General features: G+C 33.7%; 4 protein-coding genes and 1 long non-coding RNA gene across 5 annotated transcripts; 2 read left to right on the forward strand and 3 right to left on the reverse strand.

The window, feature by feature from the left end:
* Window positions 1-30,302: 30,302 nt before the first annotated feature.
* LOC122611274 lies at window positions 30,303-49,150 on the reverse strand. The gene is made up of 2 exons (XR_006325501.1): window positions 48,914-49,150; window positions 30,303-30,787 (listed from the first exon to the last, which is right to left on the reverse strand). It is a non-coding gene; the product is annotated as an uncharacterized LOC122611274 (long non-coding RNA).
* LOC122611272 (epoxide hydrolase 4-like) lies at window positions 31,941-34,442 on the forward strand. The gene is made up of 4 exons (XM_043784271.1): window positions 31,941-32,717; window positions 33,821-33,907; window positions 34,006-34,073; window positions 34,181-34,442. Exons 1-4 carry the CDS (start codon window positions 32,061-32,063, stop codon window positions 34,317-34,319), a joined length of 951 nt encoding a protein of 316 aa, XP_043640206.1. The 5' UTR covers window positions 31,941-32,060; the 3' UTR covers window positions 34,320-34,442.
* Window positions 43,589-45,426, forward strand: LOC122611273 (zinc-finger homeodomain protein 6-like). Its single transcript, XM_043784272.1, has one exon. It carries the CDS (start codon window positions 44,349-44,351, stop codon window positions 45,258-45,260), a length of 912 nt encoding a protein of 303 aa, XP_043640207.1. The 5' UTR covers window positions 43,589-44,348; the 3' UTR covers window positions 45,261-45,426.
* Window positions 49,151-58,557: 9,407 nt separating the features above from the next.
* LOC122578967 (protein RADIALIS-like 3) lies at window positions 58,558-60,446 on the reverse strand. Its single transcript, XM_043751038.1, has 2 exons — window positions 60,031-60,446; window positions 58,558-58,740 (listed from the first exon to the last, which is right to left on the reverse strand). Exon 1 carries the CDS (start codon window positions 60,277-60,279, stop codon window positions 60,055-60,057), a length of 225 nt encoding a protein of 74 aa, XP_043606973.1. The 5' UTR covers window positions 60,280-60,446; the 3' UTR covers window positions 58,558-58,740; window positions 60,031-60,054.
* A 3,346-nt stretch (window positions 60,447-63,792) lies between these two features.
* On the reverse strand, window positions 63,793-67,156 carry LOC122578696 (tubby-like F-box protein 5). Its single transcript, XM_043750714.1, has 5 exons — window positions 66,999-67,156; window positions 66,249-66,632; window positions 66,061-66,148; window positions 65,241-65,370; window positions 63,793-64,697 (listed from the first exon to the last, which is right to left on the reverse strand). Exons 2-5 carry the CDS (start codon window positions 66,594-66,596, stop codon window positions 64,034-64,036), a joined length of 1,230 nt encoding a protein of 409 aa, XP_043606649.1. The 5' UTR covers window positions 66,597-66,632; window positions 66,999-67,156; the 3' UTR covers window positions 63,793-64,033.
* Window positions 67,157-70,285: the final 3,129 nt, after the last annotated feature.

The raw sequence follows: 70,285 nt of genomic DNA on the forward strand, positions 1-70,285 counted from the left end.
AAATATAGATTTTGTGAACTTTCTTGGTAACATAAAAACATGTTTGCTTTATTTTAAATTATCCAGCCGACTTATTTTAGTGACTCCAATACTTTTATCCATCTTAAATCATCTCTTAACCTTTCATTAGTATTTTTCCAGATTTCATATCACATTTTCATGGACAAATTACTTGATTAAAGTGGTGAATGTATATATATGTTTTTGGTGATTTTCAGTTACTGTTTTTTTATGTTATTTTTGTTTTGATTCTTATAAATTTCATTCTTCTTGTTATAATACCATTAAAACTAGATTATTATACCTATTTTAACATTCATATATATACAAAAATATCATTCAAAGATCCATCTCAAATCCCAAATCAAAATCAACCAAAACTAGTGCAAATCTAAGCATGCATTATAAGATCTAACACTTTTAAACAAGATCAAGCTATATACTTTAATTTAACTTTTGTCCGTCACTTGCTAGCGAAGTGGTTGGACACCCCGAATGTTGTAGCACGGGTCACACATTCGAATCCCATCTTGAGCGTTGTTTCTAGCCAATATTCTTGGCGAGCGAGTTGAATTTACCGGGTGGATCGGGCGGGGGGAGAGGATCGGGTAGGCCTACAATATTCAGTCCGGATACCCGTGGTCCGGCCCTTCACTGTTCTAAAAAGAAAACGTCAATCTAACTTTTGAAAATATCATTCTTGATGAAACATCACAGAAATATATCCATCAAAATGTATAAAAATCGATTTGATATCCATGCAAAAAGTCACTTTACAAGCTACTATTATATAACAACGCTTTTAGATCTTAAACATGTTGAATCCTTTAATCTTTCTTCTAGATTTTGACATGCATGAGCATGAGGAAGAAGACTCTATCAACTTGCCCTCATCAAGTGGGTTTATCAAAGAAAACAAGAAGAAAACATAAGCTTTGATAAAGATCTTTAAATATAAACAAAAATAAGAATACACTAGTAAATAGTTGATTTACTTAAGATGTAACCCCCTTTTTGGTGATGCATGAGATCGAAAATGGAGAGCAAGATGGAGGAGAAATTACAGAATTTTTGAGAGAGAAAATGTGGTTGAGTGTGTGTAAAAGAGTGGGGTAAAATGAGAGAGAAAGGAGTGTAAAGGTTGATTGTGTGTGTGTAATGTTCTTTGGGAGTATGGAAGAAAAGATGTTCTAGCTTTATGTGGATTAAATGATTTGGTTTTGGAGGCATGGGGAGGGCCGAAATTTGTCTAAAATTTGAAAGGGGTAATTAGTTGTAGTTAGTGGTAACTTGTATATGTATAGATTATATGTATAGGTTCATGAATTGTAGCTATAATTACTAGTTGTTAGTGTTTCCAAGGCAAAAGTCATATGTGTATGTATATATGTATGTATCTGTGTATGTATATGTATATATGTATACATTTTTGTGTTTTAATTTGTTACTTAACTTGTTATTCACCAACTTGTATATATATATATATATATGCACACACTTATTATTATTCAAGCTCAATATTATGCACATAATGAATTATAAATAAATTGTTGGTCATTACATATCTATGTTCATGTGCACTTTAAATAACTTGGTTTTGTCTTGTGGGACATGTATAAGGATTTTTGGATGTTATCTCAACTTTTTGAGTCATTATCTATTCGTCAAGCTTATTTTCAAGAACAAAAATTCTTGTTTATTGCCATATGATTATATTGAATTTTGAACTAATTTATAACTTGAGATTGACTTGAATGGTTATAGTTACTGTTTATGGCATTTCTAGGATATATAATCATCTATGGTATTTCATTGAACTAGAGGACAATTTTCACTTTGTCTTAAATGTCTAGAAGGTCAATTCTCTTCATAAACCTCTTGAGATAGATACCTAGATAAATCTAAGTAAATTTTCCTAGTCGAAAATTAAGGGTTGTTACACGTCGCACTTTCTTACAACTCGTTTCGTTTCTTAACTGCTCGTTTAACGCATTCAGAAACACTTAACGACTCTTGTATCCCATCGGGAACACTAAATGATTGTATTGATCATTATCTACATTAATTTCATTACTTTAAATCAATTTAACACGTATCCAATGTTAATCTTTTAATTCACACAAACACATATAAAACAAATATTAACTAACTGTCACTAACGACGAGTTAACGATCAATGTCAAAAAGTTTTGGGATGTTACAGAAACTATGTTTGTTGGACCCTCAGCGTGTCAAAATTGTGTGTCTTACCTCATAGTAGAGCACAAAGACGATAACTAAACCGTGCAAAGCAAGTATTCCCGAATACGGATAACAAACATGACCTCAATATCTAGCATAAATGAAACCATAAATAACTTCTTTAAGCTCCCTTTTCCATAAGGTAACTTAACTATAAGGTCTTAGGGTCATACAAGTGTAATATCATGTTTTATAAATATAGGATTTGAAAAACGTTTTCAACTTAAAGCAAAACTCTGTTAAAAAAGATGCAAAAACAATGTTTAAAATCCTTTTTGATCATTAATAAACAACTTTAAATGATGTTACTAGCAACATAACATCACAATAACTTAATGAAATCCACAATCAACAAGATAAAATTCTATAATAAATAAGTCTACTTAAAAGTACTAGCAAGTAGCTAACTAAAAGCCATCTTTATTCATCATTAATAACTACCCCATCTCTTACTTGCTACTCAACTGTCTGACCTGACGGCACAACACATTTCACTAAACAAGTGTCAGCTTATAAAGCTAGGTAAGATAATAAGTTAATATAATAAATGTAGGATTGCAAATTAAACCACTTTTGAAAATAATCTCACACATACATATAGGCAACAATATCATACATCATCACAATCAACGTCATAAGGATTAATAACCCTATAAAATACCTACCAATCCACAATCGTAATTATCATCTTAAGCTCACTTCATCACACGTCATCATCATATAGTTATGCCTAATTATTCAATATAGGGATGAAGGTTGTGTGTAGGCGGCCACATGACCTAACAGGAAACCTCACACCCGACTTGATGGGTAGACCTTACGGTGGTCCATCAACGTCGTTATGGATATGCATAACCAATCCCAGAGTAACCTGTTTCCCCACATATAGTGGTAATCACTCCACCTGGAATTACTCATCTCACGTGATTAGGGTTACACGGAAGCATCATGATTAGCCCCGAGTGATCGACATTCACAAAATTCCATCGGAGAAATTTAGGTTAAGCTTAATACTCTCACATCAATATTATACTCGAGTTTTAGTTCAACATTTAAATTCTCACATCATCATCGTATCCAAATGTCAACTTTTCATCATTAGGACCCTTATCATGAAACGTGATATGGCAACCTATTGTCTAGTGTACTATGTATATAAGCCCATCACTGATCACACGTCACATTCATAATCACACAACATTATCAACATAACATACATATTAAATAATCTTAAATAACCTCCCGAGTGAATTTTATACCCAACATATGCATGAGATAGTAAAACAATCATTAGAAAGAGATTATATCAAATTCATATTTTATTGTGTCCCAGTGTGACAAAATATATTATCTTATCTGAGATCAAATGATAGCGCAACTCAACCAATTAATGTTAAACGACCAACAACCTATTAGGATAAATAAATACAACACTGAAGTTACGAACACATTCTTAATACCACTACATTGTAGTAAGTTGACTACATGAGTTTGCAATATAATGACTTAATTATTAGTATATAAAAAGCTAAGTGCATGCAGTTAGAATGGAGTGTAACTCCACGTAAGCTTAAATTTATATAATTGTTTCATCTAATGATCATATAGCTTACTCCTACATACACCTTAAAATTATATAACCCACAAGTATGTATATCAGTGTATAAAAGTGAGCTTCCAATTCATGTAGTTATAAAAGAGCATTTATCTGGTATGACTTTCAGGGAGCTACTGCTGCAATTATTCCTTTTTTCTTCGAGACGTTTTCTTTCGACAACACAAGTTTAACAACACGCGATCCTTATCTTTTCTTTGATCTTTCCTTAATATTCTTAGCTTTCATTTAGTAACGACAATCTTACCAGTTTATAATACTTTTAATCTTAAGTAAGATATATAGCTATAATTCCATAGATTGTCTATAGAAACGAAATAAAACCTTTTACTAACACATGATCTTTGTTCTTTTCAAAAGGCACCAGCGCTATAATATACCTTGTTAATCGCTAATTAAGCATCATGATTAGACTTAAGAAGAGATAATTAACTAAACTCGCATATATGTACTCAGTTTTGAGGTATTAAATAACAACAACCATGCTATACCATGCGGTTAACGACACTCGAAACATATATCTATCGACTACTATATAGCTTGCAACTCCAAAAATAAGTTAAAAGACTTAAACGAGAATTACCTTCAAACGCTTTCGAATTCCAACACATACATAATGTCGATGACAAATCTCATGATCTAAACCTTGCTTCGTCTTTCTGTTATTCTTTAATTTCTGCTGCTCCTCACTTATAGTTTTTAGTGATTAGTCAGCTTGTGATAACCCTATGCATATTGTATATATACACGAATTGTGCCAATCAATAAAGCCTAAACCATTTGTTTGTAGGCCGTAAAGTGTAAGCCCAATTTTGTTATATATTTCACTCTTGGGTCGAGCCCCACCATACCCGATCCAACTCTCACCAACTCTGACTCTTATTTGACCAATACACCTAAATAATCAACACTCAATTACTCTAGCTCATAATCAAAGCATGACCATTTCATTAACTTTCACCTTAGTTAATAATGTTAATTAAAACAATAAAGTTTTAGGATGTTACAACAAGCACGAAAGCACACTTAAACGACCATCAAACATGAATAACCTTACAAGGATTCTATGGCGTCGAATATCACAACCCAGATGAAGTCAGAAGACAACCCAACTAAGATATGCGCTGCAGAAGAGTTCCATGTGCCGCATATCCATAATCCAGACAAGATATGCGCCGCACAGATCCTGTGCTCCTCATATTGAGCTCCGGCCAGATTATTCGACTTCGATTCACTTCAAAACCCATCCAAACGAATACCAAACGATCCCAAATCACCACCATGACTATTGAACATAAACTTACAATTAATATTTTAAAGCCATGATGATGCAATGAATTCATCCATTAACATCCAATTAATTTGCAATACAATAACAATCGTTTTAGGTCACCAAATCGATCAAAACATATGTTTTCGACAACAATTGATCCTCTAACGACCTAGACCAGTCATGGAATGAATAATATAATTAGAATGACAAAAAATCAATGTTATAATTCATCAATTTTCTGGAGATTATAAACAGGATGCAAAAGGCTTGATCAATCATGCACACCCGAATCAACACGTTTTGCAAGATTTTACAATAGAATTGAATGGAGTGAGGGAAGGTCGTTTGGAGAGGCCAAGGAAAGATTAGAAACTGAATAATTGTCAATTAGGTTAATCTAATTGACCCTTAAACCTGGACCTAAATTTCCAAAGCTCACATTTAAGTCGATACACTTCACATTTTTACATCTAAGGCTTAAACGACTTAATGAGAATACTTACCAACACAGTAGACAAATTTTAAACATATTTGGCATCTTAAACACATTAATATATACATATTAAAGCCTCACACATATTACATATAGCACATTAAACACATATAAGCATTAAATCTTCTAGAGACTTAATGCACACGAAATGTTGACTTAACGACTTAAGTCAACCATTAAATAAAAGTTCGAGATGTTACATTTTGAATTATCTTTCTGACGATTATTCACATGTTTATATTTATCTAGTTTGAATCATTCCAATTAGTATTATACCCCAACGGTTGACCCGCCCAATCAGCGATTTGTAACAGAATTAGCCTAAGCTAATCTTATACAGTCTAAGCTTTGTATATGAGCAATAAACCTTGTGTGAAGATTGTTTTTCAGGAATGTCACAAATATGATGCTAAGGAATGTGGCTTATATATTCGATTGGTTTACAACAGGGGCTGTTAAACTAGTCTTATAGCGTTTTTCAGTGGTGGGAAGTCATCAGGCCGCTAATTTAGGAAGGGTTTTTTTTTATGTGTGGAATTTACTAGGGTGTGTTGTGGCCGGTTATTTTGAATGCTCTTTTGAGATTCTCGTCCATCTACATGTCTTTTTGGAGCCATGAATTTGTAGAGGATAAAAAAAAACAAAATATTGAAAGAAGAAAGGAAATAGTCTGATAGATTAGCATATTGGTCGGGAATGGTGTTCGCCGTAATAAATCTTTGTGAGGGAAAAAGCACAAGGACCAAATTGCATCTAACTCTAAAAATAACTATAAAGTACAAAATATTACATTCTAATAATTATTTTAAGTAATAAATACTTAAATACTTAAACCTTACTTGTAAACTTATTTATATAAGAGATAAGTATCCTGAAATGTAACAAACTTTAAATGAATGTTTATAATGTGAAATAACTAAAGTTGTGTTCATTATATGTAATTATCTTTAAATTATGTGTATTGCATGTAAGAATGCATATATGGCAACCATGAGTATGTTTGACAAAAGTAGCTGTAGCTTTTAGTTCGAGCTATAAGTTATAGCTTTTAGTTAGAGTCGTAAGCTGTAGCTTTTATTTTTTAAAAATCCTTGGTATGATAGTTATTGCTGCAACTTCAAAAGGTATTTGTGTAGTTTTAAAGATTAAGGTTATGTTTGGCACAAGTTTTTCGAGAGCTTTTCAAGAGCTTTAACTTTTTATTTTAAACAAAAAGCTCCTAAATGCCACTTGTTAGCTTTTGATTGGTCGAATATATTTTTCTTACATACAATACACATAATTTAAAGATGATTACATACAACGAACACAATTTTAGTTATTTCACACTATAAACATTCGTCAAAAATTTGTTACATTTCACGATACTTATCCCATATAATCATATATGTATAACATCCAATGTTTTCTTGCCATTTCCACCTAAACCCAAATCCCACCGTTAACCACAAAAATACTACGAGTATAAAACATATTTTATAACTTTCTATTGAATATCAACAAAAGAAAAAAACGAAATCTCAAAATATTTTCGACAGTCGCACCCCTTTTTGGCCCTACACGCGCTCCCCTCTCCGTCTGCTCGTCTACTACTCCTTATTGAAGGCTAACAACGCCACCTCACAAAGAGATGGTGCCATCAATGTCCTCCATGACGTGGTTGTCTGGATCAATGTTTGTCCCTCAGCCACTTGAGAAAACAAAATACCCTTATTTGTATTTTCGACAGTGGTAGAGGTATTTTTTAAATTCACTATGTGGCTTCGAGGACGATTTTACTCAAGGTCTCAGGTTTGAGTTTCAGGGTTCTCATTTCAAAGGTATTTTCCGTGAGGCGATTGATGGTCCAGAAAATCTCTAGTTAAAATTGTCTCAAATACGTCTGAATCGGAACTCACTTTGCGGGAAAAAAAATCAACAGGATTACTAAATGAGACTCTGTGTTTGGTTCGCAGAATTCGTTGAAATTCGAAGAAATTGGATTCTGAATTTCATTTCATATTCTGTTTGGTTGACAGAATGAAATTTGGATTCCATTCCGTGACTTGTTTGATTCGTAAGGAATTGGAATTGTAATCATTTAAATTCCATCATACGAAGGAATTCAAGATTCCTTGGCAAAATAGATGGAAGGTCTTGAATTCCAATGGAATTCACAATTTAACTCTTCTAAAATTACTATTGTGTTTTATTTAATAGACTAGCTAATCACCCCGGGTTCAACCCGGGATAACTTATAAACGCTTTACAAATTAACTGAATTATATCCGGGTAGTTTTAAAATATATTATCATGTTAAAATGTATAATAACAACGTTAAATAAATTGAAAGGTTATGATAAGTTATTATGTAGATAACGAAACTAAAAGGAAACAGAACATGTGTAGCTGTGGACACATGTTGAAACACATACGGATGATAAAAACAAAAAAGTAAAACTTATCCAAAAAGAACTATAGTTTTCTGCCTATTATAACGATAAATTAAGGTGATTAAAAACTTACATAATAGTGTGAACATTTAATAAAAATTTATATTAATGAGATATATTTATAAAAAGAAGGATATTATAAAATTAATATGATGATGTTATAATTAATTAAAAAGATGCATGAGAGTACATAAATTTTAAAACTCTTATGTTATCACAATTCTTTTTTATTTATATAATATAATATGATAATTTTAAAAAGATTATTAACCAAATATGACATCATAAATAGAATAAAAATATTTTTAAAAAATTTGTAGACATCACACATCATAATTGTTTCTAAAAATAGTTTAAAAAACAATCCTTTTTTATTATATATAAAGATATTATATTTTTCTACTACTATTATTTATAATAATAATAATATTAATAAAATATTAAATATTAATATTATAATTTATAAAAAAAATATAAGAATAGTTATTATTAGTTATTATATTAAATATCAATAACAGTTATTAATATTACTATTATTATTTTTACTTATAATATATAATATTATAAAAAAATAAATAATTATTATTAGTCAAAATAATAATTATTATTTAAAAAATAATAAATATTATAATTAATAATAATTGTTATTTATTATTATCACTGTTATTTTTATTATACTAATTTAAATAATAGTTATTATTAATATAATAATAATTAATATCATCACAAATAAAAATAATTATTGTTAATATAATTAAAAATTATTAATATAACAAATATAATAATATAATAAAAATAATAATAATTTTTTATAATTATAATAATTATAATGATAATAATAATAATAATTGATAAAAATAATACAATAATTTAATAATTTAATAATAAAAATAATTATTATTATTATTATTAGTATTAATTAATATTATTAATATAATTAATATATAATAGTATTGTTATCATTATTGTTATAAAATTAATATTTATTATTATCCAGCAATAAGTCAGTATTTTATATAAATTTACTTCTATTTTATAAAAAGTTTATTTTTATTTTACATAAAAATAATTAATTAATAAATAGTTATTTATTTTTTAAAATAATAATATTAGATTATAAAATTTTCATTATTTTATAAATATATTTATTATAATATAATATTTTTATTTATGTAAAAATTAATAATATTTCATACACATTTATAACTTTATTTTATAGAAAGTACTACTATTTAAATTTTATAAAACTATATTTATTAATTATTTTTATTATTACTATTTATATAATGAATTCCATTCCATTCTATTTGATTACGGCCAACCAAACAAATACAAATTATAATTCATTCAAATTCCAATTTCATCAGATTTCAATCCATTCAGTTTCTAATTCCTTTGACAGATTTCAATTACTTCAAAAATATTCCGTGAATCAAACGCCCCCTGTTTCCACATGATTTTCCCAAATATACTTCTTAGGATATAATAATTTATGCATATTATATAACTTTTTATTACACAGTAAAAGATGTATTTGAGAAGCAATAAATGGGAATAACTATAAGTTAATAGATACCCATCAAAGAATTCATAGTTGATATTCAAAAAAGAAAAAATTATTAAAAAATAATTCATAGCTGGTAACTATAGTTTGTATTTATAGTTTTTAGTTGAAGATAGAATATATAACTTTTGAACAAAGCTGTAAGTTAAAGTTTTTTAATATTAAAAGTGTTTAGTATGATAATTGTGACTGTATTATTTATTTAAATTTAAAAATTAAAATTTTTAGTTGCGTTTTATTTCTTTTATTATACTAAAGCACAGTTGCTCTAATAACTTATCGACCAATCACAACTCTCGATTTCTTAATGTTTACTTTTTTTCAATTTTGACTTTAATTTACACTTTTTTGTTTTCCATAACAACTTTACACTTTTTACCCAATAGTTTTAATATAATAAATAAATAATAATAGCTTATATATATCAGATAAAATAATAGCTAATATTTATCCAATAAAATAATAGCTAATATATATCCAATGAGATGTTCTATCATATATATATAATTAATTATATAAAAATAAATTAAATTTATTGTAAAGATATTAACATTCTAGTAGCAATTGTACGATTTTAATTTTAATATATTTTAAAAGACAGTTAAACTAACGACTTATTAACCAATCATATAGCTCGATTTTATTAATTGACTCTCGCTGATTTCATCATTTAGTTTTTACATAATTTTATTTAATTAATAAAAAACAAATAACTAAACTAATTATTTTTACAATGTTATTGTAATCAACACGATTTTATCAACCGAATTCACATCAACAATGGTGTTTGGTTAGTGTGTGTGTTCTTGGTGTTTGTGTGTGTGTTGAGAGAGAATTGGGATCAAGAGTGTTATTCAGGTGTAATGGTATTGAATGTATGTCAAGAGTTATGCTAAATGTTATGCAAAAGTTATGATTTCTAAGGAATTGAGGGCTATTTATAGTCTAAACTAACTAACTATGCTAATTAACACAATTAGCCCCTCAACCTTAGAAATCATCAACTCATGACTTAACAACAAGTATGTCCATAACTTAAATTACAATGTATCACTACTTTTGGATTTCTAATATTCCCCCCCTTAGTGATATATTGTAAGTTCTGAAGTACGTGTTGTTTTGTCTTGTAGAAATGAATTTGATGAGCCCAGTGATGAAGACAATTGGTGTGTTGAAACAAGTCTTCAAAGCTTTCTCATTATCTTTGGAGAACTTGATTCAGTCTAGGTCTTGGACTTCTTGAAGTTAAATCATTTGTTGATTCTCAATGTTCTTATAGAACAGAGAATGATGAGTGTGTGTATGTCTTGAATCTTTGAAGATTGTTGAATCATGAATCAGAGTTGTCTTTTGAGGTGCGGAAGGTATGAACTTGTTTTGATTTCTTCAATCTTCGAATCTTGAAGTCTTTTCTTTGAAATCTTGGAATGAATTTTTCAGAAACATGTACTCTCCCCCTTGATGTGTGCAATGTAGCTTTAGGTAAAGTATTTGTTGTATGATGTGAAGATTCTTTTGAAGTTTTTCTTCTTTGTCACATCATCTTAAGCACTTTTGAGAGTAAACATTTGAATGAGGATTTGAAAAGTTTCTTATGAAGTAATCATGCTCCTCCTTAATTCATGAGTAATCACATTCTCTTAGATTTTTGAAAAATCTCTTGTTAAGTCTTGAATGTATATCCTTATCTTTCGAGATGAATAATCTTCAAGTTGAATTTGGAACCCTTGCAGTTTGGAATGAAATTGACAAACAACCTTTGAAGAAGAATGATGCGTTGATGTCACAAATGATAAAAGAACTCCAAATAAACTTGAAAACTTCCAACAAGAAGCTGAATGATAGTATCTCGAAAAGCAATTGAAACAACCAAACACAAACTTTTCTCCTTGTCCTTATCAATCATTCTAATTTCTTCTCCTAATCAATAATCAATCATACTATTTTCTCCCCTTCATAATGACAAAGTTGGGAACTAATGTCATTATGCAAACATTGATTGATTCGATTGTTAAAAGAAATAATCATGACTAAAATCTAGACATTATGCAAACGGAGAATTATCAACCATCAAAATATCAATCTAACCAAATAAACCAACCCAATTGTGCCTATGGATAACTAAAATGTAAGATTGAAGTTGTTGGGATAAACATTTTAGCATGGTGTTGGTGTTTTCTGTGTTGGGGTGAATGAGAAAAGAAACCGGATAAGAATGATTCGTTTGCATTCAAAAATCGAAAGGATTACTGAGATGACCGAAAGAAATGTATATCATTTATCGGATTTCCTATGTATCATTGAGAAATGCACAAAGCAAACCTCTAACATAGTTTGGTCTTTTTGGCTTTTCAACCTCAAGATTGCTTCAAAGAATGTAAACCATGGTCAGTGTCACCTAAGCGTTCGATAACCATGTTATACTATCCTTAAAGACTTTTAGGAAAAATCCAAGGTCACAATAGACTTCTTGTTAACTCAATAATTACAAAAATGCAATTATGAGACCTACGTTCAAAGCTGGAAATGATGTTAGCAATGGTAGGATTTCCATTTGATCATCGTGAAATATCATTTAAGATATTACTACAAATGTTCCGGATATATCACAAAGATAAGCATGTATATCACAAAGATATGACGTAAATGTGTCCTAAAGAATGAATAACGATCAAATTAATGATCAATCACGAGAGCTCTAGACACAAAGTGATCAAATGAAGTCGGGGACTGGAGCAGAGTGTCACCCTTTTTCAATATCAACGTCTTCCAAATGAAGAGTCAATAGAAATGAGAAAACCTCCGTGAGAAATAAAACAAGCATTTGTTAAGAAACACTTGAGTGGTTAGGTAAAGATGTGCATCGCTTCATTGGGTCCATGAAGGCTTCTTCAATACCGAGATATCAACAAATGACATCCGATAGAAATGTGTTTTAACCGGCGATTTGAGAATTTTAGGGAAGGGTATCAATTCTTTTAACCCTTTTCTCACAACATTATCACCATAACCTCTCACTTTTCGACTTTACTCCCTCCAACTTAGTTGCACAAATTCATCATCACTCAAAAATACCCTCACTATCTAATGAAAGAAGTGAATACTCCGAGGTTAGAACTCATTGGCGTTGATGACATTCATGGAGTAGAATTTTTTGAGAAAAACTTAGTCGCTCATGTGCAAACTAAACACTGAACTTCCTTTGAAGCAAATGTTTTGAAAAAAAATCATCAAATGTGAAAAAAAATTTTAAACAACACATTTGAAGTTTGAAAGAGATTTGAAATCACAAACTCCCCCTTAATCTATGCAAAGATAGATCAAAAAGATTCTCATAGAAAAGGTGGAGCAAAAAAAATGATTTGTTGTGAAATCAAAACAGGTTTTATGAAAAATGAACTCAATCAATCGTTCAAGATGAGATAACTCAGGAGTACACAAAGGCATTCAATCCTTTGCTTCTCATATCAACAATTGAGAGTTTTTGAAACAGATGTAACAAAATTGCAATTAACATCTTGTATTACACATATACATTCATATAAGACCACTTGGAAGTACACAAAGGCGTTCAATTCCGCGTTATCTTATATCAATTTATATTTATAATAACATGAATTAATTCCAATTTTGAAACATAAATAATTTTTCTTTTTTTTTAAAAACCGGGTTGCATACATAGTATCTGCAAGCCATTTTGAAATAAATAACACAAATAAGCACGGGTTATACACTGAGTGTGCATAAGCCACGAAGTAATAAATACATCATTTAAGTACGGGTTACATACATAGCATATGTAAGCTACTTTAAAATAAATAGTTTAATGAAGAACGGGTTGCATACAGAATATACGCAAGCCACTTTGAAGTAAAAGGAAAAAAAATTTAAGAAAATCTTTTTGTTATTTTTCAAAATTATATTTTTGTATTTGATTTTTGGTTTTTTCAATTTTTTATAATTTTTGAAAAATGAATCAAGAATTCCTTCCATGGTAAAGATAATTAAGGATCAAGATTTAGCATACCAAGTTTAGAGATTAAGAAATTAAACCTCTTTTCGTCCAGTGGTTTTGTAAACAAATCAGCGAGTTGGTGGTCAGTTTCCACGAAGTAGAGTTCGATGTCACCTTTCTCAACATGATCTTTGAGAAAATGATATCTCACATCAATGTGCTTTGAGCGTGAGTGATTGACTGAGTTGACAGCAATTGCAATGGCACTTTGTGAATCACAATAGATAGGGACACGATCATATTTCAGACCATAGTCGGTAAGTTGTGTTTTCATCCATAACACTTGAGCACAACAACTAGCAGCAGCTACATATTCAGCCTCTGCTGTTGACAGTGATACGCAATTTTGCTTTTGGATGACCAACTTACAATCTTATCCCCTAAGAATTGTAAAGTACCAGATGTGCTCTTGCGATCAAGCTTACAACCTGCATGATCTGCATCTGAATAGGCAGTTAAATTGAATCCAGTATCCCTTGGATACCAGAGACCAAGATTGGGTGTACCCTTCAGATAACGAAAAATTCGTTTTACAGCTTGGTAATGTAAATCAGTCGGGGCCGCTTGATACCTAGCACACATACATGTTGCAAACATTATATCTAGGCGAGATGCTGTAAGATACAACAACGAACCAATCATGCTTCTATACCTCTTTTGGTCAAATGGTTTCCCATTTTTATCAGCATTTATGTTTGTACGAGCAACCATTGGGGTTGATATTGAAGAGCATGTAGTCATATCAAACTTTTTCAACATATCCTTTATGTACTTACCTTGTGATATAAAAATACCAGTTGGTAATTGTTTGATTTGTAAACCCAAAAAGTAATTCATTTCCCCAATCATGCTCATTTCAAAATGATTGACCATTAGAGATGAAAAATTTCGGCAAAAAGTTTGACTGGTTGACCCAAAAATAATGTCATCAACATATATTTGTACAAGTAAAACATGCTTACCTTGCTTACGAATAAACAGGGTAGGGTCAATAGTACCTTTGGTAAAGCCTCTTTTGAGTAAGAAAGTAGATAAGGAATCATACCATGCTCGGGGTGCCTGCTTCAAACCATAGAGAGCCTTGTCTAACCTGTAGACATGGTTTGGCTTCTTAGGATTAACAAAACCTTCAGGTTGCTCCACGTAAACTTCTTCTTTGAGTTCTCCATTCAAGAATGTTGTCTTCACATCCATTTGAAATACTGTGAAGTTTCTGAATGCGGCATAAGCTAAGAATATACAAATGGCCTCCATTCTTGCAACAGGAGCGAAAGTTTCGTCGAAATCCACACCAGGTTGTTGGCAGTAACCCTTTGCAACCAATCTAGCTTTGTTCCTTACTACAACTCCATTTTCATCCTTCTTGTTCTTGAAAATCCACTTGGTGCCAATTGGTTCTTCTTTCCTTGGATTTGGAACCAATCTCCATACCTTCAGTCTCTCAAACTGAGCTAATTCATCTTGCATTGCTTTAACCCACTCTGGATCACAAAGAGCTTCAGATACGGTTTTGGGTTCAATGTTACTCAGTGAAAGTGCAACAAGACACTCATTGACTGTAGTACGGGTAGAAACACCAGCTTGTGGATCTCCGATGATTTGTTCTATAGGATGATCTTTGCGCATACGTGACCACTTGTTGTCATGAGGAAGAGGATCTTGTTGATGAAGGTCAACATTATCATCATTAAATCCAGAGTTCTGTTGAGCAATGGAATCATAGCTTGGAAGAACTCTTTCCTCAAAATTTGGATGATCAAAATCCAGTGGTACATACACATTTGGAGTATTTGATGGATTTGTTGTTTGGGTGATTTGAGAAGGTTGTTCTTGATCATTCTTTTGAGAATAAATATCACTTGAAGATGATTCTTCTTGCTCTGTAGAATTTGAAGATGATTCATGATTGTTGTCTGGAACTGATTCATTTGTTTGAATGGGGTTATTGTTCGGAATTGGTTCATTGATGACTTGAGGTTCCTTTTCTTGAATCGTTTTGAGTTGTAGAATTCTTCGAAAAGAATATCTAGCTCTTCACTTGTTGGAGTTGGATATTTCTTGAATTTTGAAGCTAAGGTAGACGTCCTTGAGGAAGCACTTGAAGTACTTGGATCACTAATTGTTGGTAGCAAACTTTCTTGTTCAAATATCATGCCAGACATCTCGTCAAACCAAACATTCATGGTTTCTTGAATCGTGTTTGTTCGACGATTAAAGATGCGATATGCAATCGATGTCTTTGAGTAACCAACAAAGTAACCTTCGTCACCTTTCCTTTCAAACTTTCCAACATTTTCCCGATCATTCAAGGTATAACAGACACACCCAAAAATATGGAAGTAATTGATGTTGGGTTTGCGTTTGTTAATAACCTCATAAGGAGTCTTCTCATGACGCTGATTGATGATGGACCGATTTTGAGTATGATAGGCGGTGTCAACAGCTTCAGCCCACATGTTTGATAGTAACTTGGAATAAGCAAGAATTGTTCTTACTGCTTCCACCAGCGTACGATTTCTCCTTTCAACAACACCATTTTGTTGCGGGTTCGGACAGCAGAGAATTGGTGAGTAATGCCTTTTGATTTGCAAAATTCATTGAAGATGGCATTTTTGAACTCAGTACCGTTATCTGAACGGATATAACGGACTGGAAGTTGAAGATTCACTTGAGTGGAAGTGATAAAATCGATCAAAATTTGAGTTGTTTCATCTTTTGAAGCAAGAAACTTGACCCAAGTGTATCTAGAATAATCATCAATGATAACCAGAATATATCTCTTCCCGTTTCTACTTTGTACTTTCATAGGCCCACAAAGATCCATGTGAAGCAAATGAAGAGGTGCCAAAGTGTGTGGAATTTTCTTTGGTTTATGAGAAGTTCTCTTGATCTTCCCAACTGCATAATAAGGACAAACATGCTCACTCTCATATTTGTAGTCAGGCAAGCCTTCAACAAGTTGCTTGTTGACTAAAGCATTGATGGTTTGATAATTCAAGTGAGAAAGCCTTTTGTGCCACAACCAAGAATTTTTCGAAGTAGCTTTTGAAACAAGACAGATATTATCAGTTAGTTGGTTATCATCAAGATTAACTGTGAAAAGATTGTCTTCACGATCTCCGCATAGGATATCAACTCCATCTAGAGTTTGGACTTTGCACAGAGATTGTCAAAAAAGAACTTGAAGATTGTTGTCACAGAACTGTCCAACACTGAACAAGTTATGACTCAGGCCTTCAACATAATGAACTTTCTTGATGACAATTCCGTTTCTTTCAATATCTCCATAACCTAGAATTGGAGCGAAATTGTTTTTCCGAAACGAACAGTTCCCATGAATCTTTCAACAAAATTCTTGAGCAATGATTTATTGCCAGTCATGTGTTTTGAACACCCGGAATCGAGTATCCATACACAGATGGTTATTTCCTGCAATCAAAAATTTAACCGACTTTAGGTACCCACTTAAAGACGGGTCCTTTGTGGTTAGTTAACACAGGCAGGGGGTATAACTTAGGAAATGCATACAAACATGCTTTCGAATCAACATACTTGTTAACAAGCACATTATCAACAAGCACATTTGGATTAAACAACCGAATATTAACACATGAATCAAAGGTAACATGTTTATCAGCATTCAAACCATGCATATGAGAACAAGAATTAACATTGTTTACAACATCACAAGGCCTAGCCTTGGCACCATTAACATTTTTTAACACGGAGGACTTAAAAGATAAATTGTTTGACTCAACAGAAACATGCTTCTTCTTTCTACCATCTTTTCTTCTTCGCCTTTTCTTCTTTTTATCAACATTAGTGATCTTAGGTACTAATGACTTAGCTACCCATTTAGACTCACTAATCAAGCTCTTTCCACCTGTTGGATTGGCATTAAGAAGATTAAAATGAGAGTTTTGAAGCACTTTTATCTTTTTAGACTCTTTTGGAGGTGCGGAAACTTCTTGTTTCTTAGGTTTATCATGTGAAAACCAGCCATATCTATCCATATACCTAGTTGCACCATTTGAAGCATCCCTAGTTAGCAAAACTGAGCTAGACTTAGACACTTTAGAATTTGAACTAGAATGAGAGCTAGACAAAGAAACATTTGAATTGATTTCCAGAAGTTTCACTTTGTTGTATTTATTTTGGGATTGGTCTCATCTTGCTTGGTTTTAACATGCTTTTCTGGGGTAGGACACTTTGTTTTTAACTTATTGATTCTTGGTTTGGTGACAGTCTTTGGTTTAGTCTTGATGGGTTTGGAAATAATCCGTTTCTTTGAATAATATGAAGTTGGAGCTTTGAAAAACGATTTTGGAGATTCCTCTTTTGATTCAACTTTGAATTTGGTAGATTCAATCTTTTTCTCAGTTTCAGAATCAAAAACATATTCTCCCTCCATGAATTTATCAAAATCAGATTTGTTGAATGGTGAAACCGGAGAGAATTTTGAAAAATCAGGAGTTTTGTTTTCCAACTTCACACTATTGGTTGTCTCAGGAATATAATCAACTTGAACTGACGCTTCTTTGGTTTCACAAGAAAATTGAGTAGAAGTATCAACACCTATACTAGCACAAGGCTTAGGGTGAACAACTAACTCTTCAGGAAACTCACAAGTGAAAAACCTAAAGTAGTACCATATCAAAACTAAACTATGCGCAAGTTCGTCATTCGATAAATCAGATTGCACATAATCATCAGCTATTTTAGTAGCAGTATTTTGACATATATACTCAAAAGAATCAGTCAAGGTTTGGGTGGAGGAACCAGTAGATGAAACACAAGCAGTCTGAGTTGAATGGTCTACTAAAATACTGAAATCAGTTTGTGTAGAAACATTCACACAGACTTTCTTGATATCAACAACAATTGATTCATTCTTTGAATTCGGACTTTGAGACTTTAGATTATTGATAAGGTTTAGTTGAGATTCCACCTTTTGTTGTAAACCTTCTATTTGTTTTTCCAAAATTGTGGATGGAACATACACTTTAGCTGGTTTAGATGGGAAAACGACAGATTCTTGGTTTTGAAAATTAGATGCGATCTCTTCTAGTTCAAAAATTGATGACTTTTTCGTTTCGTAAGAAGTATTAATTGCATCATAATTAACCAAAAATTTATTATTTTGAATTTTCTCAACTTCATCAGTCTCAAATTCGTCATCCAATGGACGAATGAATTGTTGAACCATACCAAGTCTCAAAAACTTTTCATCATACAAGGGTTCGATCTTGTCTTTGGCTTTTTGCAATGGAGTGATATTCTCAAATCCCAACCCAAGAAGAAGTTCTGATCTATCAATCTTTGACTTATTGAAATAGGCAGTGAAATCCAAAAGAGGGTTTTGTTCAACTTTGTACAACTTTTCTTGATAGAAAAGTATATTCTTTTTATGTTCCTCAATTTGTCTTCCAAGATTTTCAATCTCAATGCCTTTAAAAAAACAGTTATGATTTTAATCAGAAACTTTTCTTTCGAGTTCAATTGTTTTTGGTGTAGCTTCTTGAAGCTTCTTATTTAGAATATCAACATCCATTTGTCTCGCATTTGCACGAAGCCATTCATTGGTCTTTTGAACTTCAAGATCTTGATTGGGTTTTTAAAGATCAAGAATGGTCTTTTCTAAATTATGACACTTTTACAATAACTTAGAGTCAGGATACGCATTCATTTCACATTCTTTAACCAACATTTGTTCTTTATAGTTTTGAAATTCTTGTTTCATAGCATTATACTCAAAAAGAAGTTTAGAATTTTCTTCAAGAAGTTTTGTGTATTCCTTTTTTGAAAATACAATGCTATTTTTCAATTTCTTGTTTTTGTTGGCTAAAGAAGTGTAATGATTCGTCAGGTTTGATAAGGCAATTCTACAAGACTCTTTATCCTTGATTGATGAAAAAGTAGAGTCAAGATTTACCTCATCATCGGGATATTCCTCGTCAGTGTTGTCAGCCTCCAGCATTTTATCTTTGCTCAACCTTGCCATGAAACATACATTGGCAGACAGATCTTCATCTTCATCATCAGTAAGCAAGAGCCACTTGTCATCTTCAGCAATCAAGGCTTGTCCGGCTTCAACTTGCTTTGCCAGAAGCATCTTCTGCTTGTAGTATGCATAATCCTTTTTGCGAGGCAGTTTGCAATCCACAGCAAAATGACCAGGAATTCCACAGTTGTAACACTTTTTGTCAGATGTCTTTTCTTTCTCCATGATTTGTTTCTCATTTTCTGCTTTCTTGTCTCTTTTCTTGGATCCAGTTGTTTCACCTTGTTCAAAACTCTTGTGATGATATTGTTCCTTCTTTGGAAATGCACTTGTTGATGAAGTTCGAAGATTGTTGTTAGTTGGCCTCGCTTTGAAATATTTTTTCTTGAAATGCTTGGTAACAGCGGCAAGAGCTTGGTAGAATTCATCAGGAACACCATCTCTTGGAGCCAAGTAATCTTCTCCCTCCTCATCAGACGAAGAAACAATAGTCATTTGTCTTTTAAGAGCCTCAGAAACCTTTCGTTCAACAACCAATGCCAAAGGATCAGTAGATACAACTTCTGGCACTTTGTTGAATGAATTTTTGCTTAGAACTTTGCTCTCATTCAACTTGAAAGATTCATAAAGAGTATGAATGGTGAATTTGGTCAGATCTTGATGTTGTTTGATTTGAGTTCCATATTCTTCCCATTCGGAACCAAGTGCTTTGATAAACTTGATGTTCAACTCAATCTCATCTTTCTTGACCTTGTTCTTTCTCAGTTCATTGATCACATTGCAAAATCTGTAGTAGACGGACTCAAGAGATTCATTTGGAGATTTCTGAAAATTGTCAAATTGTTGAGGTTACATCAGAACCTTCCATTTGTCTAGCAACTTCATCCCAAATCTCCTTTGCTGTGTCGTAAGAATCAACTGAACCATAGATCTCATCAGGAAGTGCTTGGTACAAGCATGACCTAGCTCTGTTGTCAGCAGCAGTGCGATCTCTTTGTTCGGCATTCAAAAGATCAGGAGTCAAAATAGTGCGGGTAGTAGGATGACGATGCATAGCGAGTCCATTGATGATTGAGTCCTTAAGCATGTGACCATTTGTCTGACGTTCAATGTAATCCATGAACCTTTTCTTCCAAAGTCCATAATTACCACGATAAAGAACTGGTGGTCTTGTATCAGTACCCAAAGATAATGCTTCACGAGTAGTCATTTGAAATTGATTTGTGTTGAGAATTGAATTGATTTTGAAGAAATTAGGAAACTATGAAACGATCTAATTTTGGAATGAAATGAAACGATTTGAATGAAAATGAAACGATTTGATTTGAAGTAAGAATGAAACGATCTGAATTGGAATTAAAATGAAACGATCTATTTTGAGATAAGAATGAAACGATCTGAATTGAATTAAAATGAAACGATTTGTTTTGAGATAAGAATGAAACGATCTAATCTTAAAACGATTTTCAGAAGAAGGAAAAATTCTAAGTATTCTGAAATGATTTGTGCAGAGTTTTGGTATGAAATGGAATGAAATGAATTGAGCAAAACCAATCACGAAGATCAGTACCCAAAAGTAGTATGATTTCCAAACACAACTCTTCAGGAATTACTCAAACCAGAGAAAATTCAAGTGAAACTTGAAATGATCTAAAAAAGATCGTTCTGGTTTCTAAGAAAACTAAATCGATCTAAAAGAGATCGTTTTGGTTTCTCTTCAGAGTTTCTCAACAACTTGTGTATTTTACAAGAATTGAATTGACCAAAACCAATCCAAAGGATCAGTTAGCCACAATCAGTTCTTCACAACACAACCACACTTCTCAAAACGATCAAAATTTGAATCGTTTGACAATCCACAACACTGATATGAAAGTATGAAGAAAAGAAAAACTGAAACGATCTAATTAAGATCGTTTTAGCTTTACACAGTCGTCTTCAACCTTTGAACATGAACAACTCCATTGACGATTTTTAAAACTTCAATATCTTTTGATTTTCTGAGAATTGGAACATGAAACCACTTGCAAACAGTTTGTTTTCACCTCAGCAATGATCCGATTAACACAACTTAGCTTATAACACAACAGAATCAAATCCCAAATTTTAGCGCCAAAAACTCAAAATCTGAACTTTTGATTCAGATCGAATTAGAACATGAAACTTGAGTGGATTATGTTATTAACTATGAGGAATCGAATCGGTGAACAAACATCTGTGATTTTATGTGATTTGAGAGGTTAATTTTTGGATTTTCAGTGAGAAAAAAAACGAACAAAAACAGAAAGAAAACAGAATTAAAGGTGATTTTGATGAAAATGTGATTGAATTCAGTTATGGATCGAGATCAAAATGATGTTTTGCTCTGATACCAAATGTAATCAACACGATTTTATCAACCGAATTCACATCAACAATGGTGTTTGGTTAGTGTGTGTGTTCTTGGTGTTTGTGTGTGTGTTGAGAGAGAATTGGGATCAAGAGTATTATTCAGGTGTAATGGTATTGAATGTATGTCAAGAGTTATGCTAAATGTTATGCAAAAGTTATGATTTCTAATGAATTGAGGGCTATTTATAGTCTAAACTAACTAACTATGCTAATTAATACAATTAGCCCCTCAACCTTAGAAATCATCAACTCATGACTTAACAACAAGTATGTCCATAACTTAAATTACAATGTATCACTACTTTTGGATTTCTAATAGTTATTAAAACTGGTTTCTATCTATAAAGTCCGGTTTTCACACACGAACAATTTTACATAATTTTATTAAACCTAGGCTAACCCTAGCGGCGCGGTTTGATGGCCAACCACCTAAACTCGTGACGGCGTGAGTCCGGCCAACCGGAATCTCAATATCTTCTTGATAAAACCCAAGAACAAAGAAACTTTTATTAATGGACTTCAATCCTAAAGAGAATTACAAGCCGTATTTATAATTTCTCCTTCCTAAAGAATAGGCATGAAACTTTATAAAGAAGAAACCTAATTAGACTCTAATCTTTCCTTATTTAATTAACTAATAAAAAGGTAAATAAAAGATAAAACATTGGAAAAGGATTAGATCCTTCCAGCGGACCAGGCCCACTTCTTAGCCACTTTGAAAGTGGGTCTTGTACGAGGTCCACGAGATCTTCCACATCTGGCCCAACTCCCGAGCCCATATCCGTATCATCCTCCCCCTCTAAAAGAGGACTCGTCCGCGAGTCAGCATCAACAGGAACATACGGGGAGAGGTCAGCGACGTTGAATGTAGCAGAAACCTTGTAATGACCAGGAAGATCTATTTTATAAGCATTGTCATTAATGCGTTTTAACACCCGAAAAGGACCGTCTGCCCGAGGTTGTAACTTCCCAAAACGTCCCTGAGGAAACCGTTCCCTCCTTAAATGAACCCAAACCAAATCTCCTTCCTTGCAAACAACTTGCGCCGATGTTTGTTGACCCTTGTTTGGTACTGTAAATTGTGACGAGTGATTTGGTTACGAACTTGCTCATGAAGTTGTTGAATTTGCTTAGCCTGGGAATCACCTTCAGTGCTAAAATGATCTTGTTCTGGAATGGGAGCTAAATCAATAGGAGAAAAAGGATTTCGACCATACACAACAAAAAACGGGCTTCGTCCAGTAGCACTATGATTCGAACGGTTATACGCAAATTCGGCCTGTGGAAGTACTAGATCCCATTTCTTTGGAGCGTCCCCAACAAGACTACGTAAAAGATTTCCAAGGCTACGGTTGGTCACTTCAGTTTGGCCATCCGTCTGTGGGTGGTGCGATGAACTGAATTGTAACTTGGCACCCAACTGCTTCCAAAGTGTGCGCCAAAAGTGGCTGATAAACTTAACATCCCGATCCGACGTAATCGTTTTTGGAACCCCATGAAGACGTACGATTTCAGACAGGTATAAACGACCCACTTGGGAGGCGTCATATGTTTTGTTGCAAGGAAGAAAATGACCTATTTTGGAGAACCGATCTACCACGACCATTATGGAGTCCTTTTTTCGTTGGGTCAGTGGTAATCCCAAAACAAAATCGATGCTAACGTCCTCCCATGGCCTAGAGGGAACGGGTAAAGGAGTGTACAAACCTTGGTTGGTATGATGCATCTTCGCAACTCGACAAACATGATAGCGCTCGATTACCTTAGCAACGTCCCTGGCAAGCTTTGGCCAATAAAAACGATCGGCCACTAGATGGAGGGTTTTATCCCTTCCGAAATGGCCTGACAGTTCCCCTTGATGACATTCAAGAGTAATTGCTTCGCGGTAGGAGGAGAGGGGTACACACAGACGACTTCCCTTGTATAGCAAATCTTGTTTCCGATGATAATCCCGAAAAACTTTGTTCTCGGATTCAGTCCAAATATCACAAAAATCCGGGTCATCTTGATAAAGGTTGGTAAATGATTTAAACCCGGTGACCTCGAATGCAACTGATGTGGTGAGAGCGGGTCGGCGACTTAATGCATCGGCAACAAAATTTGCCGTCCCGACTTTGTGACGGATCACAAAAGTAAAATCTTGTAGAGTCTCAACCCATTTGGCATGGCGGGGGTTCAATTTAGTTTGTCCTTGTATAAATTTCAATGCCTGATGATCAGAATACAAAACAAACTCTCTTGGTAACAAGTAATGCCTCCAATATTCTAAGCTTCTTATGATGGCGTAGAATTCTTTATCATACGTACTATACCTTTGTCTTGCATCATTGAGTTTTTCACTAAAGAAAGCAATTGGACGGTGTTGCTGACTCAAAACACCGCCTACGCCCGTGCCCGAGGCGTCACATTCAACTTGAAAAACTTGCTCAAAGTCAGGGAGTGCTAAGACGGGAGCCGTTGTGACTTCGGTTTTAAGTGTATCAAATGCCTTTTGTGCCTCCGGTGTCCATGAAAACTTACTACCTTTTAAACAATCGGTGAGGGGACCCACAATCGTGCTAAAATTCTTGATAAATCATCGATAAAAGGAGGCGAGGCCATGAAAGCTTCTGACATCATGTAACGATTTTGGGGTGGGCCAAGTGGTTATTGCTGTAATTTTTGTATCATCCATTTGAATGCCGTTTCCCGAAATCTGAAAACCCAAGAAAATGATTTCTTTTGCTAAGAATGTGCACTTATCAGAATTAGCATATAACTTTTGTTCCCGTAGAACCGAGAAAATATCCCAAAGATGCTGAAGATGTTGGCCTACATTATCACTAAACACTAAGATGTCATCAAAGTAAACCACCATACATTTGCCAATGAGGTGTCGAAAAATGTGGTTCATGAGCCGCATGAATGTGCTCGGCGCATTTGATAAACCGAACGGCATGACCATCCACTCATATAACCCGTCTCGTGTCTTGAATGCGGTTTTCCACTCGTCCCCAGGTCGCACACGGATCTGGTGATATCCACTGCGCAAGTCTATCTTTGAAAAAATTTGTGCTCCGTGTAAATGATCCAATAAGTCGTCAAAACGTGGAATGGGAAAACGATACTTGATGGTGATTTTGTTGACGGCTCGGCTATCGATACACATGCGAAACGTCCCGTTTGGTTTTGGAACTAAGAGTGCGGGTACTGCACACGGACTCATACTTTCTCGGATTAAGCCTTTGTCTAAAGGTTCTTTCACTTGTCGATGTAATTCTTCAAAGTCTTTCGGATTCATTCGATAGGCTGCTTTATTCAGAATGCTAGACCCCGGTAAAAAATCAATGCAATGTTGTATGTCTCTCATGATCGGTAATCCTGCGGGAATTTCTTGAGGAAAGATGTCAGAAAAATCACTAAGAAGGGGTTTTACCTCGGTTGGAATTGAGGACCCAATGGGATTCTCTTCTGTAATAAGGAGGCCGAAAAAAATGTTCAGGGGTTTTGTCTTGGCTAAATCGTTGAAAACAGCCCGGCTGACAAGCATTGTTTCTGCTCCTGGATCCCGTGGGTTAGATGGTGCTAACGTGATGTTGAGCCCATCTTTCGTGAAAGTGTACGTGTTGCGAAACCCATCGTGTTTAACCCGCCGATCGTATAGCCATGGACCTCCCAATAGCAGATGGCACGCATCCATAGGTATAACTTAACACCAAACGTCATCTGAATATTTGTTCCCAATAGTGAAAGACACAAGGCACCTGTGAGTAACTTTAATAAGGTTACCCTTTTTTAGCCATGTCAATTGATAAGGATCTGGATGATCTTGAATTGGCAAGTTGAGTTTGTCAACCATGGAGGTAGCTACAATGTTTTCACAACTCCCTCCATCGATGACGACATTACAAACTTTTCCTTTGGATGTGCATTTAGTGCGAAATATATTGTTTCTTAACCACTTCGTGTCATCCCCGGGTTCCGGTAGAGCTGTTGTCAATGCTCGTTGTAGGATGAGGGATTCTCCTTGGTCTAGGTAAATGATGGTTGTTTCTTCTTCCTCTTCGTCGTCTTCACACTCGGTATAAACGGGCTGCGAATCTTGACTGAATGCAACAACTTGTTTGTTTGGGCAATCCCGCTTCAGATATCCAAAACCCTGACATTTAAAACACCGTAACGGGCCTGCAGAGTTGTTTGAAGGTCCAACAGTGGTCGGTGGTGGATCAAGCTTGGGTTGGGGGGGTCGGCTTGTTGCATTGGATTGAACAGGGGTCTGTTTGGCTGGAATTTGGTCACAGGTTTTTGTTTGGCATTGAGTTGTTTTTCAACTTTCAAAGATAATTTGCACACTTCTGGAAAGGACCAAAATTGTTGTAATGAAACAATGTCGGCTATTTCAGGTTTGAGTGTGTTTAGAAAACGTGCAAGGATTTGTTCGTTGTCTTCTTCGGAACCACAACGCATACGCATTCGGTCAAACTCTTCAATCAATTCTTCCACCGATAAATTACCTTGTTTGAGGTTTTGATATTCAATATACGAATCCTGCTTGTACGTGAGGGGAAGGAATTTTTCTTTCAACAATCTTTTCATCTTGTCCCATGTTTCAACAGGATGTTTGCCCTGAGTAAACCGTTTGGCTTGGACATGCTCCCACCAAAGAGAGGCGGTTTTCTTTAGCTTAACGGCAACAAACTTAACCTTCAACTTATCGGGTATATTCCGGATGTCAAAAATTCGTTCGATCGTTTGTAACCAATCTAGAAATTCGTCCGGTTGCAATTTGCCTTCAAATTCTGGCAATTCTGTTCGTAGTCCAAGTGCTCTGATTGGATCATGAGCAGGGGAATGACGGCGGTATCGAGGAGGTGAAGGGGGAGTTCGGCGGTGTCGCCGGCGGTGAGGTGGTGTCGCAGGTATATCTTCATTGTGAAAAAAAATTTCGAATTCTTCTCCCCCTGAATCATTCACGATTGATTCGGATGAGGAGTCTTTAAATTGTCGTTCGTAGCGATTGAACGGGTTGATTTCTAACTCACGAATCCGTTGCCGAAGTCGTTCGTTTTCAATGTCACGTGGATCTCTGTCATCTCTTCTGTTGCCTTCGGTGTTGAATCTACGGCCTTGCCTTTCTTGATTCCTTCGTTGTGACATCCTGAGAACCAGAGCTGCTGATACCACTTGATACGAATTCGTATAAGCGGGTAAACCTAGGCTAACCCTAGCGGCGCGGTTTGATGGCTAACCACCTAAACTCGCGACGGCGTGAGTCCGGCCAACCGGAATCTCAATATCTTCTTGATAAAACACAAGAACAAAGAAACTTTTATTAATGGACTTGAATCTTAAAGAGAATTACAAGCCGTATTTATAATTGCTCCTTCCTAAAGGATAAGCATGAAACTTCATAAAGAAGAAATGTAATTAGACTCTAATCTTTTCTTATTTAATTAACTAATAAAAAGGTAAATAAAAGATAAAACATTGGAAAAGGATTAGAGCCTTCCAGCAGACCAGGCCCACTACTTAGCCACTTTCGAGTAGGTCTTGTACGAGGTCCACGAGATCTTCCACATCTGGCCCAACTCCCGAGCCCATATCCGTATCACAGTATCTCGAATTAAGTCGAGAAGGGGCTTTAAGGTGCTAATATGTGACACTACAACAAATTTCGTCTATAAATAAGTCTTTCAAATGATGAAGGATGGTATATACTTCCAATATTCTTTTATTACATTAGTTTTCTTTCTATAAGCTTAACATTCTTGGCATTTGAATTGAGAACTCGGTATCTACTTATATCTTCAAATTTCACTTTATAAACTTTTATGAGTTACATGTATTAATATCTAATATTAATAATGTCGTAAGTCTCGTATCCAGTGTTGGACATGGGTCTAAAATCTAGTACAAACTAAAATCAATTTTATTCAAACATAGCTTTTAATATAATAAACCATTATTGTTCAAAATTAAAACGTTTTAAAAAGTTCTTGCCAAATTATATATATATATATATATATATACAAAATTGTAAGGTTGGTGTTTGAATGGTTGTTGCTGTAGCTAAAAGTACACATCTTCATGCATGAGGTGCAAGTTGCAATTGCACAACCAACAAAATTAACCAACTTAATGACCGTTAAATGTTATTTTAGATAACTAACGGTAGTTACAAAAGGGTATTTAACGGAGTTTGTTTTCAACTTTAAGTTTTTTAACTTTTGTCACCAAAGTTTTGCTTTATTTACTTTTTGCTACATAACTTTTAGTTTTTAAGCTTTTCCCATCAAAAATTTATTTCTTTCTTATTTTTACCACATAACTTTTTCTTATTAAAATTTCGCCATAGAAACACTTTTTATGTATTTCTCCTTTTACTTTTTGTCACATAACATTTATTTTTTAAACTTTCGCTAGATAAACTTTGTTTTCAAGTTTAATTTTCTTAACTTTTGTACCTTTTCCACATAACTTTGCTTTTTTTAAGTCATGCTCCAAAAGTTTTCTTTTATTAGTTTTTTACCACATAACTTTTGGCTTCTAAATTTTGTTACTAGAGTTTTATTTTCTTTACTTTTAACCACAACTTTTATTTTTTTTAACTTTTGCCACAAAAATAATGTTTTTGGGCTTAATATTTTTTAACTTTTGTGACGAAAGTTTTGTTTTTCTCTCGCGGCAACGCCCATGTTGTTCTAACCTGTTTAGTAACATCCATGATCGATCATATCATAGGGAGCTTCTATTGTACACTTGTACGTAATGTTTTAAATACCAGTATTTTGGTTGTACCGGTATACCGGACAGTACATACCGGCACGGTAATTTAATTTTTGTATATTTATTTTTATAGAAATCTTACAAAACTTGTTACAATTTAACGAAAATAGTCAAAATACAAGTACAATCCACTCAAAAATAATACCAAATACGTATTTCATAACAAAATATAAGTTTTAAAGTTTACAAATAACAAAACATAACATTAAAGTATCAAAATATAATTTTTAAAAAAAATAATCAAAATATCGGTATTATCATTCCGGAAATACCGACCGGTATTGAATAGTGAAAATATCAGATAAAATACCGGGATAGTTGTACCAGGGTACCACCCGGTGTCCGGTATTCCAGGTACGTACTAGTATTTAAAATACTGCTTGTATGGTTTGTACTGTAAAGTTGTACCTTAGGCCTAATCAAGAGATTAAGGCCCACAACTCTCATGGGCTGTCGACAGTACATTAATCGTTTCACACTGATGACTCAAAATTCAATGAAAAACTCAATTTATGACATTTTGCATTCATTGTCAGCACCACACAAAAACATTGTTTTATATTTTTTGGGAAAGAATAGTTAACAAAAACATTGATAAATTGAGACGACAAAATACTCCATCTACAACAGAAAAAGTTTTTTTATTTTTTTAACATACAACTTACAACAATATACATCAAAATGACATAATGCTCCATCTATCAATTTTATTAAGGCCAAGCGAAATAGCAAATATCGAAGTTTATTATGATCGATGCATGTATACAAAAACTTAAGCGATGGACAAGGCCAAACCAGATAGTCGCATAAAGCCTTTCCCAAATACTATAATTGGATATGAGAAACACCATCATTTTAGGTTCGGACAAACTATATTACTGCCGACAGACTCGTGGAATATAAAAATATAATATACAAAAACGTGATAATGGTTTCATGTACCATCATTTTAGTACTTACATAAACACTTCTTTTAAAGGCACACACACATTTATATATATGAGCATGATATCCGCGCAATGCGGCGGTGGTGGGGAAGACAATCTGGTGGTGGCGTTGATAGGGTTTTACTTTGCTAGAGACGAAAATGGTTGAAGGGCATAGTTGGTATATCACGTAAGAGGGTGCTTAGCTAGGAAGATTATTTAAGGGCATTTTTGTCTTATCAGGTTCTTAATTAAATTAATGGAGGAATCCAGTTTGCTTTATAAGGTATTATATATATATATAATTAGGTAAAAATCCATAAAAAGGTAATATTTTTACTCAAAATTTTTAATAAGGAGAACCTATTTAAATTTCGTCTATTAAAAGGATTTCATTTTTAAAAATTTCTCAGAAAAGGTGATATCGTTAGTTTTTACCGTTAGTCACCCATTAAGTGACATTTCAGCATGCCACATCATTGAAGAAGCCCACATCAGATCCAAATTACAGATGTATATAATTAGAACTACCTCTTACGACTTACATCATAATGAGAAGAAAAAAAGAAGACGACAAGGATGATCATGATGAAAGCTATAATGGGTAAATGGTGACAAATAAGAGATCCAAACATCATAAGAAGAAAGCAGGATTGTAGGTGAAGAGAACGACTCCCCCATGTAAGCGATTTGATGAATCCACCCTTTTTATCTTTGCCATCGGCGGCCTACGACCAAACCACCACCGTCGTGAATTCCCAAATCTAGGTTATTAAAATTCCCATAATCCCAATCACCACCACCGGATTAAAAAAAGGGGTAATGTAACACCCCGAGTTAGGCTCAAAATATTACCGAAAAGATATATCGTATGCATGGTATTATCGTAGAACATGAACTATATGAATAAAAGGGATTCAGTGAATCCAACATTAAACAAAAAAGTACGTAACACATAATTCAAAATAAGGTGGGGGGGGGGGGGGAATGAATCCTGGATCCATGCAAGTCCAAGCCCAAGTTCTAGCAGAAACATCAATCATCCGACATCTCTTGGATTCTCTTGGTAACCTGAAAAGTGTACTAAACAAGGTCAACACTAGGTTGGTGAGTTCGTAGGAAAGAATGAACAAGAACACATACCAATGTCAACCAATACAAATTAACACTAAACATAGTCTAAGATTTGCACACTTGTACCCAATGTCCCCATGTCGTCCATAATGTCCTCAAGTACTAAACGTACCCGTAAAATGTCATCAAGTACTTAAAGTACCCGTTTGTATTGTCATCATGCACCTCATTGTACTCAATTGCACATCATGTACCTCAATGTACTTAATTGCACATCATGCCCCTCATTATACTCAATTGCACATCATGCACCTCATTGTACTCAATTGCACATAAGTTGTTCATCCATGACCATCAATGTCCACACATAACCAAAACACCATGTGTATATACTTCGTACGATACTACTTTTGAAAGGCCTTTGATGCTTATATATAGGGTCACCCGAAACCGAACCGGTACCGGTACCGAAAATCGGTACTGATAGGGATTCGGGATCGGTATCGGTTCTTCTTTTGAGACGTATTCGGTTTCGGTACTATTCGGTTCGGTACCAGTTCGGTACGGGAAAACCGAAAAAGAATACCGATTTCTTTAATACATATAGTACTATGTCAGGTTGCATTAGATTTTACATATATTATAGTACTATTACTGCTACTTTAGTAAATAACTATATACTGATACGTCATTTACCTATGTTATACTACTGTCTACTACTGCTACTGTTAGGAAATACAGATATAGAATAGTGTCAACATCGAACATCATTTGCTAATAAGTTAAAGTTGTCCATCTATATATTAAAATAAAAATTACTTATCATAACCATTAAATCATTAAAAGATATGTTAAAAGATAAAGTCGTCCAAAAATTAATATGTATATGAGTTCTTATATAACATGGATGAATGTTTTCGGTACTATTCGGTATTGATACCGAAAAACCGGTACCGGTACCGGTACCGTACCGGTACTTTACCCATATAATCGGTGCAGTATTCGGTTCTCATTTTAGGTTGTCTTCGGTTTCGGTACTAGTCGGTTTCGGTACGGTTCCGTACCGAAAACCATCCCTACCTATAATCCATGTAGATCCGCCTAAGGCCTTCATCCTTCACCCATAGGCAGGTTGGTTCGGGTCACTGACACCCATAGCTTTCGTTTACAGGTTGTCTAAGTAGCAACTCTACCTCATTCCTTCCTCTATTTAACACACCCCATGTCCGTTCCCTAAATCAATTCATCCGTCACATTATACACAACTAAAATGGTCAACTTTTTTGCAATTCAACAGCAATTAAGCATTTACTTATTAAAATTGGCAGGTGTCCAAACTCAAAAAGTCGAAATAGAGCCGGGAACCTATATGAACTTTTTGGTTCCAAACGAAACCATTCAAAAACCAAACAAAAAAACCAAACAAACTACAACCAACCCCGTCAAACAAAATAAGCCCATTGTCGTGTTAATCCATGGTTTTGCAGCTAACGGCATTGCCACATGGCAGTTCCAAATTGGTGGACTTGTAAAAGAATACTCAATTTACATACCTGATCTTTTGTTTTTTGGTGGGTCGTTTTCAGATAGCAGTGATCGCTCACCACGGTTTCAAGCACAGTGTTTGGTTACGGCGTTAAGGAAGTTGGGTGTTGAGAGATGTGTAGTTGTCGGGTTTAGTTATGGCGGTATAGTAGCTTTCAAAATGGCTGAACTATATCCAGAAATGGTTAGAGCTATGGTCATTTCGGGTTCCATAATTGCTATGACTGATTCCTTCACTCAAGCAACAATGAAAGAGTTGGGGTTTTCGTCTTTATCAGAGTTTTTGTTGCCGAGTTCTGTAAAGGATTTGAAGACAACTTTTCGCGTTGTCACACATAAGAAGTTTAGGTTTCCTAGTTTCCTTTACAAGGATTACCTCCAGGTTTTATTAAACTTTCTTCCACCATTTTGACTTTTTGTTAGAACATTCAAACTAATTACTACAGACTATGAGTATAAACTCAAATTTAACAAATTAATATCTTCAAACAATTAGGGCTTACGAACTGAGCGTAAAGAAGCTTGAGCTTGAATTCAGGTCTAAGATTCGTCTAATAAACAAGCTCGAGCTGGGCTAACACATTAAGTTGAGTAAGGTAATATCTGTAAAATTACATTATTTGTGAAGTTATATTTAGTAATAAGCTACATTATTTTATAGTATATTTTTTTTTCTCAATCCTTCTACGGAAGATTTGACATGAAAATCTTGTAATAAGGGCTTTGATTTTAGGAGACAGAGGTTTAAACCTTAGCAAGCATCATATTTTACCATTAATTTGCATCGTTTTTACAGACGAGCGGGTCATGTTGATGGTTTTTCCTCAGATCGTGAGACTAATGGGCTTTGGATCTGTCTAGCTGGGTTGAGCTAGTTGGCGGTAGTCTTTAGTTATCATGTTATCTTGAAGAAGTTCACCGTTTGACCATTCAAACAATAATAATAAACTATATATTTGTATATAAGGAGTGTAAAATAAGGATGACTATTAATTATTTTAATTGATTTTAATATAAGTAGAATTAAAATCCCTAAGTATGCATTAATAATCAAGAGTGTCCCTTCTTTTACAAGGTATAGAGATGTGAGATACACGGTTTTACTCTCAATTTAAATGTAAATCGTTTCTAAATGATCCCGACCCTTTTGGATGGAATGAGGACGAAACCTTGACTTACCAAAGAATAAGGAAGGAGATTCCCTTAAGTTGAAAATAAAAAAGTTTCCAACTAATCCAATTTGTTGATTACGCACTGATAATGAGTGAGGAAAATGGCTTGTGGGGATATAAAATACTGCAAATCACCCATTGAAGCAAGTTATATAACGCTAAGGAAATCATAATAATGATCAACATAAAACCTTCAAACATATGTTGGTCACGTGTGTTATGTATGAAAGCCCTACCATGACACGCATACATTTTGAATGATTCTCATAAGCCTGGCCAACAGATGATTAACCGTTTGATTGATTCAATGCAGATGATGTTTGACAACAGAAAGGAAAGAGCAGAGCTATTGGAGGGACTCATAGTTAGCAATAATGAAGACATTCCACATTTTCCACAGGCATCAGAAGTTCAACAAGTCTCAACAAGTCATATATCGATCTTTTATACACTTTACACCCTCGACTAACTATTTGATCGATACGCTTGTTTTTCCAGAAAATACATCTCCTATGGGGCGAGAACGATCGAATAATGAAGATGGAACTAGCTCAAAACTTGAAAAGGTAACTAGTGATTTGCTATTAAACCGTTCCATCAAATTTATTTAATTTCGTTTGTATCTCCTAATGTTTCAACGATAATTTGGCATTTTTGATCTGCTTATATATAGACAACTAGGAGAAAATACAACCGTTGAGGGCATAAGTAAGGGAGGCCACCTTGTTCATTTAGAACGACCATGCGTCTATACCCGGTGTATCAAGAGGTTCCTTGCCTCCCTACCCGTAGAAGATGAACCAGCAAAATAAACTTGTATTGGATTACTATCGTATCTAGACCATCTAGTCTATATACCAAAACCAATGTCATATATATCATTAATTTGTGCCTTAAATAAATATCATGATCTTTAATTGTTTTATTAAAGTGAAGTCAACACTCTTCTATCAATCATGCATGTATTCTCTGTTATTGTAATTCTAGCATCTTGCTAGCTTTTCAATATTAAAAGTTAAAAAAGAAAAAAAATTAATCATTCCCCGAGCTATGGTCAAATAAAGCGAATTGCTTGTTGATTTAGCTATCATTTTGTCTTTACTTTTAGTACTATGATCCCTCGTAAACAAAACCACTATAAAGATCAACAAAAATCGTTGATTTGGTGATTTTATAAATCATGATCATATAATGTAGTTATGACAACCAAAAACAATACCGCCAATCCTATCATGGAGAAAGTGAGACAGTCAACCGTTAAAGATGTTTCTAAAAAGACCTCTTACAAAAGTGTGTGATATAGAAGTATCAAGTATGTCGCATGCAAGTTTGTGTGTATGTGTATATTACGAGTAGTATATACGAGTATATACGAGAATGCATACCTATAAATGGGCATATATAAGGTATTTAAACCTATTAAGGGGAAAGGGAGTCATGTAGTTAAAAATCTCAATCTCCCAAATTCTTTTCGACCCTCCCGTCAACCCTTCCAACCATTTCTCTCTAACCCTTCACGGTTTAAAAGCCCTCCCAACCTCAACCCTCTCTCAACCCTTTATATTGGCGGCGGTGTGCCTTGGAAGGCTAGGCCAACCCTTTGCTAACCCGCCCACCACTCCCTTCCCCCTTAACACAGAAGTGATAAAATTGCTTATCTCAACATGTGTTACCATCATGTTTCCAAAAGTACTCTCAACATATAGCATGCATTAAATGTAGCGAGGAAACCATAGTACGAGTATCTAGTTATCTATGAAGGTGGTGAAACTAATACCGTAATTAAGATTTTCTTTTATAGATGAAAACAATTATCGGCATTTCATGTATGCATGTAGCTTTTCTGGCGTTTGTCATCATAACATCACATACAAAATTGTTACTATCTATAATAGCTTATAAAAAAAGAAACCCCTTCCCAAAATCTCAAAAGATGAATTAGCATACCAAAAATACCCCTCTCCTTAATTCATTAATTTAACATCTTCACATAATATACCCATAATACCCTTCATTCCTCGATCCTTAAAATAAATATACTACCTTCTTTAATATCAATTACCTTTACATTCATTACCATTTTCGTCCCCGCAACCCCTCACTGCCACCATTGCTGCCACCGGCGCCAACACCTATCGCCACACATCGCCGCCACCGCCATCCCGCGCCTCTACCATCATCGCTTGCGCATTGCGCAAGCAATGTTCAAAGAGAAAAGGTAATGATCAATAAAGAAAAGTTATATAATTTGTGGGTACGATACTTCTCTAGGATTGAAAAGAGATAACAAACAAGCCAAGCACTTCGGCCTGGGCCATTCAGAACACGTTTATATCCAAACTCATCATCTTTCATGGATTTCAGAGATGCACAATTTGATGGGTCTAATTTTAAATCTAGCATTAACCCAACATTTCCATTGTATAGGCCCAATCAAAAGTATCAGGCCCATAATTCTCATGGGCTTGTCATCTGTCGACATGAAACATTAATGGTTTCAAACTCAATTACTATATTGACGACATTTTGTAAACAGTCGACACTTAACAAAAACCTTCGTTTTTTTTTTGGAACAGATCACTTACAAAATCATCGACAAGTTTCAGACACCATTATCATTAGGCTATCTCAAATGGCCGGTATGCCTTTCAGTACGTTGAGCCGACATACTGAAGCTTTTGGTATGCTGCCATCTGAGTTTTCAATACTCCTTTAGTTCTTGGTGTGAGCCTTTAAAATCACAGGGGATATACTGAAAGCATTTTTGTAAAATGTGATCCAAGCAGCAAAATTCCACTTTTTATTAGTATGTGTGTATTTATATGCAAAAATATATTTTTAGCATTTTAGTAATTTGACTAATTTCAAATTGTACAGACTAGCAACCTGCAAATTCAATCAATGTAGCTCATGGGCAACTATCGTGTATGGGTCTGGATATCACTCGTCTGAAGCTTAACAATAATACCTAATCCCATCAAAGATAATTGTTAACACAACCCTTTAGTTTCTTTAATGGGATTGGTGACTCATTGGTAAGGTCTTTAATCTTGGGGGGTCCACTTGTGTTCGAGTCCAACTTCCAACATTTATGGGGTGGATTAATAGCGATTTATCAAGAGTCCTAGGTTTCATCCCAGACATGCGTGTAATTTAAGAGTATGGGTAGATTAGAATGTCGTTCTAAAATTATGCATGAAAAAAAACAGAATTATACAAATCAAATAGACAAATGAATTTGCCCTTTTGCATTATATCACGAAATGTCTGGCCTTTTGAATTAGAAATCCGTTGGCATAATAAAATTTTAAGGTCTCCATTCAACAAATTGGAATTACTTAAATTTGCTATGACGATTAACAGTTACAATCAATAAAAATTCCAAGTACTTCCTGATAAAAGGATGAAAACTCTTCCTCTAGAAGTGGTAGTGACTAGTGAGTGTCAATTGTCGAGTGTGTATAGCCTTTGTTAGTGGGTTATTGGGCTGTGCATCACGAGCAAGGCCACTATATCCTCCTAATAAATAGCCTAATAATTCTCATAAAAACCTTAAAGTGACAAGTGTGATCTACTCATTCTCTTTCCTAATCTTATAATTTGATTTTAACAAGTGTCATGATCACATTTAAAGGAGGATTTTGAAAGGTTAAGTTAAGAGGATTTATCACATCTGAAAATGACAATATATAAATAGGTGGTCTTCATTTGCTAACCATGAAACTTGATACACAATAGATTGTATTGAACATGGGTTTTCCTACCAACATACAATTATATATCTACCACTTTTCTTTGTTGCACATGTAGCTAACGAATACTTGGAAGGTTTTCCTCTACTTGTAATGTTATACTAGTTGTTCTATATATATAAACGAAAAAACTACCTCAACTAATAGAATATGGCCTAAAAGATTGCTTTCTCATTCTAATTGAAACAAACAATATATAGAATCTTGATTTAGAGTTAACTACCCTCTATTAAAACATAATAACACATCTAATATCCATTTATATCTATGTCGGCTAATATACCCCCTCAAGCTAAGGAGGAGGTAAATATTCTAGGTTGCTAGACATGTAGACAGCGCTAACATTATCACAATAAACAATAGATGTCCGCTTAGGAGGATGACCGAGCTCGAGTAGTAAGTTTAATAAAAAACAAATTTCTGCTACAACATTAGCCACACCTCGATACTCGGCCTCGGCACTTGAACGAGATATTAAAGGTTGCCGTTTAGAGGACCAAGAAAGTAAATTGTCACCAAGATATACATAGTACCCAGACGTGGAGCGTCAGGTATCCGGGCAACCCGCCCAATCGGCATCCCGCCCAATCAGCATCGGTATAAGAAGTGAGGATAGTAATTAGGCCAGCACGCATAAAAATTCTCATAGAAAGCGTGCCTTTAATGTACCGAAGTATGCGCTTCAGGACATGTAAAGGTAAGATATTGCAAGGCGCTAGCAAGACTACGGAACCCGGTAGGATGAGAAATGGGTTCCCCAGCATTGGACTCGAGTTTACGGGACGTGTCAACAGGTGTCTAGACAGGATTACAGTTGGCCAATTTTGCACGAACCAAAATTTCTGAAGCATATTTTTCTTGCGATAAGAACAAGCCATGTGAATTTCTTTTAACTGAAATACCAAGAAAATAATGCAGTGAGCCAAGATCTTTCATGGTAAATTGAGAATACATATGAAGAAGAAGAAGTCTGGCCTTTAAGGCTAGTGTTGAAGTAGTTAAGACAATATCATCCACATACAACATTAAGTAAGCAGTTTCGGGTCCATGACAATAAATAAACAAGGAATGATCTGAAGCACTGTGTTTCAAACCTAAAGTGGTGACGTACTCTGCGAAACGTTGATACCATGCCCCAGGGCTTGCTTAAGCCCACACATGATTAGAATATGAAGGGTGTCGAAAACCAAGTGGTTGATGCATAAATACTGTCTCATTAAGATGATCATGTAAGAAAGCATTCTTCACATCTAACTAAGTAATATACCAATGTTGAAATGGGACAATGCTAAGAACCGTGCGGACAGTCGCCGGTTTGACCACTGGACTAAATGTCTCATCACAATCAACGCCCGCCTGTTGAGACCTGCCATCACAAACAAGTCGCGCTTTGTAGAACTCTAAATAACCATCGGCTTTAGATTAATGTTTGAAAATCCACATACACTGAATGATGTTCATATTAGGACGACGAGGCACGAGCTTCTAAGTCTTCTTTTTAATAAGAGCGGTAAATTTATCTTACATGGCGTGTTTCCAAACCATAATGGATAGGACCTCGATTGGGCAACGAGGAACAGGATGATAATGGATGTGTGGAGGTTAAATTGTTGTTTAGGTTTGGAGTGACCTGTCATGCTTCTAGTTTGCATTTTATGTATGGGGGGATGGTTGGCAGTAATGGTTGAGAATTAGGAGAGGGGATGTCAAGTGACTCGTATGTGGGAGCGGTAAGAGAAGGTGGTGTAGATGGCATAGTAGGACAAACTTGAGACAATTTGGACCTCCGAGTATAAGTTTTGACCGAAGGAGATGGAAGAGGTATGATGGTAGATAGAGGAGATGGTGTAGTAGGAGAATCCATCTAGGCAGGGAAGGGTGGAGGAGAGGATGGAGGGGTGGTGGCAGGAGATGGTTCACGAACATGTGACCAATGGGTAGAGTGAATTGATGGAGACAAATTATGGTGAAGGAATTCATCAGAATGAGATGGTGAGTTAGTAGTGGCAAAAGGAAAAATAGACTCATCAAATACAACATGACGGGAAATGGTTAACTTTCGACTCTTGAGATCCATACATTTATACCCCTTGTGATCTCACTGGTATCTGAGAAAAACAATTGAGTACCGATTTTGAAGTTTGTGGATGGTGGTGGAGGGAATAAGTAGGTAGCAAAGACAACCAAATACGTGAAGGTGAGAATAAGAGGGATGTTTGTGGAAAAGAAGATATGTAGGGGTAAGAAAACGCTTGGTTTTAGATGGAAAAATATTTAGTAAATAAGTGGCCATTTGGAGGGCGTGGTGCAAGAATGACGGGGGAAGAAAGGAGTGTGTCAAGAGAGTTCGTAGGATGTTGTTTATGGAACGTAATTTCCGCTCAGCTTTACCATTTTGAGATATAGTATAAAGACAAATAAAGCAAAAGACCATTCCATGTTTAGAGCAAAAATCAAGAAATCATGAAACTCTTTGTTGTTGTATTCAGTGCCATTATCACATTGTAAACTTTTTATACACCCATCAAATTGTGTTTTTATGTAGGTGTGAAAGTGGTTACGATTGCTTGTTTTCTCATTCTCATTGAAACAATATATAGAATCTTGATTTACAGTTAACTACCCTCTATGAATACATAATAACACATCTAATATTATCTATATCTATGTCGGCTAATACCGACCAACTTTATATCGTATTATAAGCAGTATAAATACAAGGATGTGAAAAACCACATAAAGACCTAGCTAAGAAAAACTAAATGCATTTTAGTTCCTTTCTAAAAGTAGTTAATTGAAACATAAGCGTATGCATAAGGACCTAGCTAAGAAAAACTAAATGCATTTTAGTTCCTTTCTAAAAGTAGTTAATTGAAACATAAGCGTATGCTTTGTTCAAGGTAAAATAAAGCCAACAAATCCTGTCTACAATTAATACATCCAAACAAATTTATTCTATACAAACTATTATATGACATATTTAGACTGATATAAAATGTTTGCCTCTCACATAGTATATATTTCGTGTCTAGAAATGAGTAGATATTACTAGAAGTTTTTGGTGAGACAAGAAAAAACAAATAATAGGACAAAAGAAAAGACAGCGGCAACAAATCTAAGAGAAAGGCGCTCAAAAAGAATTCGGGTGACCTTAACCTAGTAGACTACCCCAATATGTTGGTTAGTATAGTCTTCACAACCGACAAAGACTATTGTGAGTTACTTGGTGTTCTTAAAAAACCAGTTCATTTACTTCAGGTGGCAGCCAATTCATGATCAATAGGCCAGCCAAGCTGATTCTTTATATACCTGTCTAGAAAAACAAAGCAGGGAGAATGTTTTCCTGATTTACACCTAAGTTGCAATATGAGGATCTGTTGCATCTAGTCTGGACTCAAGTAAGGTGAAATAAACAATTACGCATATGAAAAATAAAACTGAATCTAGCAGCTGGAACTAGAAAAACACAATTCTTTATAGGTAGAAATTTTCATATGAAAGATTGAATAAGTAGACACTAGAAAGAGGATGCAAGGAATACCCATATGTCAACTAAATCTTGACAAGACATCAATAACCAACGCATACAAAGTAATTATCAAGAACAACACAAAAAGAAGACCAATCATGTGGTATTGCACGTACATACATAATATGAAAGTCTGAAATAGGTATGCAGGGTTCCCATGTCCTCACATACAATGAGCACATAGAGCTATGGTACTACGGAAATAATTTTAACCATCATCTCAAACTAGACAGCATATGCCATCTTTGACAACCCGGCGCAATGGGAATTGTACTAGGCTCTATATATGACCCTTGGTTGTGGGGTATATATATAACTTTCCTAGTGGTTTCTAGTTGATGGAGATGTCATCTGTCCAGGCTTTTCTTTAGGCTAGAGATGTCACTTACATTAAGGTCTTATAAAAATCAATAAAATGCAATAATAAGATATTAAGATAGACTCACGCATCTCTTGGGTATATATTTTGGATGTGTGGCCTGATCAATGATGTCAGGAATTGTAATGGAAGAATTGTGACATCCCGAACCCGCATCTACAAGACTACAAATGTGCTTCACCTTAGTTCCAGATTGATTTTAAATCCATTCACAGCATGGCACTTAAATTACAGCAATATCTCCTTGAGTGACTACGGTGCACCTCATGTATCTCTTAACTTATCGATTATGGGTTATATAGATCATCATTAACTCAAGAGTTATGAGCTGCTAATAACTTTCCTCATGGTTTTAACCTAGTCTAGAGGCTATTAAGTTATACGTACTTCATTTTTAATAAAATACCTTGCCATATGCTAATTCTTAAGATGCTCATACCAATATCTACAGTTCAGTTAATTAAGTAAAGTGTTACGTGATTTACCTATTCCATGTTGGCTGTGGAACTAGTCGGTGGTCACCAGAGGGCTGGCTACGCCTTTTCTGATTTATAAACCTAATAAACATTAACTCTAAATCCTAAGTCTAGATATACAAACCACTACTACTAAACTAATCTGAATAACTAAATTATGCAAGTTGATAACTTTTTTAATGATAATGATTAAACAAAACACGTAGCCTGAACAAACCAATCAATTTGAGAATCTAAAGGTTTGAAAATGAAATAACATTATTTTGGGGGACCAAACCATATTTTAAATACATAAAGCAAGAAAAGGAACAAGTGAAAACATGGTTGAGAAAAGGCCACATCCCCATACCCAAAACACACACATATTATTTAATAATATTAACTTATAATAATAATATATTTAAATAATCACGCTTTTGTCCTACTTTATTATAAAAATATATAATCACTTTCATATTATATTATATTAATATTAATATTGTACATTACAACTTGATCAGTGAAATTGCGTTGCTCTTTGTAAGCCTCACAAACAACAATATTAAATTTAAAAGCTTTATGTGATTATATAATCCTTACCCAAAAAAGAGAGATTAGGACCACCTTACAAGTAGATATTTTCCTTACTTAGACTTGTTCCTCTTTTGACTATTTAGGAAGCTATTATATCACTAGCCTACTGTTTTAATGAGCTAAATTGTCCTAATCTAAGCTCCATCCAAAATTCATTGGTCACCATTCTATTTTCGTATGTCTCAAAATAATTGTCCATTTCTAAGTTTCGCCAATAAAAAACTGTATAAGTGGTAAATATCAAATATTATCGGTGACATAGTGTAATGGTTGTACTTGTGATAATACTTTTTGATCAGAGGGATTATGAATTATGTGGATTGTAGACCTTAAGATTTAAGACAATAATAGACAGATATCAATAGTCATTAAAAATGCTGTTTTTGGATTTGGAATTTAAATACTATGAGAAAGGCAAATGCCTAAAATAGATAGTACTACCTTCTAATCATGTGGAGCCAAACAAAGTTGCTTTGGCTTAAGAGGGAAAATGGGAAATGATCAGAAATCATGTTATGCAGGGAGCACAATAACTATTGTGACAGAGCACTAGAGTTAAAGTGTAAAAGAATATATTTTCATTGCAAATAGACCCCAATGGAATTGTACCATGGAGCCAATTGTATTTACCTAAACGTTAAACAAAACTTGACCAGACACTTTTACTATTCTTTAAGTTGACAATTGTTAACAGGCTACAACTTCCAACAATATAGAATAAAATGGCATATTGCTCCATATATCAATTTTTTAAGGCCAACGACATAGAATATTTTGAAGTTTAGTCCATGTAGAAACAATACTACTATAATGATACATTTTAATGTCGGGGACAAACATATATACAAACTTATACGATCCTAGATCACATTATCAGAAAAGGAACAAGGTCAAACAAGATAGTCAAGTAAAGCCTTTTCCAAATGCAATACTAGGATATGAGAAAAACCAATTACATAGTTTTCTTCGGGTAAAGAACGCATACATTCTGCAATAAAGAGTGTATGCTACTAAGAATAAAATGACAAAGAAAGATTTTGGTTCTAGGCCAAAGTATATCCCTGCCCACAGCATCGTGGGAAAAAAAAAAACCGTGATAGTGGTTCCATGGACCATCATTTGTTTCTTTACTAATAACCCCACCTACAATAAATACCTCTTTCACACATACAGAAAAATAATACATAAGTGGCAATCTAAACAACTCACTAAAACCGTACTTAGCATAGTAAGAATCAGAACCTATACGGAAACCAAACGATAAAAGAAGCATAGTCACTAGCGTCCCATTATAACATATAGTCGTAACACAAAGTAATAGGTTCGAATGTTCGATTAACTCTTTAAGGGTTGCACTTGTTGACCGAAAGGCCTCATTTGGATGGGGCGGTTTGCATGAATGCATAAACTACTTCAGCTAATGGTATATTGTAGTGTACAAAAAAATATATAAATCCCTCTTTCCCCACTCTCCCTCTCCTCTCTCTCCCTCTCTCTCTCTCTCTCTCTGACACGAACAATCAAAAAAAAAAAACAAATACTTGAGCTCAAAGGAGATGGAGAAGAGGAGGGCAAGCTGGACCAGGGAATGACATCAGACTCTATCAAATCCAAGACAAAAATCCAGGGCAGACCCATATCTGTCTCCTTTAATTGATTATCTTATGAGTTTTTAAGAGATGGATGGTAGGAGACACTATTTATTTAATCTCCCACTTCCTAATTTCTTCTTCTGTTCATACATCATGCTTCAACCATCTTTTATCATTTATCATCCTTAGAGCTTTTGCAGTCCACTAATAGTGCATTAGCATTAGCAAGAGAAGTATTTGGGACCCATCTTATAGGAAAATCTCTTCTTTCTTGCACTCCATCAAGATTCCTTTTTACAACAGTTTACTGCATTTGTATCAATAGTTTTTCATGTTTTTGTGAGTACTTTCTGTCCATTAATTAGAGGTTAGATAACTAGAAGGTTATGAAATAGGGAGAGGGGGAAAAAAGATAGCTAATCCCTATTCCTTATCTTGGTTAGACTAAGTCCTATCTTCTGGAATTAGAGTTGTAATTAAAAAGATATTTAAACAATAGAATGGTGGTTTAGTGAGACGGGTTTTAAAAGTCAAAACTTAATGGAAACTAGAGAAATAAATTCCTTAAATTATAATAACCAGCCTCAAACCAATCAAGAATCATCTCCTAGATTGAGTTCTGCAACTTTAAACTTTTCACCTTCATCAAACACCATAAGAAATGAAACCCCGAGTAACCTTCTTCAGCGAAACCACTATCACGGATTCATGTTGCAGAAAGAAAAACCGGAAGCACAAAGACCCATAAGGAATTCAAACCTAGATCCAGATCCAGTTACACAAATTCCTCAAGCATCAACACAACCACCGCTACCCCCATCAATAACTGCTCGAGGCGTGGCTGCAGTGGTGGTCCGGTATCGTGAATGTTTGAAGAACCATGCTGCCAGCAGGGGTGCTCATGTTTTGGATGGGTGTGGGGAATTCATGCCTAATGGAGACGATAACACCCCAGAAGCACTAAAATGTGCAGCTTGTGAATGTCACCGAAGTTTCCATAGGAGAGAGGTGGAAGGTGAATCGCAGTCAACTTATCACACACAGCATATAGCCCAACCGCCTCGTGCAACTGCAGTACAGCTACCACCAGCACCAGCACCAGCACCTCAGCCGCAACGCCAAAGGTATCATCACCCAATGCCACCAATGATGATGGCATTTGGTGGTGGAAATGGGGCACCCGCAGAATCTTCCAGTGAAGATCTTAACATATTTCGGACATATGATGGAGTGCAATTGACGGCACAGACATCAAAAAAAAGATTTCGCACAAAATTCACTCAGGAGCAGAAGGACAAGATGCATGATTTTGCAGAAAGAATTGGGTGGAAGATTCAAAAGCAGGATGAACATGATGTTTTAAGATTCTGCAATGAAGTTGGTTTGAAGAAACAAGTGTTCAAAGTGTGGATGCACAATAACAAACAAGCCACTAAGAAGAATGAACTGTAAGATTGCTAGAACTTATGCAAGCTTATAATAGTTAGAACCCTTGTTTTCAAATGGGTTTATCTTTTCTAGACTTTAATGCATATAGATGTACACATATTACACTTACAATCCTATTGCTAATCCCACATTTTGGCTATGATTATAAATTACGTTTTATTAGCGGTTATATTGTGTCTTTGATTTGACCTAGGTCAGTTCTTAACATCATGAACAAATCAACAAAATCACAAGGAGCTCAATTTGTATTGCACTGACAATTTATTTCCCCTATAATACTAAGTACAGCATACAATCTGGTTATCTAAATAGCCAGCTTGTAGGTTTTGAAATGGCTGAGTTTCATCACATCTACTCTATTTCTACATTGCATCTACTAAAGGATGAACAGATGGTTGACACTTGGGAAAATATATAACTGACACCAAAATAGTTGCCCCTGGTTCGACTCCCACCAGTTTCAATTCTCGTTGGCCTGCTTTTCAGATAAAACTATTCTACTTTGCAGAGATTTTATTACTATAGAAAATATAAGACTGTTTTAGTTTCTATCCATTCCAACTGAGCCTCTAACGATTGTATCACAAGGGTATAAAACAAAGGTAACTTCTCCTTAACTACACATTGTTTATAGCCAATAATAATGTTCCAAAAAATTTGTAATTCTCTCTAGCTACATCAACTAATTGTGTTAAAAAACATAGATGTGGATATTACTCCAACTCTCCAAGAAGATTTAAGTGATTTACCATCTATTTTGTATCACGGGTGAATGAAAAATAATACCCGCAAAATGACTCTCACAAACTCACATACCCATCCAAGATACACTACCTAAAAAATGAAATCCTCTCTTCATTATGAGTAACTCAATCTACAATTATACCAGTCATTGCATCTGACTTCCTAAACGAAATAAAAGGCCTTACTCTCTATTAGATGTCTCCATTAACATAAGGATTCGCGTTTTGTTATATCAATTTCAATAGGCCAAGACTTTAAAATTTTTAAACATTACAATAGAATCTACAAACTTATACATGCAAGAAAAATCTAATGCCACCATCCACATTATATATTATCATGAAATATTTAGGTACCGTTACACACCTAACGGAGTTTAGAACATGCTAGAGTTTATATACACTGAATCTGCATCATTTCCTCCATTCTTAAAGAATAATATTTTCACTTCTGCAAAACCCAGAGCTCAAGACATGCCTAATGGAAATATTATAATAAAAGAGGGTTCCGGATGTTTGTTATCTTTTAATCCTGTATAACATCTGGCCTCTCATGCTACTGCTATGGTGATTAGAACACATGCATGAGGACAATAAAATAATAACAAAAAAACATCAAAAAAAGAAAGAGCACTAAAGAATACCACATAGAATTCTATTATAATACAAATGTAACAGTCATTTGCAAAAAGAAAAAGAACAACTAAAATACTAATGTCAAAGGTCAAAGAATTATAAAGAATCTGAAAGCACATTTTCCTACAACTTGGCTATACATGTCATCCTCACAAATCATACTAAATTTAGTACTTAATAGCATCTTTCTTCTTTAAACAAGATTAGGTTAACCTGATTTGGGATAATTAAATATGCACTTGCTATTTCGGGAAGTCAATTATTAAACCCGAATCTAGGAACAGGAAACTGGAAACTATACCAACATAATGGACTTCCTTTAATTCTCTATAAACTATATATCGTCTATAAAAACGAAAAAATTTGTGAACTTGTTACCATCCACTATCACATTTAATATGTGGTCGCAGACCGTCACTGAGTTTCAGAGACTTCGTGCAAAATTACTACCTGTATATCGGTCTATCCCATTGGTATTCGTCCACATATATAAAGTTATAAACACTACATATCAAAAAAAAAGTAGCTAATAAAGTTCAAATGTCGTTTTTACCGCGTTATTTAACACAAATTTGATGTAGAAATCTGTAACAACAATTAACCTAATACATCAACAGGTGACTAAAAAAATTTCTTTTTGTAAAATTGGACAATTATTTTGTAACAAACAGAAATGTTACGTGATGGAGGGAGACGAAAAGAGGCCCTGTAAGTAATGGCAAAAACTTAGAAGCGTCAAAAAAACCACCACCAAGGTGACCTAGAGGTCGAGTTATCATCTTAGGGACGACCATAGAAAAACGTATTAAAAACTACGGATACCCTAGTAAGGCTGGATACATACAAATGCATATTATATTATATTGAAAAATACTAAGGGCTGCACTTAAGTGCATAAAATATTGTACCTTCTATATCAAAAGCTCACCCTTAGATTTTATGGTAAGTATCCAACTATTTGATGTAACTTAACTACAGCGCAGCTTAGGGCTTTGTTTATATATATATAGGGTTAGGTTCATGTGAGAACCGTTCACATATGAACATAGTCTATACTACCTATATAAACAAACTACCCCTTCCCCCATTTAACTCACTACATTTGAATTACCTAATATACCCTCTACATTTAAACTACCCCATACACCTTATCCCTGAAATTCCGAAATTACCCTTAATTAAAAAAAAACCCACAATTACCTAAAACCCCTATTGTTATAAAATCTCCATTAACTCTAAAATTATTGCTGAAGGTATTGCTACGGATAAGAAAAAATATCTTAATTGTCATAGATTATATTACAAAATGTTTAAACAATAATTACCTTTTTATAACTCACGAAATTACGAACCAATTATGTCCTTTGTATATTGGTATTAAATTTTAATCTTTGACTATTTATTTTTTTAATTGCCTTAGTCTCCTCCCCTACAATTGTAAGTGGTTATTTTTCATGGTTAGTATTTGCACTTCATTATTTTTGCACCTAATACACGACTTATTTTTAGAATGATATATATGTTTAGATCCTGCATTGGCGCATCTCATAAAAGTAAACTGAACGCTATAAACCGTTACGGTGTCTAAAGCATTATAGACCGTCACCGCTGCAACGCGCGGGCACCACTCTAGTAGTATTAAGTATATCTTGATCTGTTGATATGTGAACAAATTAATTCATATATACCATTCACATATGAACATAGTAGTATTAAGTATATCTTGATCTGTTCTTAAATGAACTTTTTCCTATATATATTTATTGATTTATATATATATACCTTATAAAGCATTTGGCCAATTTATTTTCTAAAAAAAAAAACTTTATCTACCCAAACTACCCATCTCAATTGTTCACTAATTTAAATTTTTTCACCTAATATATCAATGATACCCTTAATAGAATTGTTACAACATACATCCCTTAACCCTTAAAATAAAACGGGTACCACAAACATGTTTCACAGTACAATATGCTTTAATAATTATACTGTGTGGTAAATGTATCAACTTTTGTGATACGAATATCAATTCTCTTAAAATAACTAAAATATCTTCTTTTATATCAATTGTTTTTATATTTATAACCACGCCACTACCGCCGCCGCCTCGCCCCTCCGCCGCTGCCACCACCACCACACCCGTCGCCGCCACCACCACCACCGCACCGCCGCGAGCATATAACATATATATATATATATATGGATCCCAATTTTAATCAAATGTATATTCACAGTAACAAATTAAAATAAGTAAGAGGCAAAATAAGAATGTACCTTCAGAGCTCATTCCATCTCCACCACACAGACTAATTACTTTCATTCGAGAACTTGAAATTTGGGGGAAAATTATTGTAAAAACTGGACCTTCGCATGAAGGCACACGCATATTAACTACTTTCATTCCAAGCCACGTGGCGTCTTCCGCTCGTTTTGCAACTTTTTTTTTTCCGCCACGATGTATTATCGTCTTTGAAGACTCAGGTAGTCAAGTCTCTTTACCCACGGTCTAACGCTGGCTACACAATCAATTTTTACTGTATCTATTTTAACCGCAAGAGCGTGGGATTAGAAACAATACTAGTGCTTAGACCCGTGCGATACACGGACAACCCTAAATAATTTTTCTTAAACTTTATTTTAAGATTGTATCAATGAATAAATATAACTGAGTTGGACATAATAAAAATATTCTTATGAGTTGATTAATTTAAAGAAGAAGAATGCTAGATATACCTTGGGATTTATTAATTATACACGAGGGCTTAAAACGCGTACATTGCACGCCGGAGAGAAATTATAAAATGGATTGTCCATAGTAGGCACATATAAGAAGGATTATGATGGTTACCTGAATGTGATAGGTATTATGAATTTTCCCCCACTTTGATATATAGACCCACGTGGATGCGTTATAACCTTAAATAATTTCTTTAACACCAATTCAAGCATGCATGTAGCGAAGTAAATCTACTCCTATTACAACTAATGACCATTTTAAAAAAAATTAATGACTTAAAATGCATAGAAAAGTCTTATTTAGCACTAAAATAAACCATATATACCTCATAATTTTCATCACAAATTTGATAGGTTGTTCTTTGTATAAGATTTGAAATTTGTTGATCATTCATTTTAACTCCAATAGCACTAGTGGCATCTACAATCCTAACTTGCACATTAAACCTACCAAAAAAAAAACAGAAATACAATTTTACCACACAACTTAATGATTATAGAGTTTTAATATGAAATATAAATATATACCTAGGATTGATGAGAACTCCTTCCTTGTTACATGAACAACAAATCCACATTTTGTTGTCCCTTAAAGCATCAATAATGTCGACTGCATCCATGTAGAGATCGGTCAACTTAACTTCTTGAGAACAGTTTACACATTCCATTGAATACCATAACTGGTCGGTTGGAATAAAACCGATTGTTGCAACAACAACCACTTTATCAAACTGTCAAAATGAAAATGTTTATACATTAGAATGTTAAAAAGCTAGTTATAAATTCGAAAGAAAGTTATGTTAAAAAGTAATCTAATCAAAAAAAAAATTCACAAACAATGAATATTTACATGTTCGTCCATCAGGATCATCTCAATACTACCTATGTTATTAACATCTCCATATAGAGGTTGCTTCCATAGCCGCAAATTCTAACCGTTATCGTACATGGCTTATTATTTGGACGCAAATTTCTAATTGAAACATGGTTTAGTGAAGCCATGCTAAAATTGATCTGTTATGTGTTTACGTTTTAAAATGCCTTAAAACTGAATGAAAGTGGCCTTTTATAGACATAGACATGCAAGGAAGTAACCGCCATAAGCAATACACGAACGGTTACATATTCAAATTTTTGAAAATTTAAACTTCTTGAAAGCATAACTAATATGTTTTCAAAAATTTGAACTTCGTATAAAAGTAACTAATCCGTAGACCTTCCAAGGAGCAATATTGTAATGATTTTTGGGCTTTCTTGCATTTTTAAGCATGCCACATTGGCAATAACTAACAAATTTTGAAGTGAGATTTATATAATGTAGGGATAATATTAGGAATGAGTGTAAATTTATGGTTAATTTCTTACTCAATATTTATATCGTATTAAAAAAAATTGAAATTAATAACCGAAAAATAAGAAATACCTCACTTAAATTCTCATATTCTGACACTGTTATGTATCGACAATGTTTGAGAAAAGTCATTGGTGACGCGTAAATATGTAGATTCAGAATTTCTGTTTTGGTTATATCACATGAAGTTACTTATGTAGTTGCTTAATATCTACATGTATTTATAAACTAAGAGTTTTAATGCATAATTCATTCATGATATAAGAATTATCTTTTTTTTTGGATACTTTCATATAATTTTAGGTCCCATGTATAATACCTCTTCACATATAAACAAATTTCATCAACTTTATCGTCCATTAGCAATCTTGTACCATGTGCAACATCGGATATAATTATATTACCTACATACAATAGATTTACAAGTGTAATTAAAACTATAAAAAACATTTAAGTTATACTTACAAAATTATACATTTCGAATTTAGTAAAAATAATCTAAATATAATTAAAACTAATAGTTGTAATCTAAATACATTTCCTCCACATTTTCGAGCTCTCACGAATTGTAATATCATAACCAATATAGATAATTCATAACATTGAACAGCCCGCATAAATATATTCACATAATGATTATGAAAAATACATTCAATCTTCTTTCCACTGAAATAGTTAAAATATAAAGATATTAGTGAATACATAATAGTATGAAATCTAAATGATTAACTGATTATTATTAAGTATATATCGATGAATTTAATTGCATATACTAACCTCTTGTCTTGCAACACCAAACTCAGTCTCTTTATTTTTTTTCATGCCATTTAAAACACAAAGTATCTCCAACATCTACAACTTTTCCAATTACATCTGATTGTACGTAACGTTTATAATAATATATAATTTATGATCATATCTTGCATATATAAAATCAAAATATAGAAATAACTCACCACATAACTTTGAGTCCATATAATCCATCTCAGTTAGCTCTTGAAAATCATAAAAGGAAAATCCATATGAACGACCATCAAACTTATCTTCTAACAAAATGGATGTCATTTCATTCATTTGTATTCGTAAGTTTGAAACAAATACTTGAATTGCAAAAAAAAGTAATGGGTCCTCACCACGTAAAAATACTTGAACTGCAAAAAAAAGCTTTCAAGAAGACAAAGTGTTTTTAAGTTAGTAATGGGATCATGTATTTACAGTTTTTGTTTGAAGTGGACGGTATTTTTCAAAATCTAAAAGTTCATTTTTGAAACTGTATTTACATGTACAGTTATACGTATTTGAATATGCTAGATTTTAGGTACCTAATGGGATCATGTATTTACAGTTTTTGTTGCTAATGTGTTACTGTATTATATAACTGTAAATCTATTACGTATACCCATTACATATTAAAATTTTTTAATATGCTAAATTTTAGGTCCATAAAAAGTGGGATAAATTTTATATATTACAGCCCAGTACATATACCCATTACATCTAGTAAATTTACTCACAAATTCTTGCTGTAAATCTATTACGTATCAAAGTCCAATAAATTAAAATTTACTGATTACAACATTGTTTACGAAATAAACGGCTATAACATAAGAACATACCTCATCACTTGAATCAACTTTTACAAATTTAGAATTCTAAATTTGTAGTTGTCTGATACATCCAAAACTTCATAATATATTTAGTACCCACTTTTTATGGACCTAAAATTTAGCATATTTTAAAAAATTAATTGTACATACCTACAGTTTTTTAACTTCCCATTTGAATTTAAAAATAGCCGCCCATTGCTAAGTTTTAACCGAATGCCAAATAGATTCTTATATATACATAACAATTCATATAGCTAAAGTATAAACTTCATACCACTGTTTATTCCACTCTTGACTATACAATATTTTTCATCCATACATTCATTCAACATGAATTCTTCTTTCAAATTACTTAATGAACTTCATCCAGATCGTGATGATTTAAGTATCAAAGTAATAATAGTCCGTAAATGGACCAGTAATGGATTTCTCACAAACAGTTTTCTTTGGTCCATTAAAAACATTAGATGATTAAACTGCTTACTCTTTTTACTTTGGTCCATTAAAAACATTATATGAACTTCATCCGCCACTGTTTACTCTGTTTACTCTATTTTAAAAACATAAACCATTAAAAGCATAAGTCGAACGGATTACATGATCAAAACTACATACTTAAAAACAGATTTAAGTTGACTAATATGGAAATAACATGAAAACACATAAAACAAAGTAACTAAATTTATTAAATTAGAAAACAGTCTTTTATATTTTTAAAAATAAATATTAACCAATATGATATGCTTCATATATATACAGTATAGAAAACAATATATAAAGTAATCTAATTAAAAAAAAAAATTCACAAACAATTAATACTTACATGTTCGTCCATCAGAATCATCTCAATGCTACCTATGTTATTAACATCTCCATATAGAGGTTGCTTCCATAGCCGCAAAATTCTAACCGCTATTGTACATGGCTTATTATTTGGACGCAAATTTCTAATTGAAACATGGTTTAGTGAAGCCATGCTAAAATTGATATGTTATGTGTTTACGTTTTGAAATGCCTTTAAACTGAATGGAAGTGACCTTATATAGACATAGACATGCAAGGAAGTAACCGCCACAAGTAATACACGAACGGTTACATATTCAAATTTTCAAAAATTTGAACTTGTATAAAGCATAACTAATCCGTTTTCAAAAATTTGAACTTCTTATAAAATAAATAATCCGTAGACCTCCCAAGGAGCAATATTTAGATGATTTTTGGGCTTTCTTGCATTTTTAAGTATGCCACATAGGCAATAAGTAACAAATTTTGAAGTGAGATTTATATAATGTAGAGATATTTTGACCGATCAAGTCCCTCCGTCCCATTTTAACTTTTAATATTGAAAAATCTATCTTCCAAACACAAAGTTTGGACCGAGATTACAAATGGTATGATACCACAGGGACCAAAAATGCATTCCGTTCTAAAAATTATGATAGTCAAGCTAAGACATTTGATTTGATAAAGATCCATCTAGGTTTGAGTTTTGATTCTCACGTTTGTGAAGACGGATTAACTGAACATTTTTCGAGAGTTTTAGGTTTTATCTCATACATGTGTTTAACTTAGTTGTTAATCTAGATTAGAACCATTCAAAAAAGAGTTTTTTATTATGGGATTTTGGTCTTTGCATATGATTTTACATTTTTTATAAAACATATATTGTTAAATATTTACATTTAATGAAAATTGAAAAATGTAACTTTTGATAAATTTGTCCACGGATAAAAATTTGATCGAGTATTAAATAGTTATAGAAGGTTAAGAAGGTTGCGGATGAAAAAGGTATAATCTGAATTGTGGATTAATAATACGCTTGATATGTGTTTTTTATCTAGCCTATATGTAGTATCGGTTGGGGCAATTTGGTCAATGGAGTTGCGAATGGGGAGTGGCAATGGTCAATTGACACCAACAATCTTTAACAAATCAATGTTTTCATCATATTTTTTTAGAACGACTAATTAATTAATCGTTAACAATTGAGTACCTACATGCTACAATGGCATTCAAGCGGGCATTATTAACGAACAAGTGGCAATGTTTTCATTAAGTACAAAGATCTGGCAAAAAAAAAACTTCATATGTGAGAAAAAAGTTTTAGATTCAACAGTATTAACGAAGTATGTATGGAGTAATCATAAACAGTAAACACAATACCCAAATGGTTATATTGTTATAATAGGTTGCAGTGATACAGAGATATAAAGGGTAAGCGAAGAGCCTTAACAATAATATGCTACAATAACTAGTAAAGAATCAATGAAAGAAACAAAATATGTTGTTGTGATATAACTATAGGAATGTAATATAGGCATTTATTTACCACTCTGTACCCTTACACTTTAGAGAGTGTATCTTCAGTCCCTCACTTCTGCATTAACACCATTTTAAGTTAGACATATTCCAAATAAATTGATCCTTTTAAAAATAGGCGATAATTTATACACTATTAAATTTTAACCGTACATCACTAACTTTTAACCATATATTACCAATATGCTTTAAGGTATTATACAATACAATAATATGAAACATGTTTGGTGACAAACGGTTAAAAAATAATGATGTACAAATAAGCACTTTATAACAATACACTCAAGTTAGCTCCAAAGCCTCTAAAAATTGTGTCAATGAAATACATTTAGATGCTACTGTCATTAATCTTATGAATCTCATCAACAAGAATTTTCATAACAAATGTGAGTGAAAACCAAATAGCTAAACAAGAAAATGGTATTCACTTCCATAAATCTTATATGAGAAAACCTGTCGCTTATTTAAGATTTACCTGGTGCCTTCTCAGAAAGCTTCCCGACAGCCTCTACAGCCGCACTTTCTACGTCGACAGCCTTATCACTTATAGAGTCGGCGGATGCTACAGATCAAGCATGTATGCATTTTACATATCTCAAAGAGTAAAACGTAAATACACATGTTTTGTAACTAGTATGGTAACGTGTAACTAGCAGTATATTCTTGGTCTAGTGGCAAAGAGTCTTGTTTCCTCACAAAAGGTATCAAGTTCAAAACCTACCCGCAAGTATCTTGAGGTGGACAGGAAAAAGGTTAGAACCGGCCACAAGCAAAGGTTGATTAAACCTTTTCAATGAGTCAAAAAGTGCTAATCATCTTAGAATAACTCAAACTCTATTAACCAGGAAAAACCTTATTAAATATAAATATTAACTGAATATGTAGATAGTACAATATATATATATATATATATTAAAAGGGTGCCTGGGGTTGAATTTTGTAAGGGAATTTTTAGATTATTACGTTTGGAAATTGTAAATAACTAATGTTTAGTGTTTGGAGAAAAAGTGACAAAAATTTATATTCTGATTAAAAAATCACAAAATGTAGTTGTTCAAAAGCAAATTCCCCTCCACGGTTATTTAAAACAAATTTCTTATCATTTATTTTACCCCAATACCTTTAAAAGCCCTTGATATTATCTACCCTCCAAAATAAGTTATAATTACTATAATACACACGTACATATCTTTCTTCTTGATACAACCGATATTTTAGAGGATGATGAGTATTATATATATTAGTCTAGTGCCCGCGCGTTGCAGCGGAACCAGTTAAAAAGCAGTTGTTAAATGTGGCGGTTTGTGGATATGATCAATTACGACGGCGATGGCTCGGTTATGTGTTTTTTAGGATGTGTGTGTTTTTGTTTGTGAATATGTGTTTTTAGGATGTGTGGGTTTTTGTTTGAGTGGAAGGATAATTTTGAAACTTTATGAATAAGGTGAGAGTATTTTGGAGAAAAAAAATATGCTTAATGTCTTAATGTTATCCTTTTTATAAGGGGTATAGATAGATTATAGATTATAGATAAAGTGTGATAGTATAAGTATATTAAAAGATAAATGATATATGTTATAAATATGTAAGAGTGGTAATATGGAAAGTCTGAATTTTTAAGACATTCCAAATTTAGAAATCCAAGATAGATTATAGATTATAGATAAAATGTGATAGTATAAGTATATTAAAAGATAAATGATGTATGTTATAAAAATGTTGTTTTGGTAATATGGAAAGTCTGAATTTTTAAGAAATTTTGAATTTAAAAATCCAAAATGCTTTATAGGTAGTTATAGATTATAGATTTGTACTACGTACGATTTCCAAATGCTAGTGTTTTTTTTTTTTTTTTTTTTTTTTCCAAATGCTAGTAGTACATATATAATTTTTTTTATTTTTTTTTTATTTTTATTTTTTTTTAACATTATTTCCAAATGCTAGTAGTACATATATAAGTATATGTAATATTATCATAATGCACTCATTTAATTATGATTTGAAGTCACAAGAGTTTGAATACTAAATACATAAATAAGTTTTGTAATATTCGGCAGATAGTATGTAGCTAGTGTAAAATGTCTAAATTTCAAAGTAGAGATAAATTACTAGCTGGAGCATCATTAGCTTGAGCGACGACTTCTTTAACAGATTCTTTCACATTATTGCCTTTAAATGTCCTGCAAGCAGTTCTCACATATATAAATATCATAGCAATTCTTGAATTTAAACCAAAAACGATATCATAGATTAAAATCTCCTGTTATGTGTGTAAATGATGAGTACTAGCTAATGGCAACAAACGGATTTATGTTACGTTACGACTGACGAGGGAAGCTTTTCTATTTACATAATGTTTGTAAAGTCATTATGTCGTGTGGTCGACACATATATAACAACACATGCCTTTATGGTAACCAACATTTATATGTTGCGGTCACTAGAAAACTGGGATTTACCGTCAGATTCATACACGGGGCAAATTATTACATTAATTATCTATCAAATCCGTAGGTAATCCATCACTGATTATTGATATTTGTGACTGATTACCATCGGATATTTACTTATTTTTGGTCTTTTAGCTTTTGACCCTAAGTATGTAGCTCAATAGACTTCAAATGTAATTGACAAATAAACATTTTAGCCGTTAAATTAAATCTAAAGAAAATATTTTTTACAAGCTTTTTTGGCTACGGATTTTAGCTAAACGGATTTGATATATCCCTATTTAATATTAGCATGAAATTTTCAGAAAAAATGATGGTTTGATGAGATTATTGTGGTAATGAGTATTTCTAATTAAGCATTTCATATGATATGTTTTGAAAATCAAAGCACATCATATCATATCATATATTGTTAATTACCCGGTAAGTTTGTCCTTGGCCCAATCGGTCCATGACTCGTGATCATCGTTGTCATCATACGCACGACATACAATCGCCGATACTGCCAAAAACAGTACAAACAAAACGACTGTTTTCTTCATTTGTGAATGTGGTTGGTTGAATCAACGTGTAGTTAATGGAATTAGTGTAACAAATCAAGTAATTAAGAAGAAAGTAGTATTAGAACAGGATGAACCAAAATTGTTAGAATTGTGAATTTATTTATTTCTAAGAAACGAACAATAATGGGAGATAGATCGATAAATGCGGTTACAAGTGTATAGGTTCCCTCTTTTTCTGCCATCACTTTCTCTTTTACGCACATAATGCAAAGTTTATTTAATTAATCCTCTTTTTCTGCCAATTCTTTCTCTTGAATGAATTCATCCCTGTGATAACTTGTTAACTATTTTAAGAATTCGTCATGACACTTGGAGGCCTAAAGCGATCGTTTAAAACGGGGTCTTTTTGCTCAACAAATTTTGTATTTTATTTCAAAGTTAATTCTCTACCTCATTCAAATTCTGAACTAAATCTTTATAATCAGTTTGAAATGATTAGTTAAAAGGTCATAATACAATAGTCCTTTGGTTAACTAAAACGATTTCTACATAATATATAGGAGTACACAATTTTTCTACATATAGTTCATGTTCCTAACACTCATATTATCAAATCAACTTGTTATATCAATCATCATATAATCCAATGACTAACATCAAACATGTTTTAGTACAATGATCGTTGTGGAACAATTAAGAAAGTATATATGTATTGGCAATGGCATTATTGAGTTTCCTCTTAAATTGATGTATTGACGTTATTGCCTTGTGAGGATATGATCGGGTGGTACCCAGGTGGCACGATGATACTCTAGTGGTCCATCAGTGATCTAAATTTGCGTGCCGTTAAGAAAATTGTATGTATGATGTATATATTTTATGGAGTTTTGCAATCATTTCTAAAATGGGCATGAAAAAAAAAACACATGTGTAAACATACACATATGGGAGCTTAAAAAAATTGAGGCCTTGTGTTACCCTTGAGCCATAATTGATCGATTGATATAAAATATACACACGCGCATACATACATATATTATGCTATGGATATTTTATATAAGAGTGGACCACCATGTCTTCAACTTCAATAGAACTTTATGAGTACTTCTGTGCCAGCCAGCATGTGGAGAAAATGCTGCAAAGGAAACAAAATATGATACAGTTTTAGGATATTTTCATATATATAATATTGACATTCTAAGATGTTCCCAATACATCATTGTTTAAAACATTGAAGTTGGCAATTGTAGCCCGAATAGAATATAATGTAAGAACATATGTATCGATTTATATCTATAGTCTATCTAAATATAACAGAAGGGATGTGATAGGTAGTTAGGTACATAACAACAATTAGCCTTACACGACAATGTTATGTTTTACATAGTTGTACACTATGCCGTTGTGCATATTGTGTGTGACTAAATATTATTGTTTACATGGGACATGGATGAGTGTTTCAAATAGACAATGGATAAATAGAACTGTTGCCATTTGAGCATTTCGCCTTGCTTGAAAGAGAAAGCAAGCCTTTCTAAAGATAGATAAAAATGATATTGTGAGAGGACTGTTTTAACTAAGAAGCAGAGCATATAAGGGTCAAGACAAGATTAGAATTGCCTCCTTGCTTTATTAGACCCTTGCCCCATGATATATAAACCAAATTTTAGTATCTGTGTTTATATTTAAGCGCTACTACTTTGGAATAGTGTCAATGTCAATGGGAACTATGAATAAAATCAATTAAAGTGATGAGAACTACTTCGGAAAGGAATCTGCATGCAAAAGTCAGCTTTCAGTTTAGTTACTGACCATATATCTATACTCCTTTATAAAAACGAGCATAGTACCCGCGCGTTGCGGTGGAATTTTATAACTAATTTTGTGGATGAACACATTTGTTTATATAATGTGTCAAAAATATAGATTATGAGATTCTGTCAATTGTTTTAAAACCAAGATCAATGTTAATTAAATTGGAATCAAAGATCAGTTTATTTTTGTGGATTTAATTTATTTATAAGGGTAATTTCGGTAGTTAGGAATAGGATAGATAAAATATACAATAAATGTGAAGGGTAGTATAGGAATGAAAAAGATGCTTAATCTTAATTTCAATACCCTTTATAAGGGTTTATAGATTATTGGGTGGTGTTGAAAGTTTAGAATTTTTGGGACATGTGAATTTACTTATTTGACCCTACACACCCATTATTCACTACCCCTGCTCTTCCATATTCTATAGCTTTCTTTTTTGACAAACACTCTCCTCTTTCTTTGGCAAACAATTAAGGAAGTAATACACAAATTGACAAAAAATCAAGAGTCAAAAACAAGGTAATCTTGACATGAGAAACCCTATCCATAATATCCGTTGCAACGCACGGGTACCATGCTCGTATATAAATATGAATGTATACTTCACCTGATGGTAGAATGGCGATCTAGACTAATGTCGGTAGTTGGGGAAAGGAACATTGCCAGACTCAATATGCCTAAGATCTTCAATAAGCACTTCGTAATGCCTTTTCACTTCTTCTGCAGATTTGCCACCAACGGCTCTTGCAACTTTTTGCCAACGGTCAGGAGTATCTCTATCATATACAGCAAGGGCTTTTTCAAAAAGTTTGTTCTGTTTTGGCGTCCAAGAAGAGCTAGAGCAACTTGAAGACATGGAATTTTAGTAATTGTTGGACTAGAAGATTTTCAGAAAAAATGTTATAAAAAAAATAGACTTGTCTGTGATTTTTATTGAAACAGAAAATGTTTAAAAATGTTCCGAAAAGATGGAATTATATAGTCTAAGAAGATGCCAATTGTTCAAGGGATGATTTGTAGGATGTTATGAAGAGAAGCTCCTTATATATAGGCAATAACGTCGGTAGCCTGGGTGGGGTTTTTCCAGCAAAACATATATTAACTTATTTCGCAAACCACAAATGAAGTATAATGTATAAATGGAGAATCAGGATCAAAGGTACAATTTCACATCAAAAGTTAATAACTTTTGCTGTGTAGTCTAAATTTTTTCATAAATGGATATCTTTGTGGAGACACTAATATGAGCATGTGCAGAAGAATACCAGATACGTTATCTGTTCATGTTAAGATAGCATAATACTCATTCCTTTAAGTATTTTCCCGTGCTTGGATTTGGTCCTTTCTATGTCAAAGAATTGCTTCTGAAGTCCCACACAGCTCTGCTAATTATGATTTTATATAATACCTATACTTTGTGTACGAAGCATTATGTCGCTCTGCATTGTTTGCTAGGCACTAATGATCAGTTGTTTGAAAGTTGCTCAAAATTTGATTACAGCCTTATTGGTCTGGTGTGAACACCCAATGATCTATATCAACGTCTATGACCTGATCTATTATCACATGTCACGTCATCCAGACTAGACGATTTGAATAATGAATTATAACGAGTCACCTGAACATACTAAAATGCACAAAAGTTCCAAAAATATAAGAGGTGGTAAATGGCCGTGTCGTGTGCTGTGTTGGGTCACAGGTCAAAACGGGCTTGGGCAAAAGATGCATCTTCTTTTTTTAAAAGTTGAAACAGGCAGGGTTGCGTTTGCCTGCAAATATGTTCTGCCTATTTGTTTTATGTAGTTGATGCTGCTCTCTTATTTCCCTCATAAGTTAGCCCAAATAAATGGTCAGTTACTCACGCCATTGAATAATTTGTTATATTGGCTTTTGTTTTGATATATTTATGTACGGACACATATATGCAAAAGTTTCTGCTTTTGGTCTAGAAGTGTAGTATCAGATTCTCCCATCTCTTATTATACTACTATTTGTCATGTGGGCATGTGGCTTACATTTCTTGATCAAAAGTAGAATATCATCAGGTATCCAAGTTATAACTCAAGTTGTCGTAATATTTTCGTACTATACACATCCTATTGGATGCAAGTTGCGTGAACCTTCTGCTAGTGGAAGCCACACTTTCTCTTCTTCTCATTGCTAGCATCTCAAAGATCTTTTGGACAAAATGGAAATCAAGGTAAGCCAAGTTCTTTCTGTTTAGAAATGTAGAATTGTCCCAAAAATGTGAAAGATGATTCTTTTTGGGTGGTGCTACTTTACATTTTCTGTCAAATTTTTCTGATATCTGGAATCGTTATCATATCCAAAAAGATTGTTACTTTAGATCGTCTTATGATGTAATCATTCTTTCTTTCAGTAGCATTCTAAAAAACATTCTTTCTTTTAGTGACTTGATGTTGATTCATGACATATAGTACAATAATTGGTACATTATGGTTTTGCATACTTCGCAAATCTCCATTTTAAAGAATCTAGAAAAAAGTAGACCAAAGCAGAAATCTGCAACCGAGTTAAGTACATGTTTACTGAAGTGGTTAGGGTCCTTCAGATCTTAATGTGGCCATGTGAAGTGTTGTTTATCGTTGGGAGGATGGGGGCTCGCTTACAGAGGGGGATTATGACTTGGATTAAGAAACCAAATTACATAATGATAAGAGATAGATAGCATGAAAGAAACTTAATAAGATACTAAGGGGACAAATTATGTTGAATAAAGTGAACATCCAGCAAAAATCGTTGAAGGAAGATTAGGAAGAACATATAACTAGAAATCAAGCAGACTTCAAGCGATCGTAACTTAAAACGCTAAAATCTTGGAGAAGTTACAAAGACCAAGAACAGCGCACAAAAAGGTCTAAAGGGGTTGGGAGCTTCTGCAAATATCTTTGGTCGTTTGGCCCAGCTTTGCACATCATTTTGGGCCTTTTGGCATCCAAACACTTCTGTTTCAATTTTAGTGTACTTCGCTAAAACTCGAAATCATCCTGCTGTGGTTCAAAATTTGAATTGTTTCTATTGCACCTTATAGAACCATTTTATCTATATAAAGGATCCCTTTGTACGCTCTTTTACTGTCTAACGCCTATGCAACACTCGAGTACGTGCTTTTGTTTTGCTTCAAATAATAGTTTGGAATACCGGAGATTCTGATATGAGTGGTAAAAAGAAATTTCAAGGGATAGGTTTTAGCATGATGGTACAAAAAATTTATGCACATTAATCAAAGCCTTTAATAAAAAAATATTTTTTTTTATTTCTACTTAATTTTCCATTGCTTGAACTAGTCATGATCAACAACCTTCCCCCACCCGTTCCTTGTATTGCAAAAGAGATCGGAAGATGATACTTGGTATGTTGCAGCGGGCTAGGATTCATTAGGTTATGGACTTATGGTACAAATGTACAATTCCTTTTTCATTATTCATCAACATATAAACTTGGTGATGCTTTTTTTGAATAGTCCTTTTCATGGTTTACTTTGTCTTGGAAGCTCGTGAAGGAAATAGCAGATTTTGGGCGAAGGTGTTTATTTCTTCGTGCAATCTTAATAATAATCCATAGCTAATTCATGTAAAAAAGTACAGCTATTTTTGCAACAATTGGGAAGGCTGAACACTATCACCCTGGACACAAGGCGTAGATCATTTTATTTGAAATGAAATATTATCATTTTGATTCTATAAAAATACGATAAAGTTACAAAAAGTTGAAAATAATATATTGACAGATGACATCAGCTCAACCTGACCCAACGAGCTTATATGTTTCGAGTCTTTACACAACCTTTCCATTATATCACAATATTCTATACGCTTTTTTACTGTCATGCTTGCATGTTCCGGTGACCCGACTCACCCATTTTCCCCTCTACATTGACAATACCATACGCCCATACCATTACAAGAAACCATATACCACATTGGCACATTGACGCTTACCATTTCAAGTGACACTTACACTTAAGATCAACTGGATTCACAAGCTCAACAACCGGATGAATACGTCAAACCAACCATGGAATGTGGCTGTCCTACCAAGTTCTGTTCTAGTTTTTACCTACCTAGCTATCTCTTTATGTTTTAATGACTTCTATTCTAGCAAATGAAGACCTGGGATTCCATAACTGCCTAGTTTACAGAAGTTTCAAGCTACAGTCAAATTGAACTATCATTTTTATTAGAATCCCATATGCATTAAGCTAGTATTAAGGCAATTGTATCATTTCTACAAACATTATAACCTTAGCACTGTTTTTCAAGTAGCTGATACCCACAATTTGAAAAGCAACAAGTATATGAGCTATAGCAAATTATGCTTTTATGCAAAGAGTTATTACCACATTTAATGGCGAGAAACAGAATGCATAGGGAGCTTTCCCAACTTGGATTAATAAAGTTGTTAACCATAACAAAACACATATTTGTTGCATTAGAAAAGCTACATGAAAAACTAGTTCCGCTGCTATAATTATCAAGCTTATAACATATAGCAACCCAAGACAATCTTCCACGCATACAGAGGCCCTGGCATTTCAACACTTAATGTGTAACTAGCCCACCCCAATATGAGTCGCATAATAATTAATGTTATTCGCATGCGGGTTTTGTATCAAAGCTACTGAGACAGATTGCAAAAGCTTGGTAAGCGGAGAGAGGGTACCGATAATCCATAGTGAAAATGTCTTTGCCGATCTTCCCGAATTGCAGGATCACTTTATCTTGTTCCGCAGCCGACACATTGTGAGAAGGATCAACAGAAGCTACAAGCTGGAAATTCTTGACAGAAGCTACAGTCACACGCCCTTTGAAATTCAAACACCAGCATTGTAATTGCTCATGCCATCTAGGAGCTTTATTTTTAAGCATCAAAGAGTCGACGCAAATAGGGCCTGATAAAGACGAGGTGGAATGAGTAACACTCATATCTTTAATTTTCAAGGAAGATGATGAGATCGGATGTGTATCTTCGAATGATTGCGGGAAAGATTTTGGAGTTGGAGCAGTGCCACCTTCTTGAATTGAGGAGATGGGTATAGACTGCATCAAACAGTTCATTCGTCTAGGACCCCGTGTACGTAGTACATTCAGTTCATAGGAGATGGTGGCTACGCTATAGCTGCAAGCGGGTAATCTAGGAGATACTTGTCTTTTATGAAATCTTTGACTTGAATGGTTATGATTATGTAGAGTTGCTGCATCAGTTGGAGGTTGGCTGTCATATATAGTGAACTTGGTTCCCAGGAAATTAGACCTGTTTTTAAAAGGAAAGTCATAACAAGAGTCAATTCACATTACATATTAATTAGACGGGGCAGTCGGGAGTAAATTACATATAAATCGGAAAGTAGGGTAGCGGCATATCTCAAACCGGCCATATGGGTCAAATAAAAATATTAAGTTACACGGTAAATATCAAACAGGTCAAACAGGATATAAGTCTCCCTAGTACTATATTAATGCATACAGCTGCCTGAAACATATTATCGAAAAATCGACATAATAAGTATGTTACGATCCCACATTGGTCAAGTATGGGATTGGTTGGTGATTTATAAATCTAGGTGTCCCCTCCTTTGAGCTAACTTTTTGGAGTGATTTCTACACCTAGCTTGTGGCTTAATGCGAGCCCATTTGGGATGGTTTGTATCAAAGTATTTGTAAACAGGACAAGAAAAAGGTGTTTGTTGGTTAATCCAACCAGGCCTGTTCCGACTTCCAACCAATACTAAAAAATGTCATGTTCCAAACCTGCCTCACCCACCCATCTTGCCACCTATAAGCAATCAGAACTTGCCTTAATTTACCAACGTAAGTAGAGCTAGCTCGAGAGAAATCATCTGCAACCAAAGAGATAGCAAACTCTGTACTTGTTGCCTTTCTGATTTTCTTCGCCACTAACAGTAACTTATCACTTTCATCTTCGGCTGTTTATCATTATACTTGTTAGATTCAGGTGACCAAAAATTAGAATGTAAGTAAAATATATCTATCCTAAGTTATATAAACAAATACAATTTTGTGTGGTAGTAGACTTGTTTTGGTTTGATAGTGAATAAGAGATGCTAGCTTCAGATTAAAAACTACATATATCTTTTACACAAACTATTCTGCAATATAAGCACACTGCTACTTCAAGCTCAGTCCTCTTTTGAATCTTTAAAATTTCATCTTATGAGACCCTATCAGAGGATCTATTAAGAACATATAAATGTGATATTCTAATCTCATTTTGTAAAAAGAAAAAAAAGAAAGAAAACAAAAATACTGGGACCCATATAATGGAGATAATTGATAATGTGGAAAGTAATGAAAGCCTCTAGCTTTTTCTATGCAAGTGCAATCTTGAAAGAGAAGATGCATAACACAAGTCAACCTAAATTACCTAGCCCACTAATATCCAAGATTTTCCAGGAAATATCTTACCACAATTCAAAATTTTCACTTACAGACTAACTTTCCTACACAGATCTGCTGACAAAAATTTTCTTGTAAAATAAATACTTATAACAGAACAATGTTTCATCAAATTTATCAGGTTGATTCTTTAGAATAACAATCTACATATCACAAAAAGCTAGTAGCAAATTAAAAGGAAAGTGTTTGACATAACTTACATGGGGTCAGCCCAAAGTACAACCGGTATGTAGAAGTCGCTCTATCTCTTCTAATGTAACACTGAATAGGAGCATCTCGAGGACCCGGCTATTATTATGCAACATTAAAAAACACATTCAGCAAAATGAATACAAAACAGTTAAATAAAAAAGAACCAACATTATCATGGCAACCATCAAAGTCTAACCTGTTTCAACGAAATCGGGAAAGTTAACCTTCCACATTCTTCAGGAGTCTTAACAATCTCCTTAGTAACATCCCTCCACGACTTACAAACCGACGCACAACAAACAACAACCGTTCTCGCAGGCCAAGACGTCTCACTCTCTTCAACCCTACGAATTATATCCAAAAGCAGTTCAGGTGGCAAATTTGCCCACTGACCTTGGTTTATAACCACACATGGAGCCACATCAGGTGCAATATGTGATCTAGTTCGGTTCCGCCAATGCCTACCTTCAATCCCTCTTCTCGATATACTACCTATCCCGTCTCGCATTTCTCTCAACTCGCGCACGATTCCTTTAAATGACATTTTGGTTTCTTTATCATGTCAATCTCAATACTTACCCTAAATATAAACAAATACACAAAAATTACAAAAAAATTTAATTTAGGTTTTTTATTATTTTATAAATGAAAGGATTAGATCTAAGCTCAAGACTTGACTGACTAAAAGTCTTTCTAACAACTTAATTTAAATATTTATACAGTCTTAACTCATATGCTAACTGAAAATTAAGCCATATATCTATACAAATATATACATACATATATATGCATAATTATGAATGTATTTCTAGAAGGTTCTATGAATAAAGGGGAATTATAAATAAAATAAACAGATGAGATAATGAAGATAAATAAACAAAATGCAATAATTAATGATAATGATAATAAATAAATGAAAATTTGAAAGAATAATTGGGGGATTTACAAATTGGAAGGAGGTACGGTAATGAATTGGTTTTTCTTTTTCCGATTAGGATATCGGAGCCATGGGGCAACGAATATTCCGGCAATGAAGGGGTGGGTTGGATGAAAGAGAGATACAGAAAATAATTTTGAAGTGATTTTGTTGGTTTATAAATCTCAAAGAAAACATTTTCTATTAAAATAGAAAATATAGTATAATTATGCACCTCGGGATGCTCTTTTCTGACCCTCTTTTTTCAAATTTCACTAAATTGAATAAGATTTTGTTTACCAATAAATTAATTTAATATTCATACGGGAAAAATTTATAATTTGAGTTAATACTCAAAATGGTGTAAATAGAAAAAATTATTTACTAAAATGGTGTAATTTAAAAAATATTTACTAAAGATGTGTTTTCTCAAAAATTATTTATTAAAATAGTGTTTTTAATTACTTTTGTAGCATTTTTACCTAAACATTAGGTTGTACTTGTTTTTATCAAATCTACCAAATTATTGAAACTTAAAAACTCATGATATCTCATAACATTATAATGCCAATACTAGATCTTAAATAAAAAGGTACCACATACATATAAAAATTCTTAATTTTATTCAAAACGCATGATTAAGCAATACCATATATGTGAACAAATATCAAACAAATGAAACATTTACAAAGATGAAGGCAAATCTACCTGATCATTAAACTTAAAAGCTCATGAATTTTTATAACACTACAAAACTGATACAAAAGAATATAAGCATATATTTTAAATAGAAAAAGTAACAATTACATATAAAAATCGTTAGTTCCATTTGCTTCAATTTTTGTAAACGTTCCATTTGCTTGATTTTATTCATATATATAGTATTGTTTACTAATGGTGATAGCTTCTATATTGCGTTTTGAATGAAACCAATGATTTTTATATGTATGTGGTACTCTTTTTTTTAAAAGATTTATGCTTATTCTCTCTTGTATTAACATTGTAATATTATGAGATATCATGAATTTTAAGTTTTAATGACTTAGTAGATTTAATAAAAACAAGCACAACATATTTTTTAAGCAAAATTCTACAAGAGTAATAAAAAACACCATTTTAGTAAATATTTTTTAAGAAAACACCTATCTGATAAATATTTTTTAAACTACAACATTTTGGTAAATATGTTTTCTATCTACACTATTTTGGGTGTTAACTCCCAACCTTTCCATCTCCCTTCAACCATCCAATCAAATTACTCCACCTCATTTCAACCCTTTAACCTTTTTTTAACCTTTTTGCAACCTTTTTTAGTGACATCCGAAACTCCCAACCTTTTCTTCACATTTTAATAATATAACCTTAACTTTATAAACTTTACATAACTAGCCCTTTTAAATATAACTCGATGACTGCGCTGCAAAAATGATCAAGGCTTTCGCGAGAAGTTCTTGCTGCCATGCACAAGTAGTCATCAAAGTTATCTGGAGGGTTGCCCGTTCCGAGCTGTTCCACCGCGGATGTGCATTTTTGTATGGCAGCTAAACTCTTTCTCCCCGACCGATCTATACGCTGTTGAAAGTAAATGAACCGTTGCTCAATATCAGTAACAATCTTCAAAAACAACCTTTGACTCATTCGAAATCTTTCACGAAACCAAATCGGGCCAAACTTTGGGTTTTCAACAAAGTAGTCACGCATAAGCGTTTCGTGAGCTCGTTCCCGAAACCGCTCGATGTAGGTGCGGGTTTCGGTTGAGCTTGTCGTGTTGTCTTCAACAGCGTCAAGAACACTTTGCAAAAAAGGTAGGCTACTACCCGTGGATAAATTTGGAAACGGCAAAGGAATTGAAAATTCCGAAGCCGAAGAAATTTCTTCGGATGACGATGATGATGAAGATGATGGATCCATATGATGAAAATATGTTAATATTTGTATTTGAAATGAGAAATATAGAGTAAAAATGGTGTTTGGTTGTGTTTTTGGTATAATAGTTTCGGCCCTTTATATACAAATTTTTATAAAAAAAAAAAGTTTTCCAGACTTGTCATTTTTGCCCCCTGGAGCGTCTAAAGTTACACAGCCAGTCCTTTAACGGTCATATGACCGTTTCAAATTATTTACACTTTGCCCCCCTCTCGCATAAACTTGTCTTCAACCTTCAGCGAGCTTGCAACTCGCTCTGCCATCTCACAAGCCATCTCGCGCAGGTGGCATCCGAAACCTTCCTATCTCACCTGAGCTCGCCTCCATCTCGTTCCCAGCTCACGTCCGACTCCCTCCCCCCTAATTATGTAAGAATAATAAAATAGGGAAAATAATTCGTAAGATTTTACCTAAGCTTAGGTATTGTCACTTTAAAAAAAGTTACAAATTAAACCTTTGAATTTGATAAACATACATAGCCTCTGAATTTTACATAACCTGCCCCTGAATTTTACACAATCCCCCTGCTTTACCTAAGATAGATACTGCATGTTTTACCTAACATTTTCCCAATAAAATAATATGCATTTGAAGATAACTAGAAAGTGATAGTATGGTGATGATGGATACGGAAGACGATCGTCGGGGTGTCGGTGATGATGGACACTGTCACACTGGAAATTGATAGTTTGAAAGAAAGGGAGACAAAGTGGTGTGAAGTGAACGTGTATTGCTTATTTTAGGATTATGGGTAATTTAGGGATATTGTAAAAAGTGCTTAAGTCTTAAACCTTATTCTCTTTATAAGGGAAATGCACGTGTAACAACAAAACTTAATATAAAAAAAATTGTTAAAAACATGTAAAATTTATGTATGACTTGCTCTACTCATATGTGTATTATTCACATCTTTACTTACATACTAAAGGAGGGTAACTTAGTTTTTAAAACAAGTGACGTGTCGCCAGGAGGAGACCTCCACATTGGAATTATGACATAGGCCATGACGATTTTGGTGTGTGTTTTGAAGTGTAGAGTGTGTGCTGGAGGGTGTTTGGGTGGGCCACTTGATTTTTGAAAGTGAAAAGAAATTGGGCGGGACATTTGATTTTTGAAAGTGAAAAGAAATAGAGTGGAGGGACAGAGAGAGAAATACTAAAACAAAAGGTAAGTGTTACATTTTCTTACTGTCTCTTTGCTTTTATCAAGCTTCTTTCAAACTAAAGATTGTTATATCAATTTGATTTTGATGAAGAACACTATGAAGATATTGATTTCGATCCAAGCAATAAAAGTTTTTGATATTTTCAAGGTATTTTTTTATGAACACTTTAAAAGTTAGGCTTTTTTGTTAATAATGGCTGGATGGATGGGACTAACGAAGCTACAAA

The sequence above is a fragment of the Erigeron canadensis genome, chromosome 8, assembly GCF_010389155.1.
Source record: "Erigeron canadensis isolate Cc75 chromosome 8, C_canadensis_v1, whole genome shotgun sequence".
NCBI lineage: Eukaryota > Viridiplantae > Streptophyta > Magnoliopsida > Asterales > Asteraceae > Erigeron > Erigeron canadensis.

Coding starts and splice junctions, on each gene's coding strand:
- LOC122611272 (XM_043784271.1), top strand. CDS start 32,061: ATGGTCAACTTTTTTGCAATTCAACAGCAATTAAGCATTTACTTATTA. Junction 33,908..34,005: donor ACATTCCACATTTTCCACAG/GCATCAGAAGTT, acceptor TTGTTTTTCCAG/AAAATACATCTCCTATGGGG. Junction 34,074..34,180: donor CTAGCTCAAAACTTGAAAAG/GTAACTAGTGAT, acceptor GCTTATATATAG/ACAACTAGGAGAAAATACAA.
- LOC122611273 (XM_043784272.1), top strand. CDS start 44,349: ATGGAAACTAGAGAAATAAATTCCTTAAATTATAATAACCAGCCTCAA.
- LOC122578967 (XM_043751038.1), bottom strand. CDS start 60,279: ATGTCTTCAAGTTGCTCTAGCTCTTCTTGGACGCCAAAACAGAACAAA.
- LOC122578696 (XM_043750714.1), bottom strand. CDS start 66,596: ATGTCATTTAAAGGAATCGTGCGCGAGTTGAGAGAAATGCGAGACGGG. Junction 66,149..66,248: donor TCCCGATTTCGTTGAAACAG/GTTAGACTTTGA, acceptor GCATAATAATAG/CCGGGTCCTCGAGATGCTCC. Junction 64,698..65,240: donor ACTTACGTTGGTAAATTAAG/GCAAGTTCTGAT, acceptor TTTTAAAAACAG/GTCTAATTTCCTGGGAACCA.